General features: G+C 38.8%; 1 protein-coding gene and 2 long non-coding RNA genes across 3 annotated transcripts; all 3 read right to left on the reverse strand.

Moving 5' to 3' along the window:
* Nucleotides 1-18,805: 18,805 nt before the first annotated feature.
* Nucleotides 18,806-51,151, reverse strand: LOC131723265 (extracellular matrix protein A-like). Its single transcript, XM_059016885.1, has 30 exons — nucleotides 51,106-51,151; nucleotides 50,382-50,471; nucleotides 47,493-47,603; nucleotides 41,880-41,984; nucleotides 41,233-41,349; nucleotides 40,652-40,732; nucleotides 39,937-40,056; nucleotides 39,407-39,496; nucleotides 38,424-38,534; nucleotides 37,779-37,883; nucleotides 37,134-37,250; nucleotides 36,548-36,628; nucleotides 35,549-35,668; nucleotides 35,019-35,108; nucleotides 33,480-33,590; nucleotides 32,836-32,940; nucleotides 32,193-32,309; nucleotides 31,612-31,692; nucleotides 30,835-30,954; nucleotides 30,309-30,398; nucleotides 28,490-28,609; nucleotides 26,935-27,015; nucleotides 26,207-26,320; nucleotides 25,309-25,392; nucleotides 25,066-25,185; nucleotides 23,858-23,962; nucleotides 22,271-22,390; nucleotides 20,606-20,698; nucleotides 20,036-20,152; nucleotides 18,806-19,602 (listed from the first exon to the last, which is right to left on the reverse strand). Exons 1-30 carry the CDS (start codon nucleotides 51,149-51,151, stop codon nucleotides 19,400-19,402), a joined length of 3,165 nt encoding a protein of 1,054 aa, XP_058872868.1. The 3' UTR covers nucleotides 18,806-19,399.
* On the reverse strand, nucleotides 42,531-44,857 carry LOC131723326 (uncharacterized). The gene is made up of 3 exons (XR_009320230.1): nucleotides 44,728-44,857; nucleotides 44,201-44,290; nucleotides 42,531-42,636 (listed from the first exon to the last, which is right to left on the reverse strand). It is a non-coding gene; the product is annotated as an uncharacterized LOC131723326 (long non-coding RNA).
* Nucleotides 51,152-51,629: 478 nt separating the features above from the next.
* On the reverse strand, nucleotides 51,630-55,725 carry LOC131723325 (uncharacterized). Its single transcript, XR_009320229.1, has 5 exons — nucleotides 55,643-55,725; nucleotides 54,928-55,047; nucleotides 54,398-54,487; nucleotides 52,821-52,931; nucleotides 51,630-51,732 (listed from the first exon to the last, which is right to left on the reverse strand). It is a non-coding gene; the product is annotated as an uncharacterized LOC131723325 (long non-coding RNA).
* Nucleotides 55,726-60,948: the final 5,223 nt, after the last annotated feature.

Below are 60,948 nucleotides of genomic sequence, written 5' to 3' on the forward strand. Positions count from 1 at the left end.
TTCACTTTCTCAGTTCAGAACCAGACTGGCTCAAAACAATATCAGATCAGACATCTGTAAACATTCACACTTCCTCTTTCTATGCACATGTATCTAATGGAATAGTTTTTGTACGAGTCCTGCATTGCACTTCCTTATTGTGGGTCTCGAGCACAGTAATACACAGCAGTGTCTTCAGTCTTCAGGCTGTTCATTTGCAAGTAGAAGTTTGAGCTGTCTTTAGAAGGAATGAATCTTCCTTTGATAGCCGAGTTGTGGTGCTCATTTCCAGAGCCGTAATACCAGATAAGCCATTCCAGTCCTTGCCCAGGAGCCTGGCGGATCCAACCCATCCATGTGCTGCTCAAAGTGAACCCGCTGACTTCACATTTCAACTGGAGAGCTTCTCCAGGCTTCCTCAGCTCTGCCCCAGACTGGGTCAATACAACCTCACAGCATGCATCTGGAAACAATGAAGAGACAAGGCTTTTAATAGGAATGATTAGAGGAGTGAAAATAATCATTAACATGACTTCATGAGGAGTGGAGATGCTTACATTGCAAACCCAAGCAGAGCAGCAGTAAATCTCTCAGGAAACGCATTGTTTGAAGGCTTGGCTTCTATTGTATCAGATGCTTCAGTCTCTCCTCAGACTAACACTGAGAGCTGCTTCAGGTATTTAAGTAGAGAGGAGCTGCCACCTGCTTTGCATAGAGGCTTTGTGTGCAGTGCATTCAAATGAGCTGCGATTTTCTTCATATAAAACAGCAAACAGTTCAATGGATCATTAGGCAACAATTGTGTAGAGGAGAGGCATTGAAGAGACTTTGAATAAACAGTTCATGTAATAAATACTGATAAGACAGAAACACACAATCCAATTCTGTATCTGACTGCTTCCATTTAGTTGCTTCACTTTAGACTGACATCTCCCTTATAAAAAAGTAATATACTGCAAGTATACCTGGGTCAAAATATTATAGGTTTAGTATACTATTAGTACTAGTAGGCTATACTGTTTTATATTACTGTTTTGTAAGGGGCTATCTATTCATTAGACAGACAGATAGGAAGAGATTTGAACACATTGATTTCTGGGGTTTGTGTCTCTTTTTTTGCTGGTAAAGAGAGGTGAGGATTGTTATTGAGATGGAATAAAATCCTTCACACTAAAGAATAAGCTGACTGCCCGGACGTGTTGATTATAAAGGAGGGAGGTTGCTTATTGTTCAGATACTCCAGTGGAAATAGCAGTTTGACTTGGTAATGAGAAAATAACCTTTTTATAGATCATTCTTTTAAAACACATGTGAACCTTTCCTTTGAGGACACCGTCATCTACTGGCAGACAATGGAACTGCAGTCCCTTTCACATGGTATCCATTTATTATGGTTTGCACTCTGGAGTATTGGAGGAAACCACTGTACATGTCAATAGTGTGTTCTGGTATTTTCTAACTTAGAGCCTCCACCTATTTTAATACTTCTCTCCACCAAGTATTGGTAAATTAACCAAACCTGATTACTCCCCAGCAGCAGCTGGGATTGTCAGTAGGGAGGACCATGAAAAAGTGTTTGAGCTTTTAGCCGAGATGTTTTGTGTAATGAATAAAGTTCTAAATTACACCTGGTGGTGGGGAGGGAAGGAGGGGTGTGTGTAACAATCTCAGCATGGCCGCTTTTACAGTTTGTATTTTCCTGTAGAAAGTGTGGTCTGGTGTTCTAACAGTCTGAATCTCATGGTTGATCAACCACAACTCAACCATGAAAAAGAAAGCAGAACCTGTGAGTGATCAGTGCTGCAGTCCTGAAGAGAGGGGATTTTGTACGGCTGCTTGGTTTGATTGCATCACTGTGGGTCTCGAGCACAGAAATACACGGCAGTGTCTTCAGTCTTCAGGCTGTTCATTTGTAAATACACCATGCTGTTGGAATTGTCACTGGAGACGGTGAATCTTCCCTGGACAGACTGGGCATAGTATGTAGTACCACCATTAACAGCAGACACCCATTCCAGACCCTTTCCAGGAGCTTGTCGAACCCAGTGCATCCAGTAGCTGCTTAATGTGAATCCAGAGGCTTTACAGGACAGTTTATGGGACTCTCCAGGCTTTACAACTGCTGGTCCGGACTCAGTCAACACTACATCAGACCGGACACCTTGAGGAAAAAAGCAAACAACGTACAGTAACTACTGCTAAAACATCAAGTAATATACAGAATCAATGCAGGCTAATTTCCACAAGTGTCAGATACTTACTTGATAGAGCTGTCATTATTATACAGAGAGCTGTTAAAATCCCCATTGTACTGCAGTATTGTGGTTATTGAAAGAAGAAAGTGTTGTAACCAGCAGACAGGCTACCTCTCCTCCTGCTCCTATCTGCACTGCAGCAGAGTTAAATAGGAAGTGAAGCCCTGGACATTTGCATACGTTTCTCTGCATTATTTAAAGCAGCTTGTTTATATTGCTGACTCCCAGAAACACTGCACACTGGAATCCCTCGACTATGATAGAGGGGCTGGGGAAATCCACAACCTTGGAACAGTGTTGATCAGTGGCATTTTAAACACAAACATTATGTTCATATTTTGATAAAAGAAAATATAGCGAAAGACATTGGGAGATAGTTGGTTTTTTTGTTTGCTGTCTTTAACAATATCCAGCCATAAACTCTTTCCAATAAACCCTAAATGGAGGAGGCTGTGTGGTCCAGTGGTTAAAGAAAAGGGCTTGTAACTAGGAGGTCCCCGTTTCAAATCCCACCTCAGCCACTGACTCATTGTGTGACCCTGAGCAAGTCACTTAACCTCCTTGTGCTCCGTCTTTTCGGTGAGACGTAATTGTAAGTGACTTTGCAGCTGATGCATAGTTCACACACCCTAGTCTATGTAAGTCGCCTTGGATAACGGCGTCTGCTAAATAAACAAATAATAATAATAATAATAAATGCTTCTTGACTTCTTTGTGTCCTATGAGGTTTTGAAGTGTGACTGTGTTTTGCAGGCAGAACAGCAGACTCATGTTTCTGTTCCTGTGAAGCTTAGTAATGCACATGTGTCAGATCTTTATACTGTTACAGTGCTGCCATTCTGTTGGAGACACTGCCATCTACTGGACGAAAATGAGAAAAGCAGGCTGCTGGCAATACTGTGCACAGGACACAACATTCCACTGGTTTCCATTCTGTATCTGTTTAGCATGGATTGCACTCTGTAATCAGGGAGGAAACCACTAGACATATATGCATCAATAGTGTTGTGAATTAGTGTGGGGAGATTTGGATGAATAGTTGCTTCTTATTGGCAGTGTAAGCAGCTCAGATTTATTGACTCAGTGAACATTCAAAGCAGGTTTCTTTACAGGTACCTGCAGTCCTTCATAGTGATACTTTTCACACAGTGGCATCATTAACTCCTATGGGACAGGGTTCGGGTTAGGGATAGGGTTCAGGGTATATCGTGCAAAGACATTGGACACATTAAGTACATTGTAACTAACATTGTAATGATGTGTAAGTGCACATGTATTTACTAAGTAACTACTCTGTAAATACACAGTAATTCCAGACACTTCATGGAAAGTGTTGCCCTGAATTGTGTGGTTGTTTTTGTGACGTGGTCTAATGTTCACTGGACACCTAGAAGTGACCACCACACTGATTGTACTGGAGTCCTGACCAGCTGGACTGGAACCCAGGTCCCCAGAGGTATGACAGGCTGGTCAGTCAGCAACACATCATCATGGATTGTGCTAAATCTTCTCTTTATATAACAGTACAATGCAAAGTTTCTTTTCCACAATTCCAGCTAAATATATGAGAACTCGGACGGCTATTGAAAGTGATGGTGACAGTGTGAATAATATCGGGGCCGCTGTAGGGTTTGTGTTTCTTTGAAGATGTTCCTATAATAAGGTGGGAATGTCCAGAAGTGGGACCAAGAGGAATATCATTTGAATTGAGGAGGAGTTGTGTGGTCAGCACTGGACACAGATATTTCAACCTGTATGTCAGATATATGAAATTCAATGAAATCACATAACTTCATGTTCAGTATACATTAACAAAGCAAAGTCTGGCAGAGTTCTGCGTTTCCCCTTGACATGAATGAGTGGATTCACACTAGTGGGTTTTTGTAAGGGCTCAGGCTTCACTTCTCTCACTGTGAGTCTCGAGCACAGTAATACACGGCAGTGTCTTCAGTCTTCAGGCTGTTCATTTGCAGATATGCTGTGGTGGAAGTATCCATGGAAACCAGTAGAATGATCTTATATCGATGGACAGTATTGAATATTGGTTATGTTCAGTTCAGCAACCATTCCAGAGCTTTCCCAGGAGCTTGTCTGATCCAGTGTATCCAATAGCTGCTGCTTAATGTGAATCCAGAGACTTTACAAGACATCTTTACAGACTCCCCTGGCTTTCTCATTTCAGAACCAGACTGGCTCAAAACAATATCATATCAGACATCTGTAAACATTCACACTTCCTCTTTCTATGCACATGTATCTAATGGAATAGTTTTTGTACGAGTCCTGCATTGCACTTCCTCACTGTGGGTATTGAGCACAGTAATACACGGCAGTGTCTTCAGTCTTCAGGCTGTTCATTTGTAAATACAGCATGCTGTTGGAATCGTCTCTGGAGATGGTGAATCTTCCCTGGACAGACGGGGCATAGTACGTGCTGCTGCTATAAATACTGGCCAGCCATTCCAGACCCTTTCCAGGAGCTTGTCGAACCCAACCCATGTAGTAGCTGCTGATTGTGAATCCAGAGGCTTTACAGGACAGTTTATGGGACTCTCCAGGCTTCTTAACTGCAGATCCGGACTCAGTCAACACTACATCAGACCGGACACCTTGAGGAAAGAAGCAAACAACGTACAGTAACTACTGCTAAAACATCAAGTAATATACAGAATCAATGCAGGCTAATTTCCACAAGTGTCAGATACTTACTTGATAGAGCTGTCATTATTATACAGAGAGCTGTTAAAATCCCCATTGTACTGCAGTATTGTGGTTATTGAAAGAAGAAAGTGTTGTAACCAGCAGACAGGCTACCTCTCCTCCTGCTCCTATCTGCACTGCAGCAGAGTTAAATAGGAAGTGAAGCCCTGGACATTTGCATACGTTTCTCTGCATTATTTAAAGCAGCTTGTTTATATTGCTGACTCCCAGAAACACTGCACACTGGAATCCCTCGACTATGATAGAGGGGCTGGAGAAATCCACAACCTTGGAACAGTGTTGATCAGTGGCATTTTAAACACAAACATTATGTTCATATTTTGGACAAAGAAAATAGAGCGAAAGAGATGGGGAGATAGTTGGGTTTTTAGTTTGTTGTGTTTTTAACAATATCCAGCCGTAAACTGTTTCCAATAAACCCTAAATGCTTCTTGACTGCTCTGTATCCTATGAAGCTGCTGAGGTGGTGAAGTGTGACTGTGTTTTGCAGGCAGAACAGCAGACTGATCTCTCTGTTCCTGTGAGGCTCAGTAATGCACATGTGTCAGGTCTTTTTACTGTTACAGTGCTGCCATTCTGTAGCAGACACTGCCATCTACTGGCAGGAAATGAGACCTGATGCATGTAAAGCAATAGCACACAATGAGAAGGAAAGAGACAATGCACTGGTACAGCAGTCTTCAGATTGCAGGCTGTTCATTTGCAGCTACACCTGCAAACTGTTGTTTTTTTTTTCTGAGCAGTTATTGCTCCAAAAATATGTTTTAAAACAAATAGTATTTTTTTAATTTAACAACAGTGTATAGACCAGCATAAACATTCTGCATGGACAGATGTGATCGCACAGTTCCGTTTATTCAAAGCTGGTAAAGGATTTACTCGTGAGTCAGGGCAGTACATGTGCTTATTAGAGTGACTGTATGGTACTTACAGCGCATCTACTCAAACAACATGGTTGTGAAAAAGCCCCCATAAATGATCCCTATCGCGTAATTACGTGATAATTTGTTAACACGTATTATTATTATTATTATTATTATTATTATTATTATTATGGCTATGTAGGGTGACCAGACGTCAATATCAAATTAGGATCATCCCGATATTAGGGGCTTTGTCCCGCGTCCCGATCGAGGTACTGTCGGGACGCCATTTGTCCGGATTTATAGATTAAACGTTGAAAACCCAGACGTAAAATGTTTCATTTTTATTTTCTCGTTAGTAAATTTCGTATCTGTGGCTGCTGTCCTGACTCGCGGTGCAACAGCATACTCTACAGCTTACCACGTGTGCACAGAACCACACCACGCCCACTACAGCATCACCACACAGCGCACCAATGAAGCGCCAGATCCACCGAGAAGAAACCCCGCCCCACTGTCAATCTTTCTGTTACACCAATTAGAAAAGCAGCGTGGAGGCAATTGCCCCACCCCTTCCTTTTATAATATCCGCCCTTAGTGTAGCCCCAGAGCAGTGGGGTACGCGGTGGGCTGCTGTATAGGATGATAAATTACAGAAATTAATACATTAAAAAATATGCTTTGGGGGAAATTTGTGACGTGACAGGTTATACGTCTAGCACGGAGGTTTAAAACGTTTTTTTTAACTGTACTCCTTCTGTCGAGAGGTTTCAGCTGAACTACGCTTTACATTTTTCGCTCCCTGAATGCTTCCACAGTTGCAATTCAACGCAGAATAATCTGCTGAACACATTTCACCCCGTTTATTTAATATATAATTTTTCACAACAGTCTGGGACTGACAAACTGCTGAGACACAAAACCAAACAGTACGCTTCATTCTTAAAACCTAATTACATGTCTTTGGAGGCACATCATTAAAAGACAGTATTTAGGAATCTTTGGAAACTCTCGTCTTCGCTTCCTATTGGGCAAAGTCACTCTAAACAGACCCCGAAGAAGAGGCTCTCTCGTGTGGGAAGGACCGCCTCGTGTCGTTAAATGCCCCGAGCCGAAGGCGAGTGACTAATATAACGAGAAGGGCCTTCCATAGAGAATACAAGACAAGCTACTGCGCAGAATCAGAGAGGAAAAAGCGGCCCGGGAGTTCCGTGACGTCACAAAGGAGGAGTCCTCTCGACACGTCACGGAGCTCCGAGGTGACGTTTTACTCTCTCATTATGTCTGGACAGTAGCTTGGATTTGATTTTGTATAATATCAGCAAAACAACACAGATGCTGTATAACCTGCTGAAAGAAACGCTATAGCAAGACTTCAATCCCAGCTCAGCCACTGACTCACTGTGTGTGTGTGTGTGTGTGTGTGTGTGTGTGTGTGTGTGTGTGTGTGTGTGTGTGTGTGTGTGTGTGTGACCCTAAACAAGTCACTTCACCTCCTTGTGCTCCGTCCTTCAGATGAGATGTAAAACCGAGGTCTGTTTCTCTATAAAGCAAAATACAATACAGAATCCGTTTGATATTTTTGTAAAAGGGGAAAAGATTAGTATAGTTTCAGAATTTAAATATTTAGGTGTCATAATGGACTCGCAACTTTCCTTTCAGAAACATATACAAAGGTTGTTAAAACTGGGGAATTCAATGTGGCTGACTTTAGGGTTATTAGACCAAATGTATCCGTTACTGTTGCTAAGTTGTATCTCCATTCTATGAGTTTCTCTCATTTGTCCTGTTGTGTAACTGTCTGCTCACAAGCTGGGAAGACTGCAATTAAGCCTCTGAATTCTTTGTATAAACAAAGTCTAAAATTCTAGATAGAAAGCCGACAAGATATCACTGTTATATACTCAAGAAATATAACCTGTTAAGTTTTGATAATTACATAAATTACTCCCATGCAGGTTTGGTGTTTAAGTCTTTGCAGGATTTAGCTCCCCCACCATTAAAGGAGTTTATAAAACTCTGCTCAGATGGTAATGACAGAATTACTAGAGTAACTATAAGAGGTGATTGCACAGCTCCAAGACCACGTACATGTAATTATGTCGCGTTTTTGCCGCCCCCTTCAATTTGCCGCCCTGTTCTGCCTATATGGTCACGCTGGCCCTGACTGCAGGTACAAGTAAAACACGACAGATAGAAGCTGCCACTTGTTTGTGTTTTCTTTGAAATTGAGGGTGTGGTTTTCTAACAGACAAGAGTCTGAATCTCATGGTTGATCTACCACCACTCAACCATGAAAAAGAAAGCAGAACCTGTGAGTGATCAGTGCTGCAGTCCTGAAGACAGGGGATTTTGTACGGCTGCTTGGTTTGATTGCATCACTGTGGGTTTCGAGCACAGTAATACACGGCAGTGTCTTCAGTCTTCAGGCTGTTCATTTGTAAATACAGCATGCTGTTGGAATTGTCTCTGGAGATGGTGAATCTTCCCTGAACAGACGGGGCATAAAATGTACCACTGCCGTCAGTGTAAATATAAGCCAGCCATTCCAGACCCTTTCCAGGAGCTTGTCGAACCCAGCCCATTTCATAGCTGCTGAATGTGAATCCAGAGGCTTTACAGGACAGTTTATGGGACTCTCCAGGCTTTACAACTGCTGGTCCGGACTCAGTCAACACTACATCAGACCGGACACCTTGAGGGAAAAAAGCAAACAACGTACAGTAACTACTGCTAAAACATCAAGTAATATACAGAATCAATGCAGGCTAATTTCCACAAGTGTCAGATACTTACTTGATAGAGCTGTCATTATTATACAGAGAGCTGTTAAAATCCCCATTGTACTGCAGTATTGTGGTTATTGAAAGAAGAAAGTGTTGTAACCAGCAGACAGGCTACCTCTCCTCCTGCTCCTATCTGCACTGCAGCAGAGTTAAATAGGAAGTGAAGCCCTGGACATTTGCATACGTTTCTCTGCATTATTTAAAGCAGCTTGTTTATATTGCTGACTCCCAGAAACACTGCACATTGGAATCCCTCTACAAAGACAGAGGGGCTGGAGAAATGTGTCAAACAAATCTGATTATTCTCATCAACTCAAGCCATGTGTTTTATAATTGATCATTTCTCATTTCTAATCAGGACCTTGAGTATTTCAAGGAGGGATTTTCTCCTCTTTAATTCAGTCCCATGTGTCAGTTTAGACTCAGCCTAGACTGTGTATTGAGCACTAATAGAACAATCAGCACATTAACACAGATTATTAGCAAACACCTGGGCCCTGATTGATTCACACAGATCATTGTTTAAAGGGTAACTGGCACAGGCATCAGGCTTGAAATATACACCCCTTATTGATTTTAGGAAATAAACTTTTTTCAATATTTCTTTTGAAAATTCACAAGTAAACTGTTTTAATTCCATCTCCTTGATCCTGCATGTTAGAGATCTGGAGAAATGCGTTCAAAGCAGATATTCCGTGCATAAATCCATGATGCACACATGCAGTCTTCCACACATCCATGCTGCAGTGAGCTGATTAGGTGGGGGAGTGTGAATCTGTTTTGCAGGGAAGCACAGCAGGCTGCTCTCATTGTTACTCTGGAGCTCAGTAATACACAGCCTGCAGTGTTTTCACATTGAACTTTGTTCTGTTCCAGTGCTGCCATTCTGAGCGAGACACTGCCATCTACTGTCAGGAGAAAAGAACTGCAGTGTGTGGAGGTGCTGTAAATCACTCTTAGCAAACTCTCAAAAGCCTCCTAGCATTTGCAATGTTGCGGTTGTAAATGACAATGGTAATATCTGCATTGTCCTGTATTTCAGTACTTTGTAACACTTTCCATTCAGATTTACACGTTAAGTCCATTGTAAGGATGCATGATAGCATTGTAATGATGTGTAAGTGCACATGTGTTTACTAAGTCACTGCTGTGTAAATACACATTAGAGACACTTCATGGAAAGTGTTACTTAGTTCTGTATATTGATGGGAGTGAACTTGTAGCATTGGCTACATCACAACAGCATAAGGAATTTTGCTGCGTGCTGCACTTAACTGAGTGACAGAAACCTGGCCAGATGATCGTGTTCTGTATAGATAAGACTAATTTAATGAATGAATCATTTAAGATCAATTAAATTAATAATAGGGTTTGTTAGTCCCTTGGCAGAGGAGTCGGATAGGAGATTGAATTCCCTATGCTTGGTTCGGGCATTGAGATGCTATGTGGATAGAACGAGAACACTGCATCAGTCTGACCAGCTCTTCATCTGTCATGGTTACCCCAGGTCACGCCCTCTGTAAGCAGACACTGTCCAGGTTCTACCGACTTAATGTCGTAGATCCCTCTTTGCCTTCAATAGGCACCAGGGTCCTTGAGGTTGCACGCTCTCACCACCAACACTAGATGGCGGTAGCGAGATGTCCCTCATGTGCTGTCCGCTCATTCTCCCTCATGACGGCTTTGGTATACTTTCCCAAAAGTATGGTTTGGCGGTCATCTTCTCTTTCAGGGAACCGGGGTTACATTTTTGAAGCAAAATAACTTAAACCGGTATGCTTGAAATAAGGTCACCCGTTAGCCATAGATTTATATTTACTGTATTCGTGTGCGTGTGGGGGGAGGGGGGGTGTTTTGGATGTAGTACGATGTTTTTTTTTTTTTTTAATGTGTGTGTCATATATAGTTTATTTTATTTTTTGCTTTGTATTTCAACTCTCCGTATTTTGATATACATTACGTTTGTACAGTTACCGTTTCTATTAGTACATTGTTATGTTAAAACGTTTGTTGAAATATAAATTAAATAACACAACTGTACCAACAACATGACGCTGTCAATGTTTTGGAAGAACAACGAATTAAAAAGGGAGAGAACTCCCTCAAATGAGGGGAATTTCAATCATTCTTATATGATGGTACACTTGGTGTCTTGAAAGCCAAAGTTAATGCCGTTATGAAGGCTAAAACTTACGGATGTTTAGGTAACTTTCTCAGACTTTATCGTTTGATATAAAATGCTTTAAAAATCCATTTTTAAACAAGAATAATGATAGTAGATAATATTATTGAGAAAGACGTGCAATAGCGGTCACCGATGTATTAGTCTGCTATAAATTAACAGTTTCACTTCGTTGTTCTCCGTATGGACACATTACCTCAGAATATTGTAATACGTGTTTTGAGTGGTAAGCCTTTGTTAATTTGATATTCTTGTTTTCGTGAAGCAGATTTCCAATACTCTATCGCAAAGAGCAGACCCGAACAATAGATACATTAATTAGTAACAAGCTTAACTGTTTCTGAATGATTAAGGTCACCACGCAATCTAGAATGGCTTAGATGTGAAATGGGCGTCTCATGGTGTTCGGACTGCAATTTTTCATTATTCTCTTACTATACAATTGCACAGATGTTTTAAAACGCACTAATTACTCTTACACTCGCCTGTTTGTTTGGAACCGCCTAGCAACAATCACCGTGGATGTGACGTCACACCAAAGAAGCGCGTTCATTTTTTGTTACAGGAGGAGAACAAGCGTTTCCCGGCCTGTCCCAGCTTGAGTCTGTGTTTCTTAATGACAGGCACTGTGTGGATTGAATGAACTTGCAGCCGGAGCCAGCTAGAGGCACGGGCCTCGGTGCAAATTATACTAATAATTCTTCATTTAGGTCCTTTTACAATTTGCTTTGCCGCAAAATAAAACGCTTTGCATCCTTCGTTGTGTGCTGATAGCTCTCAAAAATAAACCCCCAAACCAGAAAACTCTGTTCTGGTGTATTTAGATGCATTTGACTTTTGCATTTGAAGCCAGTGGGATACTTGAAGGTTTATTTCAGACAGTGCCCGATTGGCAAGCAGCTAGTGGAGTTGAGGGTTGTGTCGAGTTCAGGGCTGCGATTTGCAAGGAGACTCCCAACTGGCCAATCACATTAATAGAAGTCAAATGCATATTCATGAGTATAAATCAGAAGACGGCCAAACAGCCAATCAAATCGACTGGTCAAACCTCGAGCTAGAATAGAACCGTTTTCATCGCCTCTGGGATTGGCTGTCGCTCCAGCTGGTCGTCAGTGATTCGTTGGTTGTCTTGTGTGGGCGGAGACATGTTTAAACGTGAGCGCGGGTGATGTTCTAATAGCTGCGTGTGACGGTTGGACATTATTTTAAGACATATTTGGGATGGACTCCTAAGTCCTGAACAACGAGGAGAACTCCGAGAGAGAGATGGATTATCCACGTTGTATTTAGGCGATAGTAATATTATATATAGAATAATAGATGGGTCTCTTCAGTGAGTTACAGGAAAACAGTTATATCTCGGGTTTCTGTTACAGTTTATAAAAATATCTGTCACACAAACCCCAGGTGGAATTGTTTCCCTGTGACTCACTGCAGAGGCCCATCTATTAATTTTTATAATCCACTGATACCCTTGTGATGCTAATATTAAAGAAGACGAGGTTCAGCAGTACAGCTGTTTTTTTAAAAACCTTGTTTCAGTGCTGTACAGACGTTCTGTGTCGTTATCCTTTAGTGCTTCAGCTGTATGATTGGATGATTGCCTTTACCTTGTTTTAATTTCCCGTTCCTCTCCAGTTTTGCTGAGATACAAATGTGTCAGTTTACATCATATTTTTTAAACGTATTCTCATTTTGTTGATCATTAATGAACATTTCTGTGTTGTCGTGTGATTGAAAACGAAACATTTTGTGTTTGAATTGAAAGCGACGGTCTAGAGGAGTCGAATGGGTCAAAGTTCAAGTATATTTTCCTCTAGAGAGGACTCATCACTTCTTGACGTCACTACTGTGGTTTTATGCCTTTTTTGAATGGCTCAGGATGCAAATATAGCCTTCATCCATGTATTATACAGTAATGACACACAGATTGACTGGAGAATGCAACATGAAGAGTTTACAGGGAGATATTCTGCCTGGGAGCAGGAAAGTGGCCCCAAACGTATATTTCTGCAAACATGTTGACTAATATTTAATTTCCCATTTATGTATCGCCTATATCATATAGATCTGAAAATACTTCATTTTAGACCACTCCTCAATCATTGTAGCTAACCACATTTAGACATTATACAAATATGCTCAATACACGCATTACTTTGCACAATATTAATCATCCTTTGTGGTTACAAACACACCGTTATTTGTACTAAAGGGAATCAAAGTTAGGCGGAACTAATGTGCGGGAAGCAGGGGGAGTGTAATTCCTGTGACTCACACAGGAAAATCATGCTGTTTACCCAAATTTGCAGAATCTGAGAGAGAGAGAGATTGCAGCTACATTTTATTTACTAGATAATAACGGTACGGTATAATTTTTTCTTTCTTTTAATTGTGTGCTTGCTCGATGTGTGTTTCTTAAGGTGCCCTGCTTTGGCTGTTGACGTCACGAATCAATCTGTCCATTAGGAATTGGAGACATGTCCCACAACCGTCCAATTCAAAGGGGATTTAAAAAAAAAAAACAAAAACAGATGCAATACTTTTCACTATTAGAGAATGATGGTTTAAATGTAAGTGTCGGGATTATAAAATATACATGCAGTAAAATGAGTTATTTACCAATGTTCTGCTGAGTGGAGGCGGCGTGCAGATGTACTGTAATGCTTGTAATAGCAGCGCATTTCAAAGCGTTAATACTGTGACGAAGGCATTGTTCACAACGTTAATAACCAACAAAAAATATACCGCAGTTATCTTCACACCACGGTATAATGTCATTTTTAAAATACATTTTAAAAACGGCGATTTTAAATAAGTACAGTGGTAAACTAATATTTTTATTTTAAAAATAAGGTGTTTTACTTTTAGCAGTAAGCTTTCGAGTGCATTTACTATAGTTACGTTTTTCCTACAAAGCTTATTGACAAAATGTAAATATTTTGAATTTGAATTACGAGTTTGTCTCCTGTGCTGAACGCCAGGCAGTTTAAACAGCAAAGGTAACGTTCTGAAGTCGGAAAAAAAAAACATTTTTTGGGACGGTATTTCGAAAAACAAAGATGATATACTTGGTTAATGCTATGTGTCCGGAAGACATACCTCTTGAATTATTATCCTATCAGGTGTCAGCTTTATGTTCTATTTATTTCGGGAATAACAACGTTTGACTTGAGCTGCTATTTGGCATCCTTTGTTTTGTAGTTCATTCACTGGGGTAAAGTAAGACCTACACAACATATGCTTTAATCCTCGGATATTTCTCTATTTTTGTGTTAAGGTATTTTTTGTAAAGTCACACACAAGGGCCACGCCCCCTGCTGCTAGCATCTCTACCTGCGTTCACATTAATATAATGGCTTTTATTACTTTGAAAACAAACGAATATTTAAATTATAAGAACATAAAGTTTACAAACGAGAGGAGGCCATTCAGCCCCTCTTGCTAGTTTGGTTGTTAGTAGCTTATTGATCCCAGAATCTCATCAAGCAGCTTCTTGAAGGATCCCAGGGTGTCAGCTTCAACAACATTACTGGGGAGTTGGTTCCAGACCCTCACAATTCTGTGTAAAAAAGTGCCTCCTATTTTCTGTTCTGAATGCACCTTTATCTAATCTCCATTTGTGACCACTGGTCCTTGTTTTTTTTTTTCAGGTCAAAAAAGCCCCCTGGGTCGACATTGTCTATACCTTTTAGGATTTTGAATGTTTGAATCAGATCGCCACGTAGTCTTCTTTGTTCAAGACTGAATAGATTCAATTCTTTTAGCCTGTCTGCATACGACATGCCTTTTATAAGTGAATATCTGAACATGAAAATGCCGTGATCGTCCCAGCACTAATGAATACATACCATCTTTTTTTATTTAAACATTTATGTTAATTCAAGAGTGTTTACTTCATAAAGTGCCACCAAATTTATTAATAAAACAAAAATGCTAATGTTACCTGGAAAGTTAACTCTTTTCTATCTATTCAACTACGTTTTTTTTACAATAGCAACGCCATGGGAACGGATGGATGGATGTACCCTTCTTATTCCTCCATTTATTATTATTATTATTATTATTATTATTATTATTATTATTTATTTCTTAGCAGACGCCCTTATCCAGGGTGGCTTACAATTGTTACAAGATATCACATTATTTTTTACATACAATTACCCATTTATACAGTTGGGTTTGGATTGTGGTTTTTGTTCATATCAGAACAAAAACCATAAAGTTCAAAGCATATTGTTCAAGATCGATACTTCCCATTGCATGTATGTATGGTGAATATGTGCAATATATACAAAGACATTGTAAAATCCTGAATTATGTTTTTTTATTCCAGTACAGGGCTGCTGAAAACCAACTAGCTTTCCTTGGTTTAAACCCAGCAGTAAAGATGCAGGCTGTGAACATAAAGCAGGAAGTTTTAGAACCTGTCCACATTAAGGAGGAGCCTGCTGACCTAGAACCTGTGCAGTTTGCAAAGGATATCAGTGAACTGGGATTAATCCACATTAAAGAGGAGACCCCAGAAGCTGTATTAAGTAACAGCATGGGTCCCAATACTGAAGAGGAGGCTGAGATGGGTCCCACTCCATTTAAACACCCCATCCAAATACATCCCTCCTTACAATCAAGAAATGGTTCGACAGTGAATCCAGTATCTGATAACCATTCACAAACTGCTGGCAACTTCCATCAGTGTGCTGAATGTGGAAAGTGTTTCAGTCTCTTAAAATCGCTCAAACGGCACTTACGAACTCACACGGACGTGAAGCCGTATCGCTGTATAGAATGTGGGAAGAATTTCAAGAAGATAAACGACCTTAAAAAGCATCTGGGAAGTCACACTAGAGCGAAACCGCATTCCTGTACAGAGTGTGGGAAGAGCTTCCAAGAATTGCGACACCTTCGAAGGCACCAGAGAATTCACACGGGAGAGAAACCGTTTCGCTGCTCCGTATGTGGCAAGCGTTTCAGTCAACTGGGAAGCCAGAAAAAACATCAACAGACGCACACGGGAGAGAAACCGTATATCTGTACGGAGTGTGGGAAGAGCTTTAGGGATTTCTACAATCTTAAAATCCACCAGAGAATTCACACGGGAGAGAAACCGCTACGCTGTCCAGATTGTGGGAAGAGTTTCCGACATTTAAATAGCTTTAAAATTCACCAGCAAGTTCATACGGGAGAGAAACCGTTTCACTGTACGGAATGTGGGAAGAATTTTAATCTGTTAGGAAACCTTAAAAAACATCAACGAGTTCATAAATAAAACTGGAATGTAAAAAATAATAATAATAATAATAATAATAATTTGTCCCTTGACTTTTTGTGGTGGATTTGTTGTCTGTGTTACCCCACCCTCTGCTTAACCCTGTAATGCTTAGCCACTCTGCTGTAGTATTATCTTTGAAATCCAGCCTCACAGTCCAGTATTTTTCATATGCAGTACATTGTGTTGCCAGACATGAACAAAAAAGTAGCTTTTCTCATTGGGCATTGGCCATTAAAAAATACATATCTGAAAGGACTGTTTTAAAATAAGTAGGCTTCCATTTAGATGTATTGGTTTTGTTGGTACAGTACTATAATTTCAACATTAGTATTTTAATTCAGGACGATAGGATTCTGAAAATATCACTTGCCAAAATTAAAGAGACGACATGTTAACTGTAATACAGGACATACTTTGAAATCCGGTACATACTGTAGCAGTGTGTAAAATTCCTCGTTAAGGACCCAACAGCAAAATAAATTCAAAATGTTATCCATGCACAAAACTGTGCCAAAAGAAAAAAAAAACACACAGATTTTAAAACAGTATCCCAAGTCAGTATTCAAAATTGCAGAATACATTGCTCGATAAGGCCCTGAGCAGTTTGAATACATTTGCACCCGACTCTAAGTGCTACAGGTAATACTGTTGGAACAGAAGAGACTCATTGGATCCAGTGTCCTTCTAAAAGTCAGCTGGCCTGGTCTCTATGACAACCAGGGCCCCTTTCTTGAGTTAATGATAATTGTGCTGCGCCTTCAAAAATATATATACCCAGAATGAGAAAGGGAGACTAGTTTGGTAACCATAACAACACGGATAAATTTGAGGCCCACTAAAGACCTGCTAATTCAAGAATAATAAGAAGAACATAAGAAAGTTTACAAACAAGAGGAGGCCATTCAGCCCATCTTGCTCGTTTGGTAGCTTATTGATCCCAGAATCTCATCAAGGAGCTTCTTGAAGGATCCCAGGATGTCAGCTTCAACAACATTACCAGAGAGTTGGTTCCAGACCCTCACAATTCTCTGTGGAAAAAAGTGCCTCCTATTTTCTGTTCTGAATGCCCCTTTATCTAATCTCCATTTGTGACCCTTGGTCCTTGTTTCTTTTTTCAGGTCAAAAAAGTCCCCTTTTAAACCCGGGATAATTCTGGTTGCTGTTAGAAATCTAATTTAATTAACAACTATGTAGCCTAAATAGAATTTTTCTATTTTTTGCAATCAACTGCGGGTTCTGTTGGATTCACGGCACTGTTTTAAAACGCTCTCTAAATTATCACAACAGCGCGGACCATGGGTCAAACCAAATCTACTGGAGATCCATAAAAATAAGGGGAAAATAAGCAAATGTGGAGTAGAAGACAGCTCGAGGAGGAGAAAGTGAGATTTGCAAGTGGTTTTACTGTTACACAGCTGCAATGAGGATAGATGTTTAACACAGTCTAATGGGCATACAAATATTTAACCTGTATTATGATTTTTTTTTGTTTTTTAAATTAGGAAAATGTAAGTATTGTGTAAGTAAATTATATAATATATATATATATATATATATATATATATATATATTTAAAGTATCTTAATTAAAACAATTGTATTAACTGTCGGGTAAAATAAACGAATCAGTTTAAGAATTAGGAATATGTTGTCTTGTTATAGAGCTTTATGATGTCAAAGTTTCGCTGACTATTACTAGTGTTTCAATAATTCAAATGCTATGATTTTAAGCAAAAAATGATAATAATTAAATCTCTGTGCTTTTTCTTTTTTTAAACTACAATCCATCTATCTATCTCTCTATCTCTCTATCTATCTCTATCTAATGTTCAGTGTGAAAAGAGTAAAACAAGTATAATTTACTGCTTGGTAGCTTTGTCTAAATTAGTAGGACATGTTTTGTTAATTTGCAAGGGTTCAACATTAAAAAGGACACAGAAAAGAATGTATTTCCTAAACAAAGCTTTAAGAATAGAAGTAATTCAAATCAATATACTTTTTTTCTTTTTCTTAAAAGGCTTACAGAACTAAAATCCTAACTCTTAACATTACTACAAAAAGCTGAATTAACCTCCAGCGCTGATGGTTCGAGAATCAAAACGTCAATTTATAGTATTTCGGTTTGTACAATAGAAAATGAGCTTGCAGGACATATTCAAACGTTCAGGTATAAGAAGGTTTGCAGAAAAAAAGTGTAGAAAGACCAGAAAATGGCATTTTACAGCTGTAGACCAAACATGAAAACGTGAAGTAAAAAAACTGACAATGTATAGAAAAGATGGATAAAATGACTTCACACAATAGATGCACACCGGTATTTTGTAGATGCATTGATATATAATATGTGCTAATTATACTGCAGTGTGTTTCATATGCATGCAATTTCGAGTTCTTCAAAGCGCACATTCAGTGAAACTATTTTAAACGTTTTGTTTATAAATCTAAATAGTCCCTGTTGTATTGCATCAAAAGGAGCTTCGGTTACTGAAGCACAGAGTAGAAAGAGAGGGTGCGTCTGTAAAGAATATCAACAGCAGTTTATCATTACAACTGAAAAGACCACTATTGTAATTGTACCACAGAGAAAAGGTAACTTTGTTTTGTGGAAGGTAGTAAATATTATTACTCCCATTACAAATCTAATGCAATATTAGCAATATGATTACAGTAATGCGTTGTGTTACCCCCAACTCTGCATAGCAGACAAAAAACATTTACACAGAAAAAAGAGGTCTGATTTAACAATGATAGCATCAGAAAAATAGTGTTTATTGTACGAAACACGATACATGAACAACATATTCTGAAACACAAGCTAGACAGTAACTACTGCAGAGTACAAGTCCTATAAGAAATCCCAAAGCCTAGAATTAAAGAAACTCCTCTCTGTGGCTTTGCATTAGCTGGAGCAGCATTATCACAGGCCCCCCTTTCTAGTGTTTCTTATCATTTGGTTCTGGTTTTGGTTCTATTTTTTTAATTCATGTCAGGCAGTTGTCTGAAATATAAATCCTCAATTAAATTACAAACAAACAAATGATTTCCACCACAACGAAAGAGGGGCTTAGTGACAAGACTGCGTACACTGAAGCACAGAAAACTAAGCCTTGGTGCCACTTACTACCGTTACAACCCACCTACATAATTCTTTACAAAGTTACCTTCCTTCCCTTTAAACTAAACTATAGCTACCACATAACACCTGAGTGAGTACTGTGTAATATATGCTCTGGTACTAAATACCTAAGTAATTGTTTTTAATGTATATCTTTCACAACCTGAATGACTCATTGTATTGTCAACCAATTCATTGCATTCAGAGTTTTTGGTGGTAGAATCCTCTCATGCTGATTTGAGCAGCATGGTGAGCAGGCTGATCGACACGGCCAGCAGGAGGGAGCTGGCTTGGGTGGACGGGGACGCACCTGTACCCCTTTCTTGGTATTCGTTACACTGGCTGGCCTGGCAGCACTCTATAGATTGGAAGGCTGTGCACGATGCTGTGCAAGTGGCCTCACAGGTCTTCGTGACAGCAGTCATTTTTCCTGAGAGGAAGAATTTACAAAGAAGGTTAACCTTCCCCCAGACTAAGTGCGTTCTCCAATCAGAAAGCAAAGATTTAAACATCCCAACTGCTTCAGAGTCAGGAGCTCCAGTCAACCTGTGAGGTCTCTTCAAGGGGCAACAGTAACATACCATCTGTCCAAAAACATAACCTGTCCAGAAAGTTAGAGCGACCAGCCATACAGAGATGCGATTTCTACAAACACGGCCAGGTTAGATATAAAAAAGGAGTCTGCCCTTTTTTATTTTTTGACTGCCTACCTCTCCTGATCTCTCCACAGATAATCCACCCCAACAATCTCTGGTCCACGTTTGTGCTAAGGATCTTTGTTATGAATTCTGCATGTTTATATTCTAGACCGCACGTGGATCACTCAGTTCAATCCCTAGTGCTGGGGTTAAGAGGATGCTTACCTGCAATGGTGCTGCGAACTGTCTTGCAGAACTTGCTTTCAGCACTGCATGCTGTGACCGTGGTACATTGCTTTTCATCTGCCAGTCCATTACAGGTGTAGCAACTCAGTTTAGGCTCTGCATAACAAGCACAAGAAACACAGTAAACACAAGATGTAAAACTATTAGAAGCAGCTTACCTTTGATCCATTTCAGGATCATTGGACACTTTCTGATTCTGATTTGGCAAATTAAGTAGGATTGAGGCAGGAGAACCTTCAAGGTATCACAGAACTTTTGAGATCTGCCAGGGAAAACCAGGGTGGGTACTAGTGTAACGGGTGTGAGATGCACTGTCGTTATGGACTCTGTCCCCTGTCAGTCAGATGAGATTAAAAGCTCTAAAACCACGAGCGCAGATGAGCCCGGCTGTTTTAGCATTGTGGTTAAGACGCTCGCGTGCGGTGCCCGGGTGTCGCCCGTTCACGCCCAGCCTACGCCCTGTTACACTAGCACTTACTCATCTAAACAGAAACAGAATCATCTCTTTCTTTGTGGAAGTGTTTTTGAAAAATGTAGGGTCTGTCTTACCATTGCACAGGTCTGTAGTGCAGCAAGTTCTCCTCCTTGACAGATCTTCAAGACTGGCACAGGTTCTGTCACAGCCCTTTCTGACGGTCGTTCCTATGAGCGGGTTCAAAGAATATGATTAGCCTTCACCCACTCAAGAATATCAGTGTTTCTGAAATGCAGTCAACAGGGTGAATGTGTGCAGCCACAACAGCCTCTTGTAACCTTTCTTGAAATCACCCCTACAGTGGTGCTGGAAACAGTCACTGCTCTGCAGGTTGCATTAAGCACACTGCACTGTGAGAGTCTGGTTAGTTTTCAGTCTACTGTATAGCCTTTATCACCTATATAAATCAAGAACTATCATGTCTCAGTCAAGAATGACAACGTTGTAGCATTACCCGTCCCCGAGTGCTGCTACAACTGTTTAAATAATGTACCTGTCAGTTCTTTTCATTGTTAACATCCTGACATCTTGTTTACACTTCTAACTTTTTAAAGCTCTTTTCAAAATGTCTGCTCTAGTGCCCTGAGGTTTGAGATCTGTCCTCTAAATCACTGCAGCAAGAGCAATAAAACAAAAAATTAATAAACCCGAACAAGTGCCCTGACTTTTCTGTTCCGTACCACATCATGGATTGTTATTGCTGTATTACTGGTTTGACAATGTGGGCAACAATCCTGACACTATCACTGCACTAGAGCGGACATTGTAAAAAGAGCTTTGAAACAGACTTTAAAGTTAGAAGTGTAAAAAATATGTCAGGATGTTAACAATGAAAAGAGAAATGACAGGTGAGTTATTTAAACAGTTGCAGTAACACGTGGGGACGTGCAATGCTATATTTTTCAGAACCCCGCTACTTACTGTTTAGAATGTGATGTTATGCAAGACCATTGGATTGACCAGCAGCACAGAAAGAAAAAAAAAACGATGGAGCAGTGATGCTGTTTCTAGAGTGTGCTAAAGCAAATAATACAGCATGGCTTAGCAGCCATTCAGTGTGTGTTGAGGTCCCCCTTTAGTTAATAAGAAAGTGGTGCAGACAGACTATACCTTTCTTTAACCCAGTACTGTCTGTGTGGGGGGTTGGGTGTAATGAGAAGTTCCTTTTCATGGGTAAGATATTAACTTTACTAAGATTGCAAATGTGATATCATGTACTGGGCAACATATTAGTATGCTTTTTAACAATGGTGTTTATTTCTATAAATGCCTAAAAGCTTGATAAATCTACAGGGTATAAGTAATAGTTTTGTAAATGGTGTCTAAACAAAATAGTCAAATTACTGTGCATTTACATAATAGTTACATAGTAAATACATGTGCACTCACACATAATTACTCACCTGTTGGAGTTGTATCATAATGGCTCACCTGTTGGAGTTGTATGGTAATGGCTCACCTGTTGGAGTTGTATCGTAATGACTCACCTGTTGGAGTTGTATCGTAATGACTCACCTGTTGGAGTTGTATCGTAATGGCTCACCTGTTGCAGTTGTATCGTAATGACTCACCTGTTGGAGTTGTATCGTAATGGTTCACCTGTTGGAGTTGTATCGTAATGGCTCACCTGTTGGAGTTGTATCGTAATGGCTCACCTGTTGGAGTTGTATCGTAATGGCTCACCTGTTGGAGTTGTATGGTAATGGCTCACCTGTTGCAGTTGTATCGTAATGACTCACCTGTTGGAGTTGTATCGTAATAGGCAAAACAGAACCTGACACTGAAGTCGCATGCAGTTAAGGCAGTGCAGTCAGTTTCAGACTTAATTTTGTTGCAAGTGTAGCATTTCAAAACTGGTACTGAAAAACAAGCATGAGAGAGATAATGAATATGCAGGAGGGTTTGTGTAATAACTGCACATCGAGGAGGGACAGGCGATGGTTATTTTTTAGTTAAGAACATAAGAAAGTTTACAAACGAGATGAGGCCATTCGGCCCATCTTGCTTGTTTGGTTGTTAGTAGCTTATTGATCCCAGAATCTCATCAAGCTGCTTCTTGAAGGATCCCAGGCTGTCAGCTTCAACAACATTACTGGGGAGTTGGTTCCAGACCCTCACAATTCTTTGTAAAAAAGTTAAACATTAGCAAACATTTCAATTACAACGCAAAAGACATACGGATACAACCTGGTACCTTGACTGTCCCACAGACTGATTGCTGTTAGCGGACTGGCTAACAAGAACCAACAGTGCAGTTCCCATTGTCTTTGAAATGTCTGCGCATTCCAAACTCAACTATAAAATGCATGCAAATAAGGGAGTCTTGGCATTTGATCACTTGTGCTAATTAGGCACGTTAGAATTCATTCCATTTCCTAAATGTTTGAACTTAAACACGTTTAAAGCTGGTTTCACGGACCCTGATTAGCACTCCAAGAGTAGTGAGAAACTGGCTCTGTGAAACTGGGCCATTGAATTAGCTGGAAAACAAAAGCACTTGTTTGATTTAAAAAGGGGGAAGCAATTAAATACTCCCGAGTTTAAACAATTTAAATAAGGCCCACACGGTATTGAGTGTATCAGAGATGAGGATTATTTAGGGCCCAAACATACATCAAACTTTCAATTTTTACATGTAAATAGGTGGAATTTTTACATGTAAATAGGATACTGTGTGGTCCAGTGGTTAAAGAAAAGGGCTTATAACCAGGCGGTCCCCGGTTCAAATCCCAGCTCAGCCACTGACTCATTGTGTGACCCTGAGCAAGTCACTTAACTTCCTTGTGCTCCGTCTTTTGGGTGAGACGTAATTGTAAGTGACTCTGCAGCTGATGCATAGTCCCACACCCTAGTCTATGTAAGTCGCCTTGGATAAAGGCGCCTGCTAAATAAACAAATAATAATAATAAAATAATATCATGGTGCAGTACCACGTAACATGAACTCTTACAAATTGTGTAATGTTAATAATGAAAAAGCTATTCAGTGCAAACACATTATGAAAGAATTTACTAAGGGGGATGAGGCAAGGCCACATCGAGGGCATGGCATGCATTCACAAGGTTGCTAGTTCAAATCCTGTTTGTGCTGAGGTGCTAAGCGTGGCTGCCCATTGCTGTTTGCGTCCCTGTGGGTTGGGGAGGAAAATCTTCTGGTTTAGTCCACATCTATAGCGACCCCTACTGACACAAGCCAGGCTGTGCCCGAACCTCCAGGATTCAGCTGATTAACAAGCCGCTAGGTTCAGCAGGTAAAAAGAGGCTATTGTCTTAACAGTGGGAATAGAGGTTAAGTAAATACAGTGAAATTAGCAGTATTGGTATTACCATTACAGAGGTCCGTATCGCAGCATGTTGTCTGCTTGTTGCCCACTCTTCCGGGTACACAGGCACCACGAGACGCCTCACAGCCCTTTGTCACAGTGAGTTTACCTAACAGTGAAGTCAAAATAAAACATTCATCAGTCCACTCACTCACTGCTCAGGCACAAAAAAACATGTTAAGTTTCATCAATCAATCATATGAATTCCATATGAATTTTCTGAGCTCAATTGTAAGTGTGTTTTGTTCTTATTTAAAGTAACTAAAAGAACGAGTTCCATTAAATGTCTAGGCAGTGCACATCTATGCGTCTCAAACGGCCAAAAACAGATGTTGTAGCACATGTGTATTTTCATTTCACAGCGTGATCTCTGGTGCTACACTTGGTTAAAGAAAACTATTTGGGAGCCATGCTTTCTGACTGTCTTCTACTTCCTGGGTCATTTCACCAGGAGAGTGAAATTGTTCCCACCCCTTCACTGGCTTCTTTCAACTCAATAACCAATCAGCTGCTTCCGCTATTGACTGACACACTTTCAGCAGTATTATGCTTTCAACCAGAAGACACTGCTGAGGTGAAATGACCGAGTGAGTACAAGTGCAAACATCGGACCAAGAAAAAGGAATAGAAATGAAGAGTCTCCTTTAACCTAAAGTAGAACCAGATAGCATGTTTTCTAATTTAAATACATGTGTGCTATAATGTGCACTGTTTAAATCTGCATATAGCTAATGGAGGTGCAAAATGGCTTCATGGAATGATCTACAATTAATTTAATTTAACTGCATGATTTGGAGGTTAAACTTTTACTACAGTTAAGTTCTTCATTAATCATATAGCACTCTTTTATCCAAAGCGACTTATAGAGACTAGAGGGTGAACCATGCATCACAACTGCTGCTGCAGAGTCCCTTCCAATAGGACCTTGTTTGTTTTACGTCTCATCTGGACGGAGCACAAGGAGGTTAAGTGGCTTGCTCAGGGTAACACACACACACACAGTGAGTCAGTGGCTGAGCTGGGATTGAACCTGGAACCTCCTGGTAACAAGTCCCTTTCTCTAAGCACTGGACCACCAAGCCTGCAATTGTTCACACTGAGTAAAACAGAAAAAAATGTACATTGAAAGGGAAAGGATTTATATAAGAGGCAGACAGAGAAGGACAGGGTACAGTATTATCTCCAAAGCTGCCCATATCAATCATTGCTTACCATCTACACCTGTTTCATAAACAGATGAACATTTTCCCGAAGCTGATCCGCAGGCTTTTACAGTTGTACACAGCGTTTCATCACTCTGTTTGTCACAGGTATAACAGAACAAGGCTTTCACTGCAAAACAAGCAAAGGAGACACAATGAATAACGCAGAAAGGGTTGTTGGGTGATACCTGAGAGACTATGAAACTAGAAAGACCAGAGTTAGTTCCGTGATTAAGAGCAATGTCAGCATTACCATTGCAGTTGGATGTTTGGCAGCAGTTCACTGTGTTGGTCGCTGTGCAAGCGGACTCACATGTCTTTGTGACTTTGATGCTGGCTGTGATAGAGATACAAGAGAGAATGTTAGAGGCCACACACCCACGAGGTTCTGCACACTCTGTACAGATAGCTAGGGCTATATTTTTCAAAGATTCACATGCCATGTGTTTCCAGTGACTGCTGGGCATACAATCTTGTGCAGTACATTTCCTGAAAGGGATCCCAGCTTGTTTAGAGAGTATGACATGCTAATGAATTCCTAATTTAAACGCCAGCATTATTACATTTGAGCAGGAAATCTCACTCAATAGCAGTTGGATTCATTTATTTTATTTTATATATTTTTTTTACTTAAATTTGAGTTTTCACTTGCTTGTTCAGCCATAAAAGGCATAAATAAACCTCAGTGATGATATTACTTCATGAAAATGTGTCTTTTGCCACTTTGTTTATTGCAAAGAAGTGACAATGGCAGGAATTAAAAAAAAGTGTGATATCTACTTTATTGACTTTTTATTTCTTTGCTTTGTAGATAATTCAGGGAGGGGAGGGTAAAGTAAGCCTTTGACAACCTATTCTTCTGGCCTATTTATTTTTAACTTTAATATCGTTTTAAATATGATGACTTTGACAATGTTTTGTAAATGAACGAATATCCAAGTAGCTGTCTGAATTTTGAACAGATATTTGAACATGAGAATACCAAGTTTATCCCAGTACTACTGTATGTACTATTTCTAGATAAATCTGTCAGTATTGACAAGAAGGAGGCTTATACAGCAGCAATAAGGCAAGAGGCTTGTAACATGGACTGCAGGAAGCCACACAGAGGAAACAGCTTTGCACAGTTAACCCTGCTGTTTACTGCTTACCAAGGTTAGTGAAGGTGTAGCTGTTCTGACAGAAAGTGCCTACAGTGCACACGCCCGCCTTGCACTGAGTTTCATCAGTCTGAGCATCACACTGCAGGCAACTCAAGGTGTTTACTGCAAAGCAAGCACAGGGGACACAATCAATAATAAGGCAGGCGTGCAGTAGTTTTACCCAGTATGAGTTGTGCATGGAGGGTCTGTGTCGTACTGAATCATCAGTTTTGAAACAAGTATACCAAAGACACCCCCACCAGAAATGTACGTTTGCACAACTCTGTCTGCAAAGTAACATAAAGTGGTAAAAAACAGAAAATACTGTATCCCTACTTAAAGTTTTTAAAAAAATCCAAGCTAAGCCAAGTGTGAAAAGCATTTTGGCTATAACATGATTTATAACACGATTTCTTGTTCTAGAACATAAACACTTAAGAAAAGTTTTAGAGCCTACTACTTCAGCTGGTTGGCTATTCCAAGCATTTCTAACTCTGTGTAAAAAGTGCGTCCTACTTTCTGTTCTAAATGTATTTTTACTTCCATTTAGGTCTCTCTGCTAAATTTGAAGTAGTGTCTTGGGCTAACTTTATCTATACCATTTATGGTTTTAAAGACTTCAGTCAAGTCCACCCTGATGCACTGATGTATACATTAATGCACACTCTTTTGTAATTGCTGTACTGTGAATAACAAGAGATAACACTAATATCAATGAATAAGAAAATGCGCATTACCTCTGCAGTTCGATACCTGACAGCACGACGCTGTGTCACTTGCAGTGCATTGTGCTGCACATCCCTTTGTAACAGGGAATCCTGTAATCAGGATACAAAAAGGAGATTTAGACTCCAGCTGGTTTGGGAAAAGATATCCCCAGGACTAAAGAAACAGGATTCTGTGGGAAAAAGAACATTTGATAATCCAACACACATAACAGCTGAAACAGTGAAAAAATGACTTGGGTCACACGGTGAGAAATTATCAAGCTATGTTAAGGATACAGCATCATCTTTTAAAAGACCTGAATCACTAAAGCACAACCTTCCAGAGGATACAATTTTATTTTGCATGGATGTAAAATCTTGTACCCAAGTGTCCCTCGTAAAGAAACTTTAGAAGCTTGTCAAAAAGCACTAGATGATAGAAAACAGTTATTTTACATTTGTTGATAAGAATTACAAACAAAACGATGGTACAGCAATAGGGTCTAAATTAGGAATGCATTTTGCCAGTGCATACATGGAAATGGGAAGAACAATTACTTAAAAAATTGGAAAGAGAACCTTTAGAATACACTCGGTTTATAGATGATATTTTTAGGTTTTGGACACATGGAGAAGAATCTCTTTTCCAGTTTCATAAAATGGCAAATGAAATACACAGTAATATTAAGCTGGACCTTCGATGGACAAGAAAATAAATAGAATTTTTAGGTACCACAGTAAAGCTTGTAGGTTCAATTGCACCAGTATTTACACATGTCCTCTGCACATCCGATACACACTAAAAGAGCAACCAAAGGGTCTAGGAATAAGAATACGAAGAATATGCTCAAAAGAAAGTGACTATATAAAACAAAGAAATGTATTAAAAACAAATCTTAAAAAAAGAGGATACAAAGAAATAATTAGAGACGGAGTTAAGAAAAGCAGATAAACTAAAAAGAGATGATCTACTAGATTATAAAAATAGAGATAAAAAGGACTCTCAAAAGAGTCCCATTAGTAATGACTTACTCTAAATTTTTCCTTAATATTTCTCAGATAGTTCGAAAACACTTGCAAATTCTACATAATTAAAAAAAAAAACTGAAAAAAATATTTCTTAAGTCCCCAGTTGTAGCATTCAAAGAGAAGCTAATTTAGGTGATATTTTAGTTCACAGTTAACATAAAAGAATAATTGACAGAATAGGTTCTACAAATAGCTTGGAGCTTTTAACCTCATCTCACTGACAGGGGACAGAATCCGTAACGGCAGTGCATTTCACAACACTGCCCGTTACAACAGCACAAACACTTTTTTTCAGGTAATGTATTTACAACACCATGAAGGCTAAACTATGATACTGTATCATAAAAGGGAACATCTGAAAAATAGAATTGGAACAGAGATGTATTTTAATCACATGGGTGTGCAGGCAACTGGTGGTAATTTTCATTTCAAGAAGAATTGCAAACTTTGCTCAGCTGTAACTCAGAGCTGGTGGAGGCGAGAGATGGCATGAATGTCAGGATGAAATGGAGAAAGACAAACTGATGGCAGAAATGTCGAGAGTTTCATTGCTTACCATCTTTAGTGAAGTCGATTTTTCTTTGGCAGAAGGAGCTAGGGGTTGCACAATCTTTCTCCGCACAGTTACTTTCAACCTTCTCATTATCACATGTCTGACAAGACTTGATTAGGGGTGCTGCAAAATAAGCCCAGAGAACACAGTGGATAATGTGGGAAGTAAAAAGATATACCATTTATAAATGTTTAAATATATTGTATAGATTATATAAATCAAATATAATTGGGATTTAAGGACAAAAATCTCTGAAGGGCCTGCTTTCACACCAGACTGCATGTCTCTGTAGAATCCAGAGTCTTACATGTTAATTTCTTCAGAAAAAAAAGTAATATAATGTCCTTACTTATAACTTAATAAAAAAAGTAACTTGTTATATTTCTTTCTCTTTTCTTGGCCTGCAAAACAGTTGTGACTATTGCTTACTTTTTAATTATACGTCTGGTCATTCATTTATTAACTGTGTCACACAGGTTTTTAAAATGTCTCTAGTAGAAAGACATTTCATTTTTGGCATAATTAAACATAATGTACTGTATATTTCCTGACTTTGAATAATTTTGCAGTATGAAGAGAAAATCATAGAAAAGTCAGAATTCAATAAAACCACAAATAGCAAATCAACAAAAAATCAATGATGTTTTTGAAGTCTGTCATTGGAATGTAGAGATACAATTTATTTTGTTCCTAGTGCTTAGCCTTATTCAAATACAAGGCTCAGAATGACTGATTTGATTGCCCCCTGGCTAATTATTGCTGTGTGACATCCCGGAAGAGAGTTTCAAGCCAAATGACTTTGTGTTCCCTCAGGTTTAGTGGTCATTTCTAAATCATCTTTGATCTTTTTCAGGACTGAAAATTGACATCATCTTGGTAAACCAGCTAAGCAGAAATGGAAAGGAATGTGGATTTCAATGTTTGTATTATTTATCCTTGAACTGAGATATATCTTCTCTTATTGTTCCTGGTCATAGTAGCGACCAGAAAAAAAAAACAAAGTGTGGATTCTCATGCAATAAAGGGACAGATTGACATGCTGTGATAAACTGTTGCTTGTGCTAAGCAAAACGAATCTGGTGGTAAAGCAGACTGTGAGTGTAAGGTTGTGGATTTAATTTCTTACATTCATAATACTGATTCATTTGACAAAGTATAATTCCGATGCACTTATGCATCAGAAGAGAACAATATTAGAATGTTAAAATGGTCACTAGGCTCTAAACCATAGTTAGGTAGTCGGCCAGATTTCCTTCCCATTGGAAGTCACGTTGGGCACACCTCAACATGATGCTCGGGGAGGAGAATGGAAGCTGTCTCAAAAGTCTGTCTCTCTGAACGCTTGTGAGCACTCCCAGTTTATACAGACAGATAAACAGGCCTGTGTGCTGTGCTAAAATGACCTCTTATGTCTACATTCTTCTCAGCAGAGTTGTTTCCACAGAACGTTACTTTAATCACACTCTTACCACGTGCTGTTCCATTTCCTGCTCCGTCACATGATTTTGCAGTTTGCTTACAGCATGCTTTTGCTTTGAGTTTTGCAGCAGCTGAACTCGTGCACCAGCGCTGACCTTTAAACCCCGCCCCCTCCCTGTTTGACACTCTTAATAACTTTAGCACTTAGGTATTTTCGACCCACAGGTTACTGAGCATAAGTTATAGGTCACAGTGCAAAGACACTCTCTGATACAGTCCAGTTGGTGTGCATGTGTGTTGGGGGGCAGGTATCAGATGTACAGTGAGAAGGAAGACTGGTACTGACAGCAGGAGGTAGCTGTTAGTGATTTTATTAACAATATTACAATAGTATCTGTATTACCGTTACACAGTTCTCCCTGACAGCACTCATCTTGCGGGAAAGCTGTTGTTACAGTACAAGTTGATGCACATCCCTTGCTGACGGTGACATCTATCAATGAATCCAAAAAGAAAGTTAGTCATAATTCTATAACTATTATCTCATCAATTGACATAGTGCTTTGTTACTCTTGAAATTTCAAACATCGTATTAGAGAATAAAGACAGTGGGAAGCATGTAATAAAAAGTGTTTTAGCTTGGATTTGTAGGTGGTGGTACATTTACAAAACAGCCCTGATTGTAGAGATCCATTTATCTGGCTTGAATACTATTGTTAGCTGATTGAATGGCAACTTGAATGTGGGAAACATTAGTGCAATGTAAACTTGGCTTGTGATGGCTGCAAAGATGTTCTTGTGTTTATTTAGAAAGAAGCTGCTGGAAAAATCTATGTTAATACCAACACTAAGTAGGAATGGACAAGAGAGAGAAGCGAGGTAATATTGTTATATTCAGAGAAACCTGGCTCATAGGGATCATTACTTACCAGTTCCAGTTAGTTTGTAAGTGGTTTTACAGAACTTGTCACCGAACCCACAGACTGTTATATCTTTACACTTAGTTTCGTCTGTCAAGTCGGTGCAGGTGTAGCATTTCAAGAGGTCCACTGCAAAACAAGCCAGGGAGAGCCAATGAATAAGGAAGGAGAGGCTGGGCTACGGCTGGCTCAAATAGACACATACCTGATAGTGTTTCAACACGTTTAACAATCTCTTCAAAATGAAACATTGATAAAGACCTATTGATAAAACATTACTGTCTACTTGACATTTGTAAGTTTCACATTTCCAGAGCTCCACTTATTATTGACTAGATCTACCCTTATCATCTCAGTATCTATGATACAAAGGAGGCTTGGTGGTCCAGTTGTTAAAGAAAGTAGGTTATTACCAGGAGGTTCCATGGTCAGCCACTGACTCACTGTGTGTGACCCTTAGCAAGTCACCTAACCTGCTTGTGCTCTGTCCTTCAGAGAAGTAAAGCCCAGGTCCTATTGGAAGTGACTCCGCAGCAGCAGTTGTGATGGATAGTTGACCCACTAGTCTGTGTAAGTCACTTTGGATACAAGTGTCTGCTAAATTACTACTAATAATAAAAGCCTAACCTGGATGCAGCTGACTTGTGGGTGGGATGGGATGACTTTTGTGGCTTGTAACTTGAACCATAACTATTTTTAACTATTTTTTTTCTGTAATGAGCTACCGTTTACAGTGTGCCGCCTCAGTGACTGCCGTTGTATAATTAACAATAACGTTAGCATTACCGTTACACTGAGATGTACCGCAGCACTTCACAGTAGCGGATGGTGTGCAAACCCCAGCACATGCCTTTGATACTGGAACATCTATAAAAGGGATACAACAAACAAGGTTCAGCACCAGACACCCTTAGCAATCAATTGACATTGAATGTATTCTCATTGTCAAGGGGGTCCTGGAAGGCACAACACCACTGCATGTAATGGATGTAAATATAGATCTCAATACCACCATCGTATGAACTCTTTATTAATCTCACAGGTGATTCCCACAGCCTGGGTGATATATCAACCCCTTATTAAAATACAGTGCAAAAAGGTCTGTGATAAAGTGCCATAAAGAGCAAATTACAGGTCTGGAAAACCACAGTTAACTATTGTATTAATTTTATTGTTTATAAGTCAACTCAGAGTGTAATCATGAACCTGAAACCTTCAAGACTCTCACTGTACTTCACAAATACCACAACATACATTTACTATGGAGTGGACACACAGGCCCTTGTCCTTTAAATGTGCAGAGGAGGAACGAGCTGGTTACAGAGACACAGGTATCAGTCACTTTTCCCCTTGTGATCACAGCTTACCTGGTGTAGTGAGGGTATAAGTGCTCTGACATAGTTTGTCAGTTGCAGCGCAGGCTGTTGCTGCACATTTAGGTTCGTTAGCTTCATTAGTACAAGTGTTGCAACTCAAGACGTTTCCTGAAAGACAAACACGGGTTTAAGGAATAGGTCTCCAGCAGCTAATTGCACTGCCATCCAGAATCAAAGGCATGGAGGGCTATTCAATTGAGCTAAACTGTGGTCGATCGCTAATGACTAATTAAACTAGGAGCCTGATGCTTTGTGTGGCAAGATTAAGAAAGTCAGACCTCTTCCTGTAGAAATAACTATGTGAGCGGGGAGAAGGGCTGTCTTCATGATACAAACGAAGAGAGGATTTAGGGATTAGATCACTTGAATATTAATTTTAAACCCCAAAAAGGTCTTTAAGAACACCTTCGTAATATTGTGTCCTTGTTTCTCATTTTGTAACATAAACCTACATTATCTCTCTTCAAAAATGTAATAAAAATATAATTAATAAAACATCCCATGGTGTTTTTAAACTATATACATATCCAAGATTAAAGTGAAAAAAAACATGCATAAGCAAACCAAAAATCTATCAATTTGGCGGATTTTAAAGCTGGGATGGGACTATTTTATCAGTTAATAGCAGCCTTACCATTACAATATCCTGTTTTGCAGCAAGTTGTCCTCACGTTTTTGTCTGCTGTATTGTCAACAGCTTTGCAATCAGCTGCACAGGACTTAGTGACAACAGGCACTCCTGTAAAGTGGAGAAAAGCAAGGTTAGTGGTGACAGAACCAGCTAGTGCCAAATCAGTGATTCTGACAAATCAATAAGCAGGGCATTTATACAAAATCAAATCCTCTGTGACTAAACAGTACCATGTACATATGGTTCCACTGTACTGCTTTTAATTTTCCATGTGGGACAATATTCCATGCTTTGGAAAAAAGAAAGTGTCCACTGAAAGTTAATATGTGAGGCATAAGATACTGTACAAAGTTATGTGTTCCATTATTCTAAAACAGGGTTCTACCATGCTTAATAATAGTCAGTTAATGATAAGAATGTTATGTATTTTAAATCTCTAAATATGGGAAATGTGGCTGCAAAGTAGCAATGAAGCAGTGAGGTGTATGTAATGTTAGATTTGAGGATTACGAAAAGGATTGCTAGGAATGGACTCCTTTAGACATGAACACAACTGCTCTCAACGGTCTCCTTTCAGCAGCCGAATTCACAAGCACCAAACTGGAAACACAAAGAATAGAAACCCCAAAAGAAGGAGAATCGCTTACCTGCCCCGTTGAGTTTGTAGTCACTCTGGCAGAATGTTCCAGCTGCACATAAACTTGGAGTACAGGAACTTTCATCGGTTGTTTCAGCACATGTGAAGCAAGTGAATTTATCTGTAAAACAAGCAAGACCTAGTTTAAACAATACGTTTGACTTAGTAGGTGGCTTGGTGGTCCAGTGGTTAAAGATTAAATCCCAGCTCAACCATCGAGTCCCTCTGAGTGTGTCTGACCCTAAGCAAGTCTCTTAACCTCCTTGTGCTCCGTCCTTCGGAATAGACGTAAAACAAGCGAGGTCCTATTGGAAGTGACTCTGCAGCAGCAGTTGTTGAGTCGCTTTGGATAAAAACATCTGTTAAATAACTAATTCATAATAATATAGAGCTTTACAGATGTTTATAAAGATGAAAGTCTTAACAGGCACACATGGTTCCTTTCCTCTTATAAAGAACATCTTCAATCTCTATATCAGTTTAAAAATTGAACTACTTAATACATAAAAACTTACAGACCCTACAACCGAATCCATTACACTACAACACTCAATGGTGTGAAATTTCGAAACAATCAAATAAATATTTTAAGTACAAATGGCTTCAAATCCCATTTACTAAGAAGCAATTGTAAATGCTCCCCATCAGGTAAGAGAATAAATAATGGTACCGTTTATTAATAACTATGTATTAATCTGACATTCTAGTGCATTCTGTGATAACGGTACTTGAGAGATAAGACACATGAATAACAGAGGCTTTAGAAATGACGAGTTTGTTAGATATATATACTGTATATATATGACAGTGTTTATAAACCTGTCGCATCGCCTCTGTGTTGTTTCTGGTATGTATGGTCATGTCATTCCAAAAGTGTCTCTTGCAATGGTGCTCGCGAGACATCAACAGTGAGCTTTCTACTGTAACTGAAGGCTGTACCAAGCGATCATTTATTAACAGCTGGGTTCTGCTGGAAGGTACCTTGTCAATCTAGTTTACCCAAATAGATACAAAATAAAATTAAGAGGGGTTTACAGACCTCTCTATTCAGTTTTTTTTTTTTACAGCATTGCATCAACATTTAAAATGATTGCCATTTGACTCATAAGTGCTTTCATAGTTGTTTTAAGCAAGGTGTAAAAAAAGTACTGACTGATCTGTTTATATAGGAGGCTGTGTGGTCCAGTGGTTAAAGAAATCGGATTGTAACAAGGAGGTTCTCGGTTCAAATCTCACCTCAGCCACTGACTCATTGAGTGTCTCTGAGCAAGTCACTTAACCACCTTGTGCTCTGTCTTTTGGGTGAGATGTAGTTGTAAGTGACTCTTCAGCTGATGCATAGTTCACACACCCTAATCTCTGTAAGTCGCCTTGGATAAGAGCGTCTGCTAAATAAACAAATAATAATAATAATAATATATGTATGTTTCATAATAAATATATATGCAGTCAAAAAAATGTATTAGAACTCCCCGTTGCTTCTGTAGTTTTGATTTGGTGGTAGCTGTTAGTGATTTTATTAATAATATTACAATAGTATCTGTATTACCGTTACACAGTTCTCCCTGACAGCACTCATCTCGCGGGAAAGCTGTTGTTACAGTACAAGTTGATGCACATCCCTTGCTGACGGTGACACCTATCAATGAATCCAAAAAGAAAGTTAGTCATAATTCTATAACTATTATCTCATCAATTGACACAGGGCTTTGTTACTCTTGTCATTTCAAACATTTTATTGGAGAATAAAAACAATTGGAAGCATGTAATAAAAAGTATTTTAGCTTGGATTTGTAGGTGGAGGTACATTTACAAAACAGCCCTGATTGTAGAGATACATTTATCTGGCTTGAATACTATTGTTAGCTGATTGAATGGCAACTTGAATGTGGGAAACATTAGTGCAATGTAAACTTGACTCTTGTAATGGCTGCAAAGATGTTCTTGTCTTTATTTAGAAAGAAGCTGCTGGAAAAATCCATGTTAATCCCAACACTAAGTAAGAATGGACAAGAGAAAGAGAAGTGAGGTAAACTTTTTATTGTCAGAGAAACCCGGCCCATAGGGATCATTACTTACCAGTTCCAGTTAGCTTGTAAGTGGTTTTACAGAACTTGTCACCGAACCCACAGACTGTTATATCTTTACACTTAGTTTCGTCTGTCAGGTCGGTGCAGGTGTAGCATTTCAAGAGGTCCACTGCAAAACAAGCCAGGGAGAGCCAATGAATAAGGAAGGAGAGCCTGGCCTACGGCTGGCTCAAATAGACATATACCTGATAGTGTTTCAACACATTTATCAATCTCTTCATAATGAAACATTGATAAAGACCTATTGATAAAACATTACTGTCTACTTGACATTTGTAAATTTCACATTTCCAGTGCTCCCCTTATTATTGACTAGATCTACCCTTATCATCTCAGTATCTATGATACAAAGGAGGCTTGGTGGTCCAGTTGTTAAAGAAAGTAGCTTATTACCAGGAGGTTCCATGGTCAGCCACTGACTCACTGTGTGTAACCCTGAGCAAGTCACTTAACCTCCTTGTGCTCCGTCCTTCAGAGACATAAAGCCCAGGTCCTATTGGAAGTGACTCCGCAGCAGCAGTTGTGATACATAGTTCACCCACTAGTCTCTGTAAGTCACTTTGGATAGAAGTGTCTGCTAAATTACTACTAATAATAAAAGCCTAACCTGGATGCATTTCAGTATCTCTGCTAAAAGTCTAACCTGGATGCAGCTGAGTTATAACTATTAACTTGAACGATAACTATTTTTTAGCAATCTCTTTCTGCAATGAGATCCCATTTACCAGGGTGAAGTTGTGTGACTACACAAAGAGACAGTGTAGTGCAAGTATTCAATAAGATTGCTAGTTTGAGCGAGAGCAGCTACACTGGAGGATGATTACAGCCCTTTTATTTTTTATTTTATTTCTGATTCCCGTTGTTTTGTTTGTTTGCCTCCAGGTGGTGTTTTGTTAAAGTTCTCCAGTTAGAACATGTGAACATGTGACCAATCAGTGTGCCGCCTCAGTGACTGCTGTTGTATAATTAACAATAACGTTAGCATTACCGTTACACTGAGATGTACCGCAGCACTTCACAGTAGCGGATGGTGTGCAAGCCTCAGCACATGCCTTTGATACTGGAACATCTATAAAAGGAATACAACAAACGAGGTTAGGCACCAGACACCAGACACCCTTAGCAATCAATTGACATTGAATGTATTCTCATTGTTAAGGGGAACCTGGAAGGCACAACACCATTGCATGTAATGGAAGTAAATATAGAGCTCAATACCACCATCGTATGAACTCTTCATTAATCTCACAAGTGATTCCCACAGCCTGGGTGATATATCAACCCCTTATTAAAATACAGTGCAAAAAGGTCTATGATAAAGTGCCAAAGAGCAAATTACAGGTCTGGAAAACCACAGTTAACTATTGTATTAATTTTGTTGTTTATAGGTCAACTCAGAGTGTAATCATGAACCTGCAACCTTCAAGACTCTCAGTGTACTTCACAAATACCACAACATACATTTACTATGGAGTGGACCCACAGGCCCTTGTCCTTTAAATGTGCAGAGGAGGAACGAGCTGGTGACAGAGACACAGGTATCAGTCACCTTTCCCCTTGCGATCACAGCTTACCTGGTGCAGTGAGGGTATAACTGCTCTGACATAGTTTGTCAGTTGCAGCGCAGGCTGTTGCTGCACATTTAGGTTCGTCAGCTTCATTAGTACAAGTGTTGCAACTCAAGGCGTTTCCTGAAAGTCAAACAGAGGGGTTTAATGAATAGGTCTCCAGCAGCTCATTGCACTGCCATCCAGAATCAAAGGCATGGAGGGCTATTCAATTGAGCTAAACTGTGGTCGAACTGTAATGGCTAATTAAACTAGGAGCCTGATGCTTTGTGTGGCAAGATTAAGAAAGTCAAACCTCTTCCTGTAGAAATAACTATGTGAGCGGGGAGAAGGGCTGTCTTCATGATACAAACGAAGAGAGGATTTAGGGATTAGATCACTTGAATATTAATTTTAAACCCTAAAAAGGTCTTTAAGAACACCTTCGTAATATTCTGTCCTTGTTTCTCATTTTGTAACATAAATCTACATTGTCTCTCTTCAAAAATGTAATAAAAATATAATTAATAAAACATCCCATGGTGTTTTTAAACTATATACATATCAAAGATTAAAGTGAAAAAAAACATGCATAAGCAAACCAAAAATCTATCAATTTGGCTGATTTTAAAGCTGGGCTGGAACTATTTTATCAGTTAATAGCAGCCTTACCATTACAATATCCTGTTTTGCAGCAAGTTGTCCTCACGTTTTTGTCTGCTGTATTGTCAACAGCTTTGCAATCAGCTGCACAGGACTTAGTGACAACAGGCACTCCTGTAAGGTGGAGAAAAGCAAGGTTAGTGGTGACAGAACCAGCTAGTGCCAAATCAGTGATTCTGACAAATCAATAAGCAGTGCATTTATACAGAATCAAATCCTCTGTGACTCTACAGTACCATGTACATATTATGGATCCACTATACTGCTTTTATTTTTACATGTGCGACAATATTGCATGTTCTGGAAAAAAGAAAGTGTCCACTGAATGTTAATATGTGAGGCATAAGTTACTGAACAAAGTTATGTGTTCCGTTATTCTAAACAGGGCTCTACCATGCTTAATAATAGTCAGTTAATGATAAGAATGTTATGTATTTTAAATCTCTAAACTTGGGAAATGTGGCTGCAACGTAGCAATGAAGCAGTGAGGTGTATGTGATTTTAGATTTGAGGATTACGAAAAGGATTGCTAGGAATGGACTCCTTAGACATGAACACAACTGCTCTCAATGGTCTCCTTTCACCAGCCGAATTCACAAGCACCAAACTGGAAACACAAAGAATAGAAACCCCAAATGAAGGAGAAGCGCTTACCTGCCCCGTTGAGTTTGTAGTCACTCTGGCAGAATGTTCCAGCCGCACATGGACTCGAAGTACAGGAACTTTCATCGGTTGTTTCAGCACATTGGAAGCAAATCAATTTATCTGTAAAACAAGCAAGACCTAGTTTAAACAATACGTTTGAGTTAGTAGGGGGCTTGGTGGTCCAGTGGTTAAAGATTCAATCCCAGCTCAGCCATCGAGTCACTCTGAGTGTGTGAGACCCTGAGCAAGTTTCTTAACCTCCTTGTGCTCCGACCTTCGGATGAGACTTAAAACAAGCGAGGTCCTATTGGAAGTGACTCTGCAGCAGCAGTTGTTGAGTCGCTTTGGATAAAAGCATCTGTTAAATGACTAATTAATAATAATATAGAGCTTTACAGATGTTTATAAAGATGAAAGTCTTAACAGGCACACATGGTTCCTTTCCTCTTATAAAGAACATCTTCAATCTCTATATCAGTTTAAAAATAAAACTACTTAATACATAAAACTTACAGACCCTACAACCGAATCCATTACACTAAAACACTCAATGGTGTGAAATTTAGAAAGAATGACATAAATATTTTAAGTACAAATGGCTTCAAATCCCATTTACTAAGAAGCAAGTGTAAATGCTCCCCATCAGTTAACAGAATAAATAATGGTACCGTTTATTAATAGCTATGTATTAATCTGACATTCTAGTGTATGCATTTCATTGGGGATTATCTGTGGTAATGGTACTTGAAAATTGAGGGAGCTCTTCATTCTGTTTTTTTTTATTTACAGCATTTAATCAACATTTTAAATAAATGCCATTTGACAGATTAAAGAGCTTTCATAGTTGTTTGAAGCAAGTTGTAAAAAAAAGTACTGACTGCTCTGTTTATATATGTACGTTTTACTATAAATATATATGCAGTCAAAAAAAATGTATTTGAACACCTGTAGTTTTGATTTTATTAAAAATATTACAATAGTATCTGTATTACCGTTACACAGTTCTCCCTGACAGCACTCATCTCGCGGGAAAGCTGTTGTTACAGTACAAGTTGATGCACATCCCTTGCTGACGGTGACACCTATCAATGAATGCAAAAAGAAAGTTAGTCATAATTCTATAACTATTATCTCATCAATTGACAAAGGGCTTTATTACTTTTGCCATTTCAAACATTGTATTAGAGAATAAAGACAGTGGGAAGCATGTAATAAAAAGTATTTTAGCATGGATTTGTAGGTGGAGGTACATTTACAAAACAGCCCTGATTGTAGAGATCCATTTATCTGTCTTGAATACTATTGTTAGCTGATTGAATGGCGACTTGAATGTGGGAAACATTAGTGCAATGTAAACTTGACTCTTGTGATGGCTGCAAAGATGTTCTTGTGTTTATTTAGAAAGAAGCTGCTGGAAAAATCCATGTTAATGCCAACACTAAGTAGGAATGTACGAGAGAAAGAGAAGTGAGGTAAACTTGTTATATTCAGAGAAACCCGGCTCATAGGGATCATTACTTACCAGTTCCAGTTAGTTTGTAAGTGGTTTTACAGAACTTGTCACCGAACCCACAGACTGTTATATCTTTACACTTAGTTTCGTCTGTCAAGTCGGTGCAGGTGTAGCATTTCAAGAGGTCCACTGCAAAACAAGCCAGGGAGAGACAATGAATAAGGAAGGAGAGGCTGGGCTACGGCTGGCTCAAATAGACACATAGCTGATAGTGTTTCAACACATTTATCAATCTCTTCATAATGAAACATTTTTAAAGTCTTATTGATAAAACATTACTGTCTACCTGACATTTGTAAATGTGAACATTTCACTGCTCCCCATATCATTGACTGTTACCCAGCCCATCTCATCTCAGTATCTCTGCTAAAAGTCTAACCTGGATGCAGCTGAGTTATAACTATTAACTTGAACGATAACTATTTTTTAGCAATCTCTTTCTGCAATGAGATCCCATTTACCAGGGTGAAGTTGTGTGACTACACAAAGAGACAGTGTAGTGCAAGGATTCAATAAGGTTTCAAGTTTGAGCGAGTGCAGCTACACTGGAGGATGATTACAGCCCTTTTATTTTTTATTTTATTTCTGATTCCCGTTGTTTTGTTTGTTTGCCTCCAGGTGGTGTTTTGTTAAAGTTTACCAGTTAGAACATGTGAACATGTGACCAATCAGTGTGCCGCCTCAGTGACTGCTGTTGTATAATTAACAATAACGTTAGCATTACCGTTACACTGAGATGTACCGCAGCACTTCACAGTAGCGGATGGTGTGCAAACCCCAGCACATGCCTTTGATACTGGAATATCTATAAAAGGGATACAACAAACAAGGTTCAGCACCAGACACCCTTAGCAATCAATTGACATTGAATGTATTCTCATTGTCAAGGGGGTCCTGGAAGGCACAACACCACTGCATGTAATGGATGTAAATATAGAGCTCAATACCACCATCGTATGAACTCTTTATTAATCTCACAGGTGATTCCCACAGCCTGGGTGATATATCAACCCCTTATTAAAATACAGTCCAAAAAGGTCTGTGATAAAGTGCCATAAAGAGCAAATTACAGGTCTGGAAAACCACAGTTAACTATTGTATTAATTTTATTGTTTATAAGTCAACTCAGAGTGTAATCATGAACCTGCAACCTTCAAGACTCTCACTGTACTTCACAAATACCACAACATACATTTACTATGGAGTGGACCCACAGGCCCTTGTCCTTTAAATGTGCAGAGGAGGAACGAGCTGGTGACAGAGACACAGGTATCAGTCACCATTCCCCTTGCGATCACAGCTTACCTGGTGCAGTGAGGGTATAACTGCTCTGACATAGTTTGTCAGTTGGAGAGCAGGCTGTTGCTGCACATTTAGTTTCGTCAGCTTCATTAGTACAAGTGTTGCAACTCAAGGCGTTTCCTGAAAGACAAACACAAGGGTTTAATGAATAGGTCTCCAGCAGCTCATTGCACTGCCATCCAGAATCAAAGGCATGGAGGGCTATTCAATTGAGCTAAACTGTGGTCGATCTGTAATGGCTAATTAAACTAGGAGCCTGATGCTTTGTGTGGCAAGATTAAGAAAGTCAAACCTCTTCCTGTAGAAATAACTATGTGAGTGGGGAGAAAGGCTGTCTTCATAATACAAACGAAGAGAGGATTTAGGGATTAGATCACTTGAATATTAATTTTAAACCCCAAAAAGGGCTTTAAGAACACCTTAGTAATATTGTGTCCTCGTTTCTCATTTTGTAACATAAATTTACATTGTCTCTCTTCAAAAATGTAATAAAAATATAATTAATAAAACATCCCATGGTGTATTTTAAACTATATACATATCCGAGATTAATGTGAAAAGAAAACATACACAAGCAAACCAAAAATGTATCAATTTGGCTGATTTTAAAGCTGGGATAGAACTATTTTAAAAGTTAATAGCAGGCTTACCATTACAATATCCCGTTTTGCAGCAAGTTGTCCTCACGTTTTTGTCTGCTGTATTGTCAACAGCTTTGCAATCAGCTGCACAGGACTTAGTGACAACAGGCACTCCTGTAAGGTGGAGAAAAGCAAGGTTAGTGTTGACAGAACCAGCTAGTGCCAAATCAGTGATTCTTACAAATAAATAAGCAGGGCATTTATACAGAATCAAATCCTCGGTGACTCTACAGTACCATGTACATATTATGGTTCCACTATACTGCATTTACGTTTCCATGTGGGACAATATTCCATGCTCTGGAAAAAAAGAAAGTGTCCACTGAAAGTTAATATGTGAGGCATAAGTTACTGTACAAAGTTATGTGTTCTGTTACTCTAAACAGGGTTCTACCATGCTTAATAACAGTCAGTTAATGATAAGACATTTATGTATTCTGAATCTCTAAACATGGGAAATGTGGGTGCAAAGTAGCAATGAAGCAGTGAGGTGTATGTAATGTTCGATTTGAGGATTACGAAATGGATTGCTAGGAATGCACTCCTTAGTCATGACCATAACTGCTCTCAACGGTCTCCTTTCACCAGCCGAATTCACAAGCACGAAACTGGAAACACAAAGAATAGAAACCCCAAATGAAGGAGAAGTGCTTACCTGCCCCGTTGAGTTTGTAGTCACTCTGGCAGAATGTTCCAGCTGCACATAAACTTGGAGTACAGGAACTTTCATCGATTGTTTCAGCACATTGGAAGCAAGTCAATTTATCTGTAAAACAAACAAGACCTAGTTTAAACAATACATTTGACTTAGTAGGTGGCTTGGTGGTTTAGTGGTTAAAGGTTCAATCCCCGCTCAGCCATCGAGTCCCTCTGAGCGTGTGTGACCTTGAGCAAGTCTCTTAACCTCGTGGTGCTCCGACCATCGGATGAGACGTAAAACAAGCGAGGTCCTATTGGAAGTGACTCTGCAGCAGCAGTTGTTGAGTCGCATTGGATAAAAACATCTGTTAAATGACTAATTCATAAAAGAGCTTCACAGATGTTTATAAAGATGAAAGTCTTAACAGGCACATATGGTTCCTTTCCTCTTATAAAGAACATCTTCAATCTCTATATCAGTTTAAAAATAAAGCTACTTAATACATAAAACTTACAGACCCTACAACCGAATCCATTACACTACAACACTCAATGGTGTGAAATTTCGAAACAATCAAATAAATATCTTAAGTACAAATGGCTTCAAATCCCATTTACTAAGAAGCAAATTGTAAATGCTCCCCATCAGGTAAGAGAATAAATAATGGTACCGTTTATTAATAACTATGTATTAATCTGACATTCTAGTGCATGCGTTTCATTGGGGATTATCTGTGGTAACAGTACTTGAGAAATAAGACTCATGAATAACAGAGGTTTTAGAAATGACTATTTAGTCAGGTAACCAGCTGAATCCCTTAACCACTGCTAACAGCTAATTTGACAGGTCCTTTTGTAAACTATTGAAATCAATAATGTGGTGTGCATTTTACAGGAAACCCTACAGAGCTGATATTTTCAACATGAGCATATTATTATTATTATTATTATTATTATTATTATTAATTAATTACAGAATATATTGTATTTCTTGCTCTTATTGTATTACTTGTATTGTAACAATTGAAATGTATTTGCTTACGATTGTAAGTCGCCCTGGATAAGGGCGTCTGCTAAGAAATAAATAATAATAATAATATATTATATATATATATATATAATAAATAATAATAATAATACTATATTATATATATATATATATATACATATATATATATATATATATATATATGACAATGTATATTATGTTTCAAACCTGTCGCATCACCTCTGTGTCGCTTCTTGTGTATGGTCATGTCGTTTCAAAAGTCTCTCATTGGCAATTTAAAAATCACATTGCGTCTGTGGTGTGGTGCTCGCGAGACTTCAACAGTGAGCTTTCTACTATAACTAAAGGCTGTACCAAGCGATCATTTATTAACAGCTGGGTTCTGCTGGAAGTTACCCTGTCAAGCTAGTTTGACCAAATAGATACAAAATAAAATTGAGGGGTTTAGAGACCTCTTCATTCAGTTGTTTTTTTTACAGCATTTAATCAACATTTAAAATGATTGCCATTTGACTCATAAAAGTGCTTTCATAGTTGTTTTAAGCAAGGTGTAAAAAAAAGTACTGACTGCTCTGTTTATATATGTGCGTTTTACAATAAATATATATGCAGTCAAAAAAAATGTATTTGAACACCTGTAGTTTTGATTTTATTAACAATATTACAATAGTATCTGTATTACCGTTACACAGTTCTCCCTGACAGCACTCATCTCGCGGGAAAGCTGTTGTTACAGTACAAGTTGATGCACATCCCTTGCTGACGGTGACACCTATCAATGAATGCAAAAAGAAAGTTAGTCATAATTCTATAACTATTATCTCATCAATTGACACAGGGCTTTATTACTTTTGCCATTTCAAACATTTTATTGGAGAATAAAAACAATGGGAAGCACGTAATAAAAAGTGTTTTAGCTTGGATTTGTAGGTGGAGGTACATTTACAAAACAGCCCTGATTCTAGAGATCCATTTATCTGTCTTGAATACTATTGTTAGCTGATTGAATGGCGACTTGAATGTGGGAAACATTAGTGCAATGTAAACTTGACTTTTGTGATGACTGCAAAGATGTTCTTGTCTTTATTTAGAAAGAAGCTGCTGGAAAAATCCATGTTTTACCAACACTAAGTAGGAATGGACGAGAGAGAGAAGCGAGGTAATATTGTTATATTCAGAGAAACCCGGCTCATAGGGATCATTACTTACCAGTTCCAGTTAGTTTGTAAGTGGTTTTACAGAACTTGTCACCGTACCCACAGACTGTTATATCTTTACACTTAGTTTCGTCTGTCAAGTCGGTGCAGGTGTAGCATTTCAAGAGGTCCACTGCAAAACAAGCCAGGGAGAGACAATGAATAAGGAAGGAGAGGCTGGGCTACGGCTGGCGCAAATAGACACATAGCTGATAGTGTTTCAACATGTTTATCAATCTCTTCATAATGAAACATTGATAAAGACCTATTGATAAAACATTACTGTCTACTTGATATTTGTAAGTTTCACATTTCCAGTGCTCCCCTTATTATTGACTAGATCTACCCTTATCATCTCAGTATCTATGATACAAAGGAGGCTTGGTTGTCCAGTTGTTAAAGAAAGTAGCTTATTACCAGGAGGTTCCCGGCTCAACCACTGACTCGCTGTGTGTAACCCTGAGCAAGTCACTTAACCTGCTTGTGCTCCGTCCTTCAGAGACGTAAAGCCCAGGTCCTATTGGAAGTGACTCTGCAGCAGCAGTTGTGATGCATAGTTCACCCACTAGTCTCTGTAAGTCGCTTTGGATACAAGTTTCTGCTAAATTACTACTAATAATAAAAGCCTAACCTGGATGCAGCTGACTTGTGGGTGGGATGGGATGACTTTTGTGGCTTGTAACTTGAACCATAACTATTTAACTATCTTTTTCTGTAATGAGCTACCGTTTACAGTGTGCCGCCTCAGTGACTGCCGTTGTATAATTAACAATAACGTTAGCATTACCGTTACACTGAGATGTACCGCAGCACTTCACAGTAGCGGATGGTGTGCAAACCGCAGCACATGCTTTTGATACTGGAACATCTATAAAAGTGATACAACAAACGAGGTTAGGCACAAGACACCCTTAGCAATCAATTGACATTGAATGTATTCTCATTGTCAAGGGGGTCCTGGAAGGCACAACACCATTGCATATAATGGATGTGAATATAGATCTCAATACCACCATTGTATGAACTCTTTATTAATCTCACAGGTGATTCCCACAGCCCGGGTGATATATCAACCCCTTATTAAAATACAGTGCGAAAAGGCTTGTGATAAAGTGCCATAAAGAGCAAATTACAGGTCTGGAAAACCACAGTTAACTATTGTATTAATTTTGTTGTTTATAAATCACTTTGCTTATCATGTTCTGTCATGCATCGCAATGTGTGACTTTTTAAAAAAACTCCAAAGTTAAAAGCACCCCCTGTAGCCTCTACTGAGCTCTGAAACAGGTCCTCTCTCTCAGTACTCAGACTGTAATCATGAACCTGCAACCTTCAAGACTCTCAGTGTACTTCACAAATACCACAACATACATTTACTATGGAGTGGACCCACAGGCCCTTGTCCGTTTAAATGTGCAGAGGAGGAACGAGCTGGCGACAGAGACACAGGTATCAGTCACCTTTCCCCTTGTGATCACAGCTTACCTGGTGCAGTGAGGGTATAAGTGCTCTGACATAGTTTGTCAGTTGGAGAGCAGGCTGTTGCTGCACATTTAGTTTCGTCAGCTTCATTAGTACAAGTGTTGCAACTCAAGGCGTTTCCTGAAAGACAAACACAAGGGTTTAATGAATAGGTCTCCAGCAGCTCATTGCACTGCCATCCAGAATCAAAGGCATGGAGGGCTATTCAACTGAGCTAAACTGTGGTCGATCTGTAATGGCTAATTAAACTAGGAGCCTGATGCTTTGTGTGGCAAGATTAAGAAAGTCAAACCTCTTCCTGTAGAAATAACTATGTGAGTGGGGAGAAAGTCTGTCTTCATAATACAAACGAAGAGAGGATTTAGGGATTAGATCACTTGAATATTAATTTTAAAACACAAAAAGGGCTTTAAGAACACCTTAGTAATATTGTGTCCTCGTTTCTCATTTTGTAACATAAATTTACATTGTCTCTCTTCAAAAATGTAATAAAAATATAATTAATAAAACATCCCATGGTGTATTTTAAACTATATACTTATCCGAGATTAATGTGAAAAGAAAACATACACAAGCAAACCAAAAATGTATCAATTTGGCTGATTTTAAAGCTGGGATGGAACTATTTTAAAAGTTAATAGCAGGCTTACCATTACAAAATCCCGTTTTGCAGCAAGTTGTCCTCACGTTTTTGTCTGCTGTATTGTCAACAGCTTTGCAATCAGCTGTACAGGACTTTGTGACAACAGGCACTCCTGTAAGGTGGAGAAAAGCAAGGTTAGTGTTGACAGAACCAGCTAGTGCCAAATCAGTGATTCTTACAAATAAATAAGCAGGGCATTTATACAGAATCAAATCCTCGGTGACTCTACAGTACCATGTACATATTATGGTTCCACTATACTGCATTTACGTTTCCATGTGGGACAATATTGCATGCTTGTGGAAAAAGAAAGTGTCCACTGGAAGTTACTTTGTGAGGCATAATTTACTGTACAATGTTATGTGTTCCGTTATTCTAAAACAGGGCTCTACCATGCTTAATAATAGTCAGTTAATGATAAGACATTTATGTATTTTAAATCTCTAAACATGGGAAATGTGGCTGCAAAGTAGCAATGAAGCAGTGAGGTGTATGTAACGTTAGATTTGAGGATTACGAAAAGGATTGCTAGGAATGGACTCCTTAGACATGAACACAACTGATCTCAACGGTCTCCTTTCAGCAGCCGAATTCACAAGCACCAAACTGGAATCACAAAGAATAGAAACCCCAAATGAAGGAGAAGCGCTTACCTGCCCCGTTGAGTTTGTAGTCACTCTTGCAGAATGCTTCAGCTGCACATGGACTCGAAGTACAGGAACTTTCATCGGTTGTTTCAGCACATTGGAAGCAAATCAATTTATCTGTAAAACAAGCAAGACCTAGTTTAAACAATACGTTTGAGTTAGTAGGGGGCTTGGTGGTCCAGTGGTTAAAGAGTCAATCCCAGCTCAGCCATCGAGTCACTCTGAGTGTGTGAGACCCTGAGCAAGTCTCTTAACCTCTTTGTGCTCCGTCCTTCGGAATAGACGTAAAACAGACGAGGTCCGATTGGAAGTGACTCTGCAGCAGCAGTTGTTGAGTTGCTTTGGATAAAAGCATCTGTTAAATGACTAATTAATAATAATATAGAGCTTTACAGATGTTTATAAAGATGAAAGTCTTAACAGACACACATGGTTCCTTTCATTTAATAAAGAACATCTTCAATCTCTATATCAGTTTAAAAATAAAACTACTTAATACATAAAACTTACAGTCCCTACAACCGAATCCATTACACTACAACACTCAATGGTGTGAAATTTCGAAACAATCAAATAAATATCTTAAGTACAAATGACTTCAAATCCCATTTACTAAGAAGCAATTGTAAATGCTCCCCATCAAGTAAGAGAATAAATACCATTTATTAATAACTATGTATTAATCTGACACTCTAGTGCATGCATTTAAATGGGGATTATCTGTGGTAACGGTAGTTGAGAAATCAGACTCATGAATAACAGTTAGTCAGGTAACCAGCTGAATCCCTTAACCACTGCTAACAGCTAATTTGACAGGTCCTTTTGTAAACTATTGAAATCAATAATGTGTTGTGCATTTTACAGGAAACGCTACAGAGCTGATATTTTCAACGTGAGCATATTATTATTATTATTATTATTATTATTATTATTATTATTATTATTATTATTATTAAATTAATTAATTACAGTATATACAGTACTGTGCAAAAGTTTTAGGCAGGTGTGAAAAAATACTGTAAAGTAAGAATGCTTTCAAAAATAGACATGTTAATAGATTATATTTATCAATTAACTAAATGCAAAGTGAGTGAACAGAAGAAAAATCTAAATACAATCCATATTTGGTGTGACCACCCTTTGCCTTCAAAACAGCATCAATTCTTCTAGGTACACTTGCATAAAGTCAGGGATTTTGTAGGCATATAGTCAAGTGTATGATTAAACAATTATACCAAACAGGTGCTAATGATCGTCAATTCAATATGTAGGTTGAAACACAATCATTAACTGAAACAGAAACAGCTGTGTAGGAGGAATAAAACTGGGTGAGGAACAGCCAAACTCAGCTAACAAGGTGAGGTTGCTGAAGACAGTTTACTATCAAAAGTCATACACCATGGCAAGACTGAGCACAGCAGCAAGACACAAGGTAGTTATACTGCATCAGCAAGGTCTCTCCCAGGCAGAAATTTCAAGGCAGACAGGCAGAAATTTCAAGGTTTACAGATGTGCTGTCCAAGCTCTTTTGAAGAAGCACAAAGAAACGGGCAACGTTGAGGACCGTAGACGCAGTGGTCGGCCAAGGAAACTTACTGCAGCAGATGAAAGACACATCATGCTTAGTTCCCTTCGCAATCGGAAGATGTCCAGCAGTGCCATCAGCTCAGAATTGGCAGAAAACAGTGGGACCCTGGTACACCCATCTACTGTCCGGAGAAGTCTGGTCAGAAGTGGCCTTCATGGAAGACTTGCGGCCAAAAAGCCATACCTCCGACGTGGAAACAAGGCCAAGCGACTCAACTATGCACGAAAACACAGGAACTGGGGTGCAGAAAAATGGCAGCAGGTGCTCTGGACTGATGAGTCAAAATTTGAAATATTTGGCTGTAGCAGAAGGCAGTTTGTTCGCCGAAGGGCTGGAGAGCAGTACACGAATGAGTGTCTGCAGGCAACAGTGAAGAATGGTGGAGGTTCCTTGCAAGTTTGGGGCTGCATTTCTGCAAATGGAGTTGGGGATTTGGTCAGAATTAATGGTCTCCTCAATGCTGAGAAGTACAGGCAGATACTTATCCATCATGCAATACCATCAGGGAGGCATCTGATTGGCCCCAAATTTATTCTGCAGCATGACAACGACTCCAAACATACAGCAAAAGTCATTAAGAACTATCTTCAGCGTAAAGAAGAACAAGGAGTCCTGGAAGTGATGGTATGGCCCCCACAGAGCCCTGATCTCAACATCATCGACTCTGTCTGGGATTACATGAAGAGAGAGAAGCAACTGAGGCTGCCTAAATCCACAGAAGAACTGTGGTTAGTTCTCCAAGATGTTTGGGCCAACCTACCTGCCGAGTTCCTTCAAAAACTGTGTGCAAGTGTACCTAGAAGAATTGATGCTGTTTTGAAGGCAAAGGGTGGTCACACCAAATATTGATTTGATGTAGATTTTTCTTCTGTTCACTCACTTTGCATTTTGTTAATTGATAAATATAAACCATTAACATGTCTATTTTTGAAAGCATTCTTACTTTACAGCATTTTTTCACACCTGCCTAAAACTTTTGCACAGTACTGTATATATATATATATATATATATATATATATATACAAAATAAAATTGAGGGGTTTAGAGACCTCTTCATTCAGTTTTTTTTACAGCATTTAATCAACATTAAAAATGATTGCCATTTGACTCATAAAAGTGCTTTCATAGTTGTTTTAAGCAAGGTGTAAAAAAAAGTACTGACTGCTCTGTTTATATATGTACGTTTTACAATAAATATATATGCAGTCAAAAAAATGTATTAGAACACCCCGTTGCTTCTGTAGTTTTGATTTGTTGGTAGCTGTTAGTGATTTTATTAACAATATTACAATAGTATCTGTATTACCGTTACACAGTTTTCCCTCACAGCACTCATCTCGCGGGAAAGCTGTTGTTACAGTACAAGTTGATGCACATCCCTTGCTGACGGTGACATCTACCAATGAATCCAAAAAGAAAGTTAGTCATAATTCTATAACTATTATCTCATCAATTGACACAGGGCTTTATTACTCTTGCCATTTCAAACATCGTATTAGAGAATAAAGACAGTGGGAAGCATGTAATAAAAAGTATTTTAGCTTGGATTTGTAGGTGGAGGTACATTTACAAAACAGCCCTGATTGTAGAGATCCATTTATCTGTCTTGAATACTATTGTTAGCTGATTGAATGGCGACTTGAATGTGGGAAACATTAGTGCAATGTAAACTTGACTCTTGTGATGGCTGCAAAGATGTTCTTGTGTTTATTTAGAAAGAAGCTGCTGGAAAAATCTATGTTAATCCCAACACTAAGTAGGAATGGACAAGAGAGAGAAGCGAGGTAATATTGTTATATTCAGAGAAACCCGGCTCATAGGGATCATTACTTACCAGTTCCAGTTAGTTTGTAAGTGGTTTTACAGAACTTGTCACCGTACCCACAGACTGTTATATCTTTACACTTAGTTTCGTCTGTCAAGTCAGTGCAGGTGAAGCATTTCAAGAGGTCCACTGCAAAACAAGCCAGGGAGAGCCAATGAATAAGGAAGGAGAGGCTGGGCTACGGCTGGCTCAAATAGACACATACCTGATAGTGATTCAACACGTTTATCAATCTCTTCAAAATGAAACATTGATAAAGACCTATTGATAAAACATAACTGTCTACTTGACATTTGTAAGTTTCAAATGTATCGCTAATGGCTAATTAAACTAGGAGCCTGATGATTTGTGTGGCAAGATTAAGAAAGTCAAACCTCTTCCTGTAGAAATAACTATGTGAGCGAGGAGAAGGGCTGTCTTCATGATACAAACGAAGAGAGGAATTAGGGATTAGATCACTTGAATATTAATTTTAAACCCCAAAAAGGTCTTTAAGAACACCTTCGTAATATTGTGTCCTTGTTTCTCATTTTGTAACATAAACCTACATGTCTCGCTTCAAAAATGTAATAAAAATATAATTAATAAAACATCCCATTGTGTTTTTAAACTATATACATATCCGAGATTAAAGTGAAAAAAACATGCATAAGCAAACCAAAAATGTATCACTTTGGTGGATTTTAAGCTGGGATGGAACTATTTTATCAGTTAATAGCAGCCTTACCATTACAATATCCTGTTTTGCAGCAAGTTGTCCACACGTTTTTGTCTGCTGTATTGTCAACAGCTTTGCAATCAGCTGCACAGGACTTAGTGACAACAGGCACTCCTGTAAAGTGGAGAAAAGCAAGGTTAGTGGTGACAGAACCAGCTGGTGCCAAATCAGTGATTCTGACAAATCAATAAGCAGGGCATTTATACAGAATCAAATCCTCGGTGACTCTAACATGTACATATTATGGTTCCACTGTACTGCTTTAATTTTCCATGTGGGACAATATTCCATGCTTGTGGAAAAAGAAAGTGTCCACTGGAAGTTAATATGTGAGGCATAAGTTACTGTACAAAGTTATGTGTTCCGTTATTCTAAAACAGGGTTCTACCATGCTTAATAATAGTCAGTTAATGATAAGAAAGTTATGTATTTTTGTGGCGTAGTGTCCCGCCCCTATGTATTATTATTGGTATTGTTGTTTACGGTGCGGATAAAAGCGCTGTGTCTTTTATTATTATTTTTAAAAACCCTGTGAGGATGCATGACTGATCAGCTACTGATTATTTAACTAGCTGACAGTCATGCATCCTTACCAAACGCATGCAGACTGTGGCCGAGGGGTAGTAAGATAATTAACAGCTAGTTAACCCCTCGGCCAGAGTATAAGAACCGGCAACTGTCCGTTCTGCAGGGGAGTGTAAAGAGGAGAGTACGGGAGAGCGGAGAGAGAGAGGGCGAGAGCATATAAAATTAACAATTGCTATATTTAAAAATATACTTGTTTCTGTTTGTTTGGCCATCGCGCCTTTTTGCTTTGTATTTTGTTCATTGTTAAAATCTTTTGTTTTTGTTTATTTGATGAATTAAACACGCTGAATGCAATAGCATTCAGCTTCACCCGCCCATCCATTGTTTTGGTTTCAGTTACTTCCTGGTCCGTGACGTCACCACACCTCACCACTGCGAGCCAGCCTGCCACAATTTTAAATCTCTAAACATGGGAAATGTGGCTGCAAAGTAGCAATGAAGCAGTGAGGTGTATGTGATGTTAGATTTGAGGATTACGAAAAGGATTGCTAGGAATGGACTCCTGAGTCATGAACACAACTGCTCTCAATGGTCTCCTTTCACCAGCTGGAATTCACAAGCACCAAACTGGAAACACAAAGAATAGAAACCCCAAATGAAGGAGAAGCGCTTACCTGCCCCGTTGAGTTTGTAGTCACTCTTGCAGAATGCTTCAGCTGCACATGGACTCGAAGTACAGGAACTTTCATCGGTTGTTTCAGCACATTGGAAGCAAATCAATTTATCTGTAAAACAAGCAAGACCTAGTTTAAACAATACGTTTGACTTAGTAGGTGGCTTGGTGGTCTAGTGGTTAAAGATTCAATCCCAGCTCAGCCATCGAGTCACTCTGAGTGTGTGTGACCCTGAGCAAGTCTCTTAACCTCCTTGTGCTCTGTCCTTCGGATGAGACGTAAAACAAGCGAGGTCCTATTGGAAGTGACTCTGCAGCAGCAGTTGTTGAGTCGCTTTGGATAAAAGCATCTGTTAAATGACTAATTCATAATAATATAGAGCTTTACAGATGTTTATAAAGATGAAAGTCTTAACAGGCACACATGATTCCTTTCCTCTTATAAAGAACATCTTCAATCTCTATATCAGTTTAAAAATAGAACTACTTAATACATAAAACTTACAGTCCCTACAACTGAATCCATTACACTACAACACTCAATGGTGTGAAATTTAGAAAGAATCACATAAATATCTTAAGTACAAATGGCTTCAAATCCCTTTTACTAAGAAGCAAGTGTAAATGCTCCCCATCAGGTAAGAGAATAAATAATGGTACCGTTTATTAATAACTATGTATTAATCTGACATTCTAGTGCATACATTTCATTGGGGATTATCTGAGGTAACGGTACTTGAGAAATAAGTCTCATGAATAACAGAGGTTTTAGAAATGAATAGTTAGTCAGGTAACCAGCTGAATCCCTTAACCACTGCTAACAGCTAATTTGACAGGTCATTTTGTAAACTATTGAAATCAATATGTGTTGTGCATTTTACAGGAAACCCTACAGAGCTGATATTTTCAACGTGAGCATATTATTATTATTATTATTATTATTATTATTATTATTATTATTATTATTATTATTATTATTATTATTGTTATTATTATTAAATTAATTAATTACAGTATGTATATATATATATATATATATATATATATATGACAAACTATAGTATGTTTTCAAACCTGTTTCATCGCCTCCGTGTCGCTTCTTGTGTATGGTCATGTCGTTTCAAAAGTCTCTCATTGGCAATTTAAAAATCACATCGCGTCTGTGGTGTGGTGCTCGCGAGACTTCAACAGTGAGCTTTCTAATATAACTAAAGGCTGTACCAAGCGATCATTTATTAACAGCTGGGTTCTGCTGGAAGTTACCCTGTCAAGCTAGTTTTACCAAATAGATACAAAATAAAATTGAGGGGTTTAGTGACCTCATCATTCAGTTGTTTTTTTTTACAGCATTTAATCAACATTTAAAATGATTGCCATTTGTCTCATAAAAGTGCTTTCATAGTTGTTTTAAGCAAGGTGTAAAAAAAAGTACTGACTGCTCTGTTTATATATGTACGTTTTACAATAAATATATATGCTGTCAAAAAAATGTTAGAACACCCCGTTGCTTCTGTAGTTTTGATTTGTTGGTAGCTGTTAGTGATTTTATTAACAATATTACAATAGTATCTGTATTACCGTTACACAGTTCTCCCTGACAGCACTCATCTCGCGGGAAAGCTGTTGTTACAGTACAAGTTGATGCACATCCCTTGCTGACGGTGACACCTATCAATGAATCCAAAAAGAAAGTTAGTCATAATTCTATAACTATTATCTCATCAATTGACACAGGGCTTTATTACTTTTGCCATTTCAAACATTGTATTAGAGAATAAAGACAGTGGGAAGCATGTAATACAAAGTATTTTGGCTTGGATTTGTAGGTGGAGGTACATTTACAAAACAGCCCTGATTGTAGAGATACATTTATCTGGCTTGAATACTATTGTTAGCTGATTGAATGGCGACTTTAATGTGGGAAACATTAGTACAATGTAAACTTGACTCTTGTGATGGCTGCAAAGATGTTCTTGTCTTTATTTAGAAAGAAGCTGCTGGAAAAATCCATGTTAATGCCAACACTAAGTAGGAATGTACGAGAGAAAGAGAAGTGAGGTAAACTTGTTATATTCAGAGAAACCCGGCCCATAGGGATCATTACTTACCAGTTCCAGTTAGTTTGTAAGTGGTTTTACAGAACTTGTCACCGTACCCACAGACTGTTATATCTTTACAATTAGATTCATCTGTCAAGTCAGTGCAGGTGTAGCATTTCAAGAGGTCCACTGCAAAACAAGCCAGGGAGAGCCAATGAATAAGGAAGGAGAGGCTGGGCTACGGCTGGCTCAAATAGACACATACCTGATAGTGTTTCAACACGTTTATCAATCTCTTCAAAATGAAACATTGATAAAGTCTTATTGATAAAACATTACTGTCTACCTGACATTTGTAAATGTGAACATTTCACTGCTCCCCTTATCATTGACTGTTACCCAGCCCATCTCATCTCAGTATCTCTGCTAAAAGCCTAACCCGGATGCATCTGAGTTGTAACTATTAACTTGAACGATAACTATTTTTTAGCAATCTCTTTCTGCAATGAGATGCCATTTACCAGGGTGAAGTTGTGTGACTACACAAAGAGACAGTGTAGTGCAAGGATTCAATAAGGTTTCTAGTTTGAGCGAGAGCAGCTACACTGGAGGATGATTACAGCCCTTTTATTTTTTATTTTATTTCTGATTCCCGTTGTTTTGTTTGTTTGCCTCCAGGTGGTGTTTTGTTAAAGTTCTCCAGTTAGAACATGTGAACATGTGACCAATCAGTGTGCCGCCTCAGTGACTGCCATTGTATAATTAACAATAACGTTAGCATTACCGTTACACTGAGATGTACCGCAGCACTTCACAGTAGCGGATGGTGTGCAAGCCCCAGCACATGCCTTTGATACTGGAACATCTATAAAAGGAATACAACAAACGAGGTTAGGCACCAGACACCCTTAGCAATCAATTGACATTTAATGTATTTTCATTGTCAAGGGGTCCTGGAAGTCACAACACCATTGCACATAATGGATGTAAATATTTTGCTGTTTATAAATCACTTTGCTTATCATATTCTGTCATGCATCGCAATGTGTGACTTTTTAAAAAAACTCCAAAGTTAAAAGCACCCCCTGTAGCCTCTATTGAGCTCTGAAACAGGTCCTCTCTCTCAGTACTCAGAGTGTAATCATGAATCTGCAACCTTTAAGACACAACATACATTTACTATGGAGTGGACCCACAGGCTCTTGTCCTTTAAATGTGCAGAGGAGGAACGAGCTGGTGACAGAGACACAGGTATCAGTCACCTTTCCCCTTGTGATCACAGCTTACCTGGTGCAGTGAGGGTGTAACTGCTCTGACATAGTTTGTCAGTTGTAGCGCAGGCTGTTGCTGCACATTTAGTTTCGTCAGCTTCATTAGTACAAGTGTTGCAACTCAAGGCTTTTCCTGAAAGTCAAACACAGGGGTTTAATGAATAGGTCTCCAGCAGCTCATTGCACTGCCATCTAGAATCAAAGGCATGGAGGGCTATTCAAATGAGCTAAACTGTGGTCGAACTGTAATGGCTAATTAAAATAGGAGCCTGATGCTTTGTGTGGCAAGATTAAGAAAGTCAAACCTCTTCCTGTAGAAATAACTATGTGAGCGAGGAGAAGGGCTGTCTTCATGATACAAACGAAGAGAGGATTTAGGGATTAGATCACTTGAATATTAATTTTAAACCCTAAAAAGGTCTTTAAGAACACCTTCGTAATATTGTGTCCTTGTTTCTCATTTTGTAACATAAATCTACATTGTCTCTCTTCAAAAATGTAATAAAAATATAATTAATAAAACATCCCATGGTGTTTTTAAACTATATACATATCAAAGATTAAAGTGAAAAAAAAACATGCATAAGCAAACCAAAAATCTATCAATTTGGCGGATTTTAAAGCTGGGCTGGAACTATTTTATCAGTTAATAGCAGCCTTACCATTACAATATCCTGTTTTGCAGCAAGTTGTCCTCACGTTTTTGTCTGCTGTATTGTCAACAGCTTTGCAATCAGCTGCACAGGACTTAGTGACAACAGGCACTCCTGTAAAGTGGAGAAAAGCAAGGTTAGTGGTGACAGAACCAGCTAGTGCCAAATCAGTGATTCTGACAAATCAATAAGCAGGGCATTTATACAGAATGAAATCCTCTGTGACTCTACAGTACCATGTACATATTATGGTTCCACTATACTACTTTTAATTTTCCATGTGGGACAATATTCCATGCTTTGGAAAAAAGAAAGTGTCCACTGAAAGTTAATATGTGAGGCATAAGATACTGTACAAAGTTATGTGTTACGTTATTCTAAACAGGGCTCTACCCTGCTTAATAATAGTCAGTTAATGATAAGAAAGTTATGTATTTTTAAATCTCTAAACATGGGAAACGTGGCTGCAAAGTAGCAATGAAGCAGTGAGGTGTATGTAATGTTAGATTTGAGGATTACGAAAAGGATTGCTAGGAATGGACTCCTTAGACATGAACACAAATGCTCTCAACGGTCTCCTTTCACTGCCGGATTTCACAAGCACCAAACTGGAAACACAAAGAATAGAAACCCCAAATGAAGGAGAAGCGTTTACCTGCCCCGTTCAGTTTGTAGTCACTCTTGCAGAATGCTTCAGCTGCACATAAACTTGGATAACAGGAACTTCCATCAGTTGTTTCAGCACATGTGAAGCAAATCAATTTCTCTGTAAAACCACCAAGACGTATCAAACAAAGCTGTGGGGATTTATCATTCTCAAATAAAAGGGTAGACAGGGTTATTGGAGGGGGTTCTGCTAAACTTAAATCATTTACAAATACGAATTGCATTTACCTAAAATGAAATATGGAATATTCCAGTTACCAGTAGACCCATCCATGTTCATCTTGGGGGGGGGGGGGGGGCATTTTTATTAGGACTTGAAAACAATAAAACAAAGGAGGTCCTATTGGAAGTGACTCTGCAGCAGCAGTTGTTGAGTCGCTTTGGATAAAAGCATCTGTTAAATGACTAATTAATAATAATATAGAGCTTTACAGATGTTTATAAAGATGAAAGTCTTAACAGACACACATGGTTCCTTTCCTCTTATAAAGAACATCTTCAATCTCTATATCAGTTTAAACATAAAACTACTTAATACATAAAACTTACAGACCCTACAACCGAATCCATTACACTACAACACTCAATGGTGTGACATTTATAAACAATCAAATAAATATCTTAAGTACAAATGGCTTCAAATCCCATTTACTAAGAAGCAAGTGTAAATGCTCCCCAGCAGGTAAGAGAATAAATAATGGTACCGTTTATTAATAACTATGTATTAATCTGACATTCTAGTGCATGCGTTTCATTGGGGATTATCTGTGGTAACGGTACTTGAGAAATCAGACTCATAAATAGGGGTCTACTTAAATCACGGTAAATTTATGTATTTTTCATGGGTATGTTTCTTAATAAAATTAAGATTTCGCAGACATTTCGCGGACCTGTTTAAACATTAAATAAACCTAAGTAGACAGTATTTCAGAACACTATAAATCCTAAAAATAGTGGTACTTGCTTCCTTACTAAAACAGAGATCTGTGTTGACTCTGTGGCGCATGTGTTGTACTGCAGAAATGGGGCAGCAGCCTCGTAGATCCGCCTGTCAGTCATGGAGAGGTGGGGAAGAGGGTGTGCTGGCTTTTCCTCTCTCTGAGTGGCTGAGAGGCGGGCGGGGGATTAGGGGATTGTACTGCACTTGGTTGTGCATTTGGGTGGCCGTGATTGGGAATACACAGAGACGCTGGCTGAGAAGGCCAGTGTAAACACAGACCAGGCAGGAACGCCAGTGGTTGGAGCGAGTGACCAAAACAGGCAAGCCGGCTGAGGAAGACAGCCAGTAATAAATAAACCATTTATTAAAATATATTGTTACGTACCCGAGGGGTCGTGTGTAGTGATAGGGGAACCTTGGCCACCCCAGTGTAGAGTGCATAACAGCGTAGGACAGAGATCCTGAGCTGACCGGCTTAGCGGCAGTGGAGGCACTGCGTAAGCAGCACCTTTATTTTATAGTTTTATTACTGTGTTTTATTTTCCTTTTTCATTTCTCCTTTTGTTTTCATTATTATTTTGAGCACCTGTGAGTGTGCCAGCTTTTAACTGTTTACCAGTATTGGTATTTCTGTGGTCCTGTTTACCGTTGTCGGTACTCACGGTCAACAGCGCCCTCTGCGGCCTAAAAGAAATATCCAAAATATTAAAACTGGGCGCCAGTGCAGGGTTTTCAAATAAAACCTCTCCCGTGTGTTTCAGTGAATTACCCACCATCCTTCCACACAGACACTTTTATCCAAAGCAACTTACACAGCCTACACATATTAGATAACATAATTATTTAATATAAATAAATAACTACCAGAATAACAAAAAGGGTCTTACCATTACACCTGGGTCCTATGCAGCATACCTCTACAGGAAATGCATCCAGTTTATTAATACAAGTCGCTCTGGTAGCACAGGCCTTTGACACAGAGTAGGTGGCAGTTGGTCCTAAAAAGGGATACTGAAAGCTCAACATGTGTATTTCAAAATATCCAACTACTGTTGAGCATTGGAGTGAAACTGAACAGCAGCACGGGAAGTGATGAGAGACCAAGAAGAAAGAGTTTCATCTTCGTCATGGAGTAATCGCACGTTGTGGTAGAAATAATGCTGTATATGACATACAGGACAGCATTTCAAAGACTTCTTACATAGACAATGTATATAATCATATAGAATGTGTATGTATATATATATATATATATATATATATATATATATATATATATGAATGACAATGTATATTATGTTTTCTAATATATGATCATTTTAAAATAGTGTTAATATATGTGATTGATGTTCGTAACTAAACACACAGTATAACCCTTATATCACTTTAACTAAGTAAAAGCAGAGCAAAGTATAAGAGAGAAAGCAATGAAGCAATGAATGGAGAGAAACAGGCAGAGGGACAGAGAGAGTCTCGAGACAGACAGGGCTCCCCGCTGTCACCACTTACCTGTTCCAGTTCTCTTGTAGGTGTTCCTACAAAACACATCTGTGAGGGCGCAGACGGATACAGCACATGTTGATTCATCACTCGTTTCAGGGCAGGTGTAGCATCTCAACTGTACCGCTAAAAAACAAGAATGTGGGACCTGGTAAATATTGCAGTAGGGATTAGCAAATAAATTGCTTCACTAGGGCTGAAAGGATGCCCTCAACTGCAGAGCTGGGAAGTACTGGGGATGATAAGCAATTGTTATATTATATTATGTTATATTATATTATATTATATTATCAAACATGTTTTAGTAGTGTTGAAATGTAGCAAGTTAATCACAAATGAAATTGCATGAAAATAAAAACTGCCATAAAACCCAGTTTAAAGAGTCTATTATTTATCAATGGTTATTATGGTTTCAACTTGTTCTATGAATTCAGTACAATAATATCTCTGCAATGTTAGGTGGTTGAGTAATGTCTTTCAGAACATAAATAATTTCTGACATTGTCGCCTTAAATCTTCAAAAGGTCTTTCAATAGGCTTCGTAAATGATAAAAGGAGGATCACAATGTTAAAATGTCCCTGTGTACAATGCGATTTGTAACGTAATTTTCAGCAGATTTATTAAAAATACACATTAAATTACATTAAGGAAAATGTAGAACTCTATTTGGTATAACATTATGGACTTTGAGGTCTTTTCACATTCAAGTGTGCATGTGCGTGTGCATGTATGCGTGTGCTTACAGTGCACATGCAAATCAGATCAGCCATTTGTCAGCAGATCCCAAGCTAATAGTACATATTGTGGCTGCATCCAGATGCAGAGCCCCTAGGATATGATCCATGGTGGCTGGTGTGCAGCGTGCTGGCTGATTATCTGGAAAGAACTTTGTGACACAGCTTTACATCAAAGTTTCTACCCCTTGTTAAAGACAAAGTGTCTGTATTTGGTGCAATACAATCCCTGCTTTCTGACTATAAATGAAATGTAAGCTAAATTCAGATCTTTATTTTCTCAACTGGGTACACAGTTCTTGATTAAAGTACTAATTTCAACAGC

The sequence above is a fragment of the Acipenser ruthenus genome, chromosome 54 (genome assembly GCF_902713425.1).
Source record: "Acipenser ruthenus chromosome 54, fAciRut3.2 maternal haplotype, whole genome shotgun sequence".
NCBI lineage: Eukaryota > Metazoa > Chordata > Actinopteri > Acipenseriformes > Acipenseridae > Acipenser > Acipenser ruthenus.

Bases quoted from the DNA above. Each gene is read 5' to 3' on its own strand.
- LOC131723265 (XM_059016885.1), bottom strand. From the start codon at position 51,151: ATGTTTCATTTTGAAGAGATTGATAAACGTGTTGAATCACTATCAG. The intron at 41,350-41,879 runs GTAAGCCTGCTA...TTTGTCTTTCAG, and splicing joins CAAAACGGGATATTGTAATG to GAAACGCCTTGAGTTGCAAC. The intron at 37,884-38,423 runs GTAAGCGCTTCT...TCCACCTTACAG, and splicing joins CTACAAACTCAACGGGGCAG to GAGTGCCTGTTGTCACTAAG.